The sequence below is a fragment of the Pelophylax lessonae genome (genome assembly GCF_965119305.1).
Source record: "Pelophylax lessonae genome assembly, chromosome: 5".
Classification (NCBI taxonomy): Eukaryota; Metazoa; Chordata; class Amphibia; order Anura; family Ranidae; genus Pelophylax; species Pelophylax lessonae.
The window spans coordinates 129,266,329-129,338,417 of NC_138772.1; the positions used below are offsets into that span (position 1 = coordinate 129,266,329).

At 42.5% G+C, this 72,089-nt stretch overlaps 1 pseudogene across 1 annotated transcript; it reads left to right on the top strand.

Moving 5' to 3' along the window:
* Positions 1 to 46,938: 46,938 nt before the first annotated feature.
* On the top strand, positions 46,939 to 50,513 carry LOC309556441 (annotated as a pseudogene). The gene is made up of 2 exons: positions 46,939 to 47,866; positions 49,129 to 50,513. The product of its transcript is annotated as an uncharacterized misc_RNA (transcript).
* Positions 50,514 to 72,089: the final 21,576 nt, after the last annotated feature.

The window sequence follows — 72,089 nt, forward strand, 5'->3', positions numbered from 1 at the left end:
GCGCATGAAGGGTCAGTTGTCCAAAACACTGGGATTACATCTTGCCCGAAGGCTTGCTCATCTGTACTGGGACCAGGCAAGGGCTGCAGTCAAACATTAAGGCAGTCTGCCAACATAAAGATGAGCAACTTGTGTGTAGCGCCATATGGAGTTCTTTCAAGGATAGCATCCCATGTTCTACACACTTGAACAGGTGCTTGTGTTACATTAGGGGAACAACACAAAGCCAGGCCCACTCCACTAGGCAGCGTACCTCTGTTATCTCAATCCCAGTAACAGAATGGTGTCCCACCCAGCAAATAGCATGGCCCTAATGCCTGCCACCTTAACTCTTGCTTCTCCATAACCAGTGATAAGGCCATAACTCTCTGTAAGGCTAGCCCACTCCCGAAGACCGACGGAGACAGACAGCTAGGGAGGGAGCTGTAACACTGGACCCCCTCGCTACCCAAGAACCTGTCACCTTACCAGGTACCACTCCAACGACTGCTTACAGTTAACCTTTGGTTGCTGTGATGTTATTAGAACCTTGTGCTGTGGTAGACTCAGACCCTTGTGCGTATGTGCCAAGACCCCATATGCACCGCTTGAGTAACTTCAGACCAGGTTTAGTGCGGTTAACAACTTTTACTAAAGTTGCAGCATGATAAACATAACATGGCAGAATGTACTTCCCCTATCTAGCGCTAATAGTGGCTGCCCCAGGGTATCTGCAAAGGCAAAGTCCTTGTGGGTGAAATCCATAGTTGGCAAGACTCGATGGGAGAAATTCATGACATGGTGTATTCTGAAGGCTGGTTTTCCATAGAGCAGGGGTGTCCAAACTATGGCCCTCCAGCTGTTCAGAAACTACAATTCCCATCATGCCTAGTTATGTCCCTGAATGTCAGAGATTTACAATGCCTCATGGTTAATCTAGTTTCTGAATAGCTGGAGGGCCGTATTTTGGACACCACTGCCGTAGAGGGACTAGATCTCTCAGCATGTCCTGTCAGGTTTCTGGTCTTTATCCCGCTGACTCCCTCACCCTCAGGACCCAAATGTCTGCCTTTTTATATCTCACAGAACAGAAGGCTGGACCCCAAAATGTGAGCAGGAAAACACAGCAGAGTTAACCCCTTCTACCCCTACTCTGGGCAGCCACACTGGTCTGGCTAATACTGTAGGCAACCTGCCTACATGTTTCTCATCGTGCTGGGTGTGCGCCCACCATCTCTCTCATCTCTATCATTTTAACATTTGTCAATGTCATTTTTAATAGATGCGTTATAATATGTGACAATAAAAATGTATTTTTATGAATTAATAGTCTGGATGCCTGTAAAATCCCAATCAATGTGTACTTTGGGATTGATGGTATTCCTGGGAGTTGTTGTATCCCTTTTGATCAGTATTTTTCTCATGTAAACCTTGAAACCCATGAAACCTTCATATTTAAGCATTCAAATGTCTTCCCAGAGCAAGTAACAAAGTGCTTTGTTTCAAACCAACATTGGTTATGCTATTTAAATTATTGTCAAAGCCACTCATTTATTAGTTTCCCCAGGAAAATTAAGGTTAGATGAGTGCAGTTAAGCATGGGCCCACGGCTTCAACAAAAAAGCTATTTTTTAATGTAATGAAATGAAATATTTTGTAATAAACAAATCTGGAATATGGGGCACTGCCCGTAGCTGACTTTGCAGAATGCAGAAAAAATGTCCTTATGACAGAGGAGCCCTGGGCCAATAATATTCATCCTGAGTTCAAAGCTTTGCATGGAGAGGAAATGTCACAGCATGCAAATAGGAAAAAAAATCAATGATCTCAGTTTAATGTCTTTAATGTTTAATTAGGTAGCACAGTAATTCAACACATTATCCCTTTGATGTCGTGTAACAGAACTCATTAGTACACTGATTTCACTATAATCGTTGTGCATTAATTTGTCACAGAGCTCTGAACTCACAAAATTTAGTTTAAACTGAGATGAAACCTTTAACTGGCTATATGAGCTATGCTGAATAGCTGCCAATACACCAGGAAATTGTTGCTTTAGGATTGATTGTAATTAAAGGTCAACTACAAGTTAATCAATGCCTCCCCCCCCCCCCCCCCCCACCGAGAGCCTCTCCTGCCAGACCCCCATCTTCACATTCAATTTTCATTTTTAAAAATGTTTGGTGTATATATTTTTCTAGCTGTCTAATGGGTAGTTATATGGACAAATGGAGTCCTCTTTCTCTTCTACAGTGGAAGGTGGTGCCTAAAGTGGAACTTTACCCTTGAGCTTTACTTATCAACAACTAGATAAAAAATAATGTTCTTTAGCAAGGAACATATATTCCACATTAATAATTATGCTACCAAGTTAGTGTGTGCTTTAAACTGCCTCCAGCATTGCTCCTGTTTCTTTTTGCCAGAGGCTAACATTTTGCTGAAGCCCAGAGCCCCTGAGCAGCAGAAAATCTTAAAGCTCCTAGAAGATCCGCTTCTAGTGGTACTGATTTTCGGCACAGTGCTAAAAATAGAGAGAAACTGAGTGTGTGCAGAGCAGGGTGAGGCAATGCATTCATTACTGGATTTTAAACAGTATAGACACTTATTTGTACTGTTTTACATAGCTATAGTTGCTTAGCTATACTTGCAAAAGGGGCCAGCCTGAAGTTATCTGTTAGGACTTCATTTTCTGACTAAAGTTCCACAGAGAACAGCGCCAATGTTATTACACTGTAGCTTGTGTTCTCAGTGAGAGGTACGCAACCTTCATTCTTGTGGATAACAATACCTCTCTGCATATGTAAAAAAGAGACTTAAAGCAGAGCTCCACCCAAATGGGGAAGCTCTGCTTATTTCCTTCTTCCCCCCCTCCGCTGCCACATTTGGGGGGAGCAGATTCCTATCAAAACCAGGTACCTGCACCCACTTCGTGACTTCCGGGTAAGATTGCCACAACCGTTGTGCGGCAACCTACATAATGTTTAGCAGTGTCACATGTCAGTCTCGATCTCACGGCGGAATACACTGTAGGCGGAGATAGAAGTTTTTATCAACACAGGACTTCCTAACGATGTCTCGAACATTACAACTCTGCCTTAATGGGATAGTAGTCAGAATTTCTTATACCCTTTACCCAAGCTAACATCTTAAACTCACATATAATCTTACTAAGTAATAACTAAAACAGACACCAAGAATTTTGGAAATAAATTGTCCGCGGCCGTTTATTATTGGTTTTAAATATATAATAAATAATAAAATATCAAATTTTAAAAACATTAAGACAGCCTAGCCACTACAGCTCAGGCTGTATCAATAAATAAATAATTAACTTCAATAACTCCCACTTTATAATATAATACCACTAGTCCCCCTTTGCATAGCTACAAAGGTGACCCACCACATAATAACAGCCGCGACAGAAGGGGAGGGGGGATGGGGAACACTACAGCTTGATGCCTTCTGAGGGGAATGAGCCCCCTTGGTACGGACCCTCTTTATATAGGCCCCCAAAGCTATTCTAGAAGCTTCCTCAGGGATCACGTGTACCCTGCAGGTGCGCCTGTCACCTGCCAGTACACGTGATCCCACATCCCTCAGGCTACCTCAGGCAGTTCTTTCCGCCTCTTCTCCCTGAGGAAAAATAAGGGGAAAGCCCTCCCAAACCTGACTGGAAAAACTAGTACCCTATGTTCCCGCCACTTCTCCCATGAGGAAAAGGGGGCATATTCCATGCCTTCCCTTTTCCTGTCATGGGATAGTAGGCAGGATTTCTTATAACCTTTACCCAAACTAACATCTTAAACTCACATATAATCTTACTAAGTAATAAATAAAACAGACACCAAGAATTGTGGAAATAAATTGGCCGCGGCCGTTTATTATTAGTTTTAAATATATAATAAATAATAAAATATCAAATTTTAAAAACATTTAGACAGCCTAGCCACTACAGCTCATGCTGTATTAATAAATAAATCATTTACTTCAATAAATTCCAACCGACAGAAGGGGGGGCATTAACCCCTTCTGTCACCAAAGCCCACAACTGCGGCCATTTCAACACAAGAACCCAGGTCTGCATTAAAAATATCAAGACCTAAGTCAGACAAATGCACTCCATCATATCTGTAAAGGCCTTCCGTTCCACCCTCCAATTCAGTATGCCTAAACGTTAAAATGCCTACCTTCTTGAGCAACTTAGAAAGGGCCCTGTTTACCCGCTTCCTAATTTTCTCAAAAGGGTGCAGAGAGGGGGAAACAACCCACCTCTGCACCACTCCTGAAAAAATAACCACTGTCCTAGGGGATGATAAACTAAAATTATAAAGCTCATTCCTTATCCTAAAAACTAAATGCAATGTTTTTATCTGACCAATATCATTTACCCCCCCCCCCCAGATGAACAACAAGCACATCTGGAGATGGAAGCTCCTGATGAAGGCTACACAATCCAAACAGAAAATCCTCCCAAACCATCCCTCTTCTCCCACACCAAAAAACCTTGTGTTCCTGCGGGTTCAGTCCTAAATTCTCAGAGTACACCCTTTGTCTCGCTCTCTGCTGCGCCCAAATGAATAGCCGAAAATCCAGACCACCCTTTTGCCACCTGAAAAATTAATCAAATAGAAATGTTAGGGCGAACATATAATTTATAACAGTCCGATTTCCATCTACTCATCTTCTTAATTACCCCAGCATTTATCTAAACCCTCTATAGCAGCCTCAGTAGCCGCACCTATCCTGACTGAATGAGAAGTAAAAGTTTTCTCTTGTAAACCAATGCTACCTATACATTTCTTAAAAAATTTATCAAACTGATATCTAGTAAGTGGAAAACCAGACTCATAATCAAAAAATGGACTAAACTTACCAACAGGCCTATAACTACCCAATAATTGAACTGGACAATATTCTGAACCATGGAAAGCATTAAGCTTAATCCAAACCCCTTTACCTGATTGATCAGTTTTAGAACTACCTAAAAAAATCCTTGCCTCTTTTTGGGACACAAAAACTCCCTCTGAACGAAGGCCAATGAGCTCCGAAATCCGCAAAGCTGCAAAAAAGGCGAGCAAAAAAGCAGCTTTAAAAAGGAGAGATTCAAAAACCAAAAAAACAGACCCTACCCGTAACCTCGCATAAATCACCTAAAATCTGAGGGGTGATTGGCAGACGCCCGTCCTTTTTAAAGTTCTTTCTTTTATATTCTTTTACAGCCTGTTTGAAAGAGAAAAAAGAAGCACAAGGGGGTAAATCATTAAATTTAAGGAAAAATGACACTCCAACCAAAATTTTTTGTATGTGTGCACAGGAATAATTTGGTTTCATTAAAGATTCCAAAAACAGCAGCACCAATCCTTCGGAAAAAGCATCATGCTCTTTTCCCATACTATTCAGGAATGTCAGCCACATTAACCAGGCCGATTGATAGCCAGCCCAAATGGAAGGTGCAACCGAATTCCTAATAAATTCAAGAATAACACTTAACCACTTAAGCCCCGGAGGATTTGGCTGCTAAACGACCAGAGGGCATTTTGCGATTCGGCACTGCGTGACTTTAACGGACAATTGCGCGGTCGTGCGACGCTGTACCGAAACGAATTTGGCGTCCTTTTTTTCCCACAAACAGAGCTTTCTTTTGGTGGTATTTGATCACCTGTGCGATTTTTTGATCACGCGCTATAAACAAAAAAAGAGCGTAAATTTTGCAAAAATAGCAATATTTTTCCCTTTTTTTTATATGAAATTCCCCCAAAAAAAAATGTAAAAATCAAAATTTTTTAATATTTTCGGCCAATTTGTTTTATGCTACCTATGTTTGGTAAAAAAAATCGCAAAAAGCGTATTTTGATTGGTTTGCGCAAAAGTTATTGCGTTTACTAACAAAGGGAAAGATTTTTGTCATTTTTGTTGTTTTTTTTTTTAACGCGTAATGGCGGCGATCTGCGATTTTTTTTGCGGTACTGCGACATTGCGGCGGACAGATCGGACCCTTGACTGACATTTTTGACACTTTTGGGGTTACCAGTGACATTTCTACAGTAATCAGTGCTATACATATGCACTGTTACTGTAAAAATGCACTGGTAGTGAAGGGGTTAACTTTATTTGAGAGGGAGGGGCTGTGTGTGTCCCTAGGGGCGTGATTCTAACTGTGATTGGCTGTGGCTTCAACTGTATGAGGAGTGATCAATGGATCTACATAGTAGATCCATGTGATCAGCTCTCATACAGAGAGGAGAATGACAGGCAGCTTGTTTACACAAGCTGCCTGACTATCTCCCTCTCCCCCGCCGATCGCAGAGTGGCCGGCGGCGATCGGGTCCGCCGGTCACGCGCGCGGGGGGGTCCGTGACCACGCGGGAGCGGGAGCGCGCCTCCGGCGGCGCGCGCTCGCTCCCTAAACCCTCACAGGCGAGCGACGTAGACCTACGTCACTTTGCCTGTGAGGGGCTGACCGCCCACGTAGATAGTCGTGCGGCGGTCGGCAAGTGGTTAAAGGAGAGTCCACAAATTTGGAGGGCAAGGAACACCAACCTTGTCTACTTCTGGAAGCAACTGGAAAAATCTCTTCATCTGAAAACGAGACAAAGCATCCGCCTTGTCATTGTCCTTACCAGCCACATGTGTCGCCTTCAACCAAATATTCAAATCTAAACATTTGAAAATTAAATACCCTAAAAGGACAATGACAGGCGGAGACTTAGATGATAAGCATATCATACACCCTTATTATCTGTTCTAATCATTAATTTTTTTTTCCTAAATTCTCTACCCCAAATTTCCAAAGCTACAATTATAGGAAATAATTCAAGCAGGACTATATTCCTCAAAAAACCTTTCTCCTTCCAGCTAGGACTCCAACTCCCAACACACCAGTGTGTGCACCATACTCCTGCGAATCCAGCTGAACCAGCCGAATCCATAAACAGTAAAAATTCCTTGTCCAGAGTAAAATCCTCCTGCCACAAGGTCCTACCGTTGAAATGTACCCAAAATTGGGACCAAACTTATAAATCTTCTTTCAATTCACTTGTAATCCTTAAGTGTGAAGAAGGAGATTTCAAACCAGAGATTGTTCTGTAAATTCTTCTAGAGAATGCTTTTCCCATGGGCATTACTCTAGAAGCAAAGGCAAGCAAGCCTAAAAGAGACTGCATCTTCCTTAAGCACACTGTCTTCTTTCTTATAACCACTAACAGCATATATTTTAATTTTTCCACTTTGTCTGCTGGCAACCTAAATTCCATAGATACTGTATCTATGTTAATTCCTAAAAAATCAAGACTATTGGTAGGCCCCATGGTCTTTTCTTGTGCCAACGGAACACCAAATGTCTTACAAATTTTGAAAAAGAGGTCTAATAAAAGAAAACAATCAGGGGAATCGCTTTTGCCCATAAACAAAAAATCATTAAGATAGTGAATCATGTCTTCAGACCCTGATTCATAAAAAATTACCCATTGCAAAAATGATGCAAATGTCTCAAAATAGCTGCAAGAAATAGAGCAGCCCATGGGCAGACATTGGTCAAAATAAAATTCCCCTTTCAAACAGAAACCCAGAGAATTGAAACAACTAGGGTGAATAGGGAGCAACCTAAAAGCAGATTTAATATCTGCTTTAGCTAACAATGCTCCTACACCCAAACGCCTCAAAATCCCAATGGCATCCTCAAAAGAAGCATAAGACACTGAAGACACATCTTCAGCTATCTGATCATTTAAAGAGTCTCCTTTCGGGAATGACAGGTGATGAATCAACCTAAATGATCCTGGATCTTTTTTAGGGACTATGCCCAAAGGGGAAATTCTAAAGTTAGAGAAAGGGGGGGGGGGTCCTAAAAGGGCCTGCCATTCTCCCTTCCCTAATCTCATTGTTAACTTTTGTTACTACAATATCCATATACCTATCAACAGATTTTAAATTATCAAAAATTGTACAACCTTTACCAGTAAATGTAGGTAACAAAAAAACTTTCTCAAAGCCATTAAGTAGCAGCTGAGCTTTCCCCCTGTCTGGAAAATTTTGGAGGTAAGGCAGCATTTCTGAGAATCTCACTGGAGACTGGGCCTTTAGGAACCAGGACCTGCTGTTGATTGGCACTAGCCATTTTTTTTAAGCATTTAGATACCGAGTGTGTTCCAGAGCAGAATGCACACTCGTGCTTGTATCTACATGCAGTTGACCACTTACATTGTCCCTCATTGAAATTAAAACAAATTCCTTTCCGAAAGCTAGCACTGCTAGGTTGACTATTAACCTGTTGTCTGCTAAACACCTGTTTCTGAGGAGGAAAAAGGTTTAGTCATAAACCTATGTCCTTGACACCCCATTTTAAATTTTTATGAATGGCCAGCTTTTGTCTGAACGCCTCATCATATGAAACCCAGGCTGAATTGCCAAAATTCTTGTAAGCCTCCAGAATAATATCAACATGTTGGAACAATCTAGCACTTTTTTTAGGAAATTTCTCACATAAGATTGAAGCGTAAATACAAAATGACTGCAACCAGTTATTGAATGACTTTGACACTGGCCTTCTTCTATCCTCATCTACCTTCTCATCTTTTTTGTCTAACTAATAAATTCTTTTGCCGAAGGGAGCAAAGACAGAATGTCTACAAATTCCCCTCGCCAAATTTTTTCTTTTAGGGTTGTAGGTAGGTGAAAACCTAACGGGGAAATTTCACATGTTAAAGCTTCCTTTAAACAAGTTTCAGGTATATTCTGAGCTCTCGCAATATCAAAACCTGACACATTAACATTTGGATCAAATTACTCAACATGCTACATTACCACAAGATGGCGTCCATACCTCGGCGATCGCTGAACTCCTCTGCACCTGCCTACTACATTGAATATCATGTACATCTTTAGATAATATTTGACAGGATAGGCATGTTAGCTAACTCACCCTGTCCTAACTGCTGCTGTCCTTCGGACTGTTGATCTGCTCCTATTACCGGGATAGAGCGACCTCCCATCCGAACGTCCACTAAATCTTCTCCTTCTTGCAGGGACATCTGTTGACCCAACGGATGCTCTGCCGATGCTGGAGACCTTCCATGTTGCCCCGCTGACCCTCCATCTCCGCTGGCCCCGATTCTTCCTCTCGCTGCCACATTCGAATCTTCGCGCCTGCGCATCGGATGACGCCCGGCGCCTTTAGCCGAAACTGACCTCACCGGCGATGGAGACTGACGTCTTCTCGGTATCCGTTTCCATTTTGACCGCCCGCCCCGGATGTGACGCTGCCGCGACCTGGATCTTCCGCCTGCTGAACCGGCATTTCTTCTTCCGGCGGCAGTAATTTGAATTCCTGCTCTTTGGCCAGAATGGGGCTCGGTGCGGCTCCCACCGGAGCCTCTTGACCTGTAGACCTCGGTAAGCTGAGAAGGGGAAAGCCCGTCCAAACCTGACTGGAAAAACTAGTACCCGCCACTTCTCCCATGAGGAAAAGGGGGCATATACCATGCCTTCACTTTTCCTGTCATGGGATAGTAGGCAGGATTTATTATCCCCCTTACCCAAACTAACATCTTAAACTCACATATAATCTTAGTAAGTAATAAATAAAACAGACACCAAGAATTTTGGGAATAAATTGGCCGCGGATGTTTATTATTGGTTTTAAATATATAATAAATAATAAAATACCAAATTTTAAAAACATTTAGACAGCCTAGCCACTACCGCTCAGCTTTTATATTGTAGTCACTAACCATTTAGCACTGCGCACTTTTTTGCATCTTGTATTTTTTGCATTTTGTATTAGTAAATTTTATGCACTTTATATACAGTATACTGTATACAAATGGTGATGCACATGTCACTTTAGGACACATATGTTTTAGTAAGCGCTGCGTAAACTGTTGGCGCTATTTAAATCCTATATAATAATAATAATAGTACAGTTGCGTCAATTTCCATATTTTCATTCATTGTATTGCTGCATTTTCTTGCAGTTAATTGGCAGTAGTTGTAAATCTTTTTTACTTTTTAGATAGCCCTAGATTTCCCTGGCGCTTAATCCAAACCATTTTTCTATTCTCGTGGACATTGCTGGATCAAGAGGGGGCTCAGGTAAGTATTAGGGGGGCTGCTGCACACAGAAGGTTTTTTTACCTTCACACATAGAATGCTTGAAGATAAAAAACCTTGTGCCTTTACAAACACTTTAAGGTGTGTTATAGTGTGTGTGTTATTGTTTTTTTTTTTGCTAGATGTGTATTACTGTGATTGTTAGTTACCCTCTTTAAAAAGCCCTCGTACGACTTATCGTTTGCATTTTGTTGCATGATACTAATATCGAATTCAACAATGCGTACTTAGCGCATGATTTTTTTTCGTAGGATTCTGGAAAAGCTTCCTGGCTGCATAGCTACGTATCGGATAGTGCAAAACAAAAACAATGGCATCCAAGCTTTTTCCCGGGCTATTTTTGTGTTTCTGATTGTGGATCTGCAGACATGTTTTCCGTTGTCTCACTATGATACTAGTTGTGGATCTGCACACGTTTCCTGTTGTATCACTATGATAATTATTGTGGATCTGCAGACATGTTTCCCGTTGTCTCACTATGATGCTGATTGTGTTACTGCAGACATGTTTCTTGATGATGCACTATGATACTGTGTTACTGCAAACATATTTCTGGTTGTCTCACTATGATACTGATTGTGGTTCTGTGGACATGTTTTTCGTTGTCTCACTGTGATACTGATTATGTTCCGCACGTTCATAATAGCGCCTCATCACACCTTAGCAATGCACATGCACTGCAGTGCACATCATGTGTTGCGGTACACTGTGTTACAGAATGAATAGGCTGCCAAAAGGTAATGAATTAGCTCTTTAACCAGAAAATACCTTTATTTTAAAGTCCTGATCCTATTAAAGATGGCTCCTCATACCTTAACAAACCATTACTGCTCCCACTGCACTGCAATTGCAACACCGGAACACCGGAAACGATTTCCTTTACACCAGCCTTGCTAATGTTAGACATTACCTGGAAGTACAGCAGACGAGCCAGCTTTACAACTAAAGCCTAGTACACATGATGAGATTATCAGACAAAAATGATCGTCTGTTTTTTTTTTTTGTGCATGTTAGTCTCATATCGAAAACGAATAGTTATATAATAATATTAATAAAGTATAAGTATTAATAATAATAAAGTATGAAAGTTCTTGTATGACAGAATAAACATTTGAAAGTGATGTAATGTATTTGTATTGCATTTTCAGATGAAAATTTTACTGATTGAATGAAATTGGTATGATCTGGTGTTGTACAAGAAAAATGTTCGTGTTTGTCCCTTCAGATAATTTCGGATGAAAAAAGTGTACTAAGGTTCAGATTATCGTATGATCGCTTAGAAAGCGATATTTTTTTGTACGATATTGATTGTGTGTACGGACCTTTAGTTGGATCGGGACTTTACAACCCCTCCCTCCCCCCCCCCCCCCCCATTTTAAAATTTACCCAGGTCCTTTTCATCTAAAACTAGACACATAGACAATACATCTAGATAATTTTGTCTAAAACTGTGCCAGCTGTCACGTGTGCCACTGGTGGAGACTACAAGTTTCCAGAGAAATGGTTTGCAACCAAGATACTGGAACAAGTGCATGTAAATAGGAAGTGGCTGGATGAGATCACCAGCACTGTGAAACAAAAAAAAAAAAAGAAAAAAAAACTAAATGTCATGCTGCCAGGGTTTGGATCTCTAGAAGGCAAAATAGTGATGCCAAAGAACAGTTTTTGCGGTTTATCGTCTTCTGAAAAAAAGCACCTTATAAATATGTAAGCTAAGGTGACCAGATTTTTATAATGAAATCCGGGGACATATTCTTTTTTAATGGCAAACGGTAAACTATTTTATAAGCATAATTACAAAAAAAATGGTATATGTAGTATATGTGGTATATGTTTATGGAATGATTTATGATATATACCTTATTATTACCTTATATACTTTATTTTTTTACAATTTAATACATTTTTTCACAATTCTTTCTTTCTTTAGAATTTTTCACAATTCTTTTTTGTTGGGAGGAGATTATCAGTGGATCGTATCAGTAGGGCAGTGGATGGTGTCTTTAGAGGACCCACTAGGCAGCTGGGATGCCGATCCACAGGACTGGCGGGCTTGATTGCCGCTGGGCACCCGCGATCGCTCTCCGCTGATACAGTAAACACAGCTGACCATTGTTCTGTCTGAAATGATCACGGAGCGCCTGTGATCCTCATTATAGGATTACAGGTCTCTATGATCATTTCACAAGTACCTCCCCCATACAGTTAGAAAACACTCCCCTAGGCTCACAATTAACCCTTTGATCACCCCAAGGTTAACCCCTTCCCTGCCAGTGTCATCATTACAGTAACAGTGCATATTTTTAGCACTGATTACTGTAGTAATGTCACTGGTCCCCCCAAAAGTGTCAAAACTGTCAGTCAGGGGTCCGATCTTTCCGCCACAATGTCCCTCTAAAAATCGCAGATTGCCTCCATTACTAGTAAAAATAAATAAATAAAAATGACATAAATCTTTCCCCTAGTTTGTAGATGCAATAACTTTCGCGCAAACCAATCAAAATAATCAAAAAACGCTTATTACAATTTTTTTTTTACCAAAAATATGTAGCAGAACACAAATTGGCCTAAAAGGGTGAAAAGTTTTGATTTTTACATTTTTTTGGGGAATGTTAAACAGCAGAATGTGAAAAATATTGTTTTATTTTCAGAATTGTCGCTTTTTTTGTTCATAGCCCCAAAAAAAAAAAAAAAAAAATTGCAGAGGTGATCAAATACCACCAAAAAAAGGCTCTATTTGTGGGAAAAAAAGACATCAATTTTATTTTGGTACAGTGTCGCACGACCGCAAAACTTTCCATAAAGTAACGCAGTGCCGAATCGCAAAAAATGGCCTGGTCATTAAGGGCGCAAATCCTTCCGGTCTAGAACTGGTTAAGGCAGTCAAAACTCCTTCTCCTGAAGGCAGGTAAATCATGTTCAAGAGAGGAGCTTTTTTGCAATAAAAAATGCCAAAGTCAGCTAATTGCGGCTAAACGTGCCTAAGTGCTTGAGAGCTATTTCATTTCAATGGCCAGAATAACTTAAAGATCTTGCCAAGTAATAAATAAATGCACAAACGTCAAAATGACAGGTCAAATCATATGACAATTCGCACCCTATTGTTGGCAATGGCCGTGTTCAAATCAATGCGACGCGAACTTTGTGCCCCAGTGATTTGAAAAATTAGTTTCTGCACTACTTTTGGCCATTTCGAGCACGACTTGAATAGGCATCTATGCATGAAGCCGCAGTGAAATGAAGTTGAAATTGTGCGATTTCAGATGAAGTCGCACAATTTCAAAGCCACATTCAATGTGAACGAGGTGTAAGGGTTTGTGATTTTCTCTTCCAGTTAAAGTACAGAAATGTAGGCATGCTTACACTTTTAATTTAGAAAATTTCCCAAGTCAATTTACTTTCTTTTCAAAATGAAACTTTGTAGTAACTTTGATGTTAAAATTGCCACCTTGAAATTAGTTTCTTTTTATAAGCTAATATACTTTTCACTACAGGGAAGAATAAAGCCTCTGTAGTATTATACAAATGTTATCACAAAAGAAATGAATTTTAATGAAGATTAAAAGCTGTTTAAATGCCATTCAGAGTAGTGTAGTGAGTGTTAAGTAGAAATTTCTTGCTGTTTATCATAATTAGAATTCTAAAAATGACAAATTCCAGGGATGAGTCCTATTTAATTAAGGTCATTTTCAAAGTCATGTTTACCACTGGTTTTGAAAGAATTAAAAGTTTTACTTCTTTTGAATAGGATTTACAACTAGAAAAAAATTCTAGGTTCTAGAGTCAAACCTTGATTTGAACAGGTCAGGTAAGGTGTCAAACTAAATTTCATCGAGGGCCGCATCGGCATTATGGTTGCCCTCGAAGAGCTGGTTGTATCTGTGGGACTGTATATGCAGAGTTTAGGAGTGTGCTACATATAGAGTGCAGGGCTCAGGAGTACACTATGTACAGAGCGCAGAGTTCAGGAGTGCGCTACGTACACAGTTTAGGAGTGCGCTCTGTACAGAGTGCAGAGTTCAGGAGTACACTACATACAGAGTGCAAAGCTCAGGAGTGCACTACATACAGAGTGCAGAATTAAGGAGTGCACTGAGTACAGAGTGCAGAGTGAAGGAGTGCAGTACGTGCACAGTTTTGGAGTGCGCTTTGTACAGAGTGCAGAGTTCAGGAGTACACTACATACAGAGTGCAAAGCACGGGAATGCACTACGTACAGAGTGCAGAATTGAGGAGTGCACTGCGTACAGAGTGCAGAGTGAAGGAGTGCACTCTGTACAGTTTACAGGGTTGAGGAGTGCGCTACATACAGAGTGTAGGGTTTAGGGGTGCAGGGTTCAGCTCTCTTGCATAGGATTTCTACATCTCATTTTCACCCCTGCTCCACTGTTCTGACCTCCGCACCACACTCATCGATCCCCCACCTTTGCACACATCTCCATCTACAGCCCTCATCTCTCCACCCACCCCCAAAAGCTTCCTTGCATCTTGCCCACCTAGCCCAGCTGTAGTATTTTCTGGCACTTTTGGTGTATCCACCTCTTTCTCAATTGAAGGGAGATTATTGGTTGTCATCTGTCCCCCCCATGAGTACATGCAGGGCAGGCAGGTATATGTGAGAGCTCTGAGCCACCAAGAGGAAAGCTGTCCTTGTAAACACGGAAGGCTTCTGTGTTTACAAGTGATAGCGGTGAGCGGAGAGCAGAGGGTGAGAGCCAGAGGTAGAAGAATGAAGTTCTGCCACGTTTCAGCTGAAAAAAGCCCTGGCTGCAAGGGCCTCATGAAATGGCCAGGAGGACCAGATTTGGCCCCCGGGCCTTGTGTTTGACACATGGGGTATAGAGGAAAGCTCCACCAAAAACAGAGGAAATTAGAAGTCTGAGTCACCCCCAGGGATCTAAGTGTCAGTATCTTCCTCCCTTGCAAATCATATCAATTTCCATTTTTATATTTAAATCCAGATTTGCATGATCCATGCCTAGGCTACCGCTGATACAGAACTGCACAAACCTTTATGGAACGCGCAAATCCCGGTTGAGACCCCCAATGAGAAATGCAAATTAGGATTCATATATGCAAATTCAGTTTCGCAATCTATTGTTTTTTTACAATGATCCATACTATTAAAGGTGTGTCCTGCTGGGGGTGTGGAAGGCAAGGCTTATAGTCTAGTAAGAAAGATTGCACTCTTAAGCAGGGTAGATGTATAATGTTTTTTGTTCAACTCAACATAAACAATGTGGGTGCCGGGACCTCTCCCGCTGCGCTATTGTATTCTGATTGCGAGAAACTTCCCCATCAGAATACACTGATCAGCGTTGTTGCCATTGGCTGCATGCGCTGATCGAATGTTGATTTTTTAGCAGGACTATTCGACAGAAGCCTGTCATTAGACCAGCTTCTGTTTAATAAATGGCGGTACGCAGTTCCTGCTGAATTGCCTGATATTCAGCATTTGTGTATTCAACTTTAGGCTAGGTTCAGACTAGGCAAAGCTCTGAAAAGTGATCTGTGGTGGATCACTTTTCAAAGCATGGTTAAGTAGGTGAATGCCTGTTTTTTTTTGTTTTCTATTTCTGCCAAATGGCAGTTTATAGTGGAGCTAATGCATTGCAACCACACACCTAGAGTTTGACTTATATTTGCAGTGTGGCCTAACTGACTTTAAAGTGATTGTAAAGCTACTATAGCCTATTCGGATTTCCCAGTAGCTAAATTCTTTTTTTTTTTTTTTTTAGCCCGTAGCGTGTGAAACACACTCAAAAGACTTCACCCGGTGCATAAAAAAGTGCACACACACAAACGTGAGGAACACAAAAAGTGCACAGGGTGTGCGAACAAATGGTCTTCCCTCCGAAGAGGTAGGACACGAACCTCGATCCCCCGGGGCGCAAGACTCCTGACAGGGATTTAAGGTACTCATGGTCTGTCTGGCCGAAACCAGACTGACCCCGTTCTTCAGGGGGACTGCCGAAACAGCCCCCACCGAGTACTAAGTGGGGCTCCCCTGAAGGGAGACCCCATGAGAGAGGGCAGACCAAGCCAAAAGGCCATATCCACCCCCTCCCAAGACTCAAGGCAGGGCCCGAGGACCCACACCCTACAAGTCGTGCAGGTGAAAAAAAGGTGAAAGAAAAGTGACAAACTACAAAGAAAAAGCACACACAAACAAAAAGGTGGGGGAGGGGAAGTGGAGAGGTGAATTAGTGCCTAAGTGAAAAACAAAGGCAGGCCTTCCGGCCGGAATAAAAATTCCTCTGGTCGAAGCCAAAAGGCCTGGTGCTTAAAAAAGTGTGCGTAGGTGCAGTGACCATGGTGCCGAAAAACTCAAGGCGAGCTGCCCCTCACCAGTGAGAATTAAGGCACCCCTGGGCTGCCACCCCAGGGGCACATACACTACGGGCTTTCTCTACCCCGGCCCAAAGGCCAGACCGAGTGTAGCCCTATCCTACCAGGAGGCATCAGAACTTTTGACAGCTTAGGGAGAACCTACCTTCAACTGGGGACAAGCCTTTTGCAAGGCCAGATTCAACCCAGGAGGAAAGGCTCCCCCACCGCCACCGCCGTTCCTTACCAATCACATCCAGGAGCAGTACTAACTGGCCACGGAACCAATCCAGTTTTCTCGCTCCCTTCAAACTGGTAGGGGCGGACCCATTCAAATCAGGAAGGCATTGGAACCATCCGGCTTTCTCTGGTTTGGCCTACTCCGGTCCTCCAGTTACGCCCAGAGCGCCCCGGTTAACTTCGGCCACCACCGATACTAACCTTCAGGTTCCATTCCAACACTGATAAGAACAGATACTACACTTGATCTTAGCCAAAAGGCCGAGAAGCGATTTCCCAGTAGCTAAATGTGCAAGTTAAACCACTTCAGCTCCAGAAAGTTTTACCTGGTAATTGCAATGCTGTACCCAAATTCCATTTATATCTTTTTTTTTCACACAAATAGAGATTCTTTTAGTGGTATTTGATCACTACTGGGGGGGGGGGGGGTTCGTAATATAAACAAAACAAGACTGAAAATTTTGAAAAAAACAAAACATTTTTTTTACTTTATCCTACAAAGCATTTTAAATGGAAAAAAAAAATCAAATCTCTTCCTAAATATTGCCCAAAATGCATTTTGCTACAAATCTTTGATAAAAAGAGAAATCTCGATAAGTGTATATTGATTGGTTTGGATGAAAGTTATAGTGCCTACCAACTATGGTATATATAATGGAATTTTTATTTATTTTTATTTTTTATTCTACTAATGGCGGTGATCAGTGACTTATAATTGGACTGCGATAGGGTAATCTTTTAGATATGCAAATGTAATGCAATCATTTCAGACTACTAGCTTGGTTTAAAGATGTATTACAGATGATAAAATATATAAATATGGCATTCAATCCAGAAGAGTTCACAACTTCCTTTGAAGTTCCTGGAGGTAATAGTCCCTGATTCAGACTTCTCTTCTTTAGTACTGAATCTAACTCAAATGGCCCTTTGTCTTAAAGCCATATACGAGGTGGTAAAAAAAAGTTTTGAGACTAGCTTCTGTTTTCAAGAAAGTACTTTATTTATCTACATTTACATACTATTACCTTCAAAATAGTCTCTTGCAACGCAATGAAGCCCTCCCAGCCTTCCTGCCACATCTGGAATGTGTCCTGGAAGTCTTCTTTTCGATGCGTGTCGAGCACCTTCTGCAATTCACCCTGGATCTCCGCAATGCTTTCAAAACCTTTGAGCTGGATCTTCATCTTCGAGAAGAGGGTGAAGTCTGCAAGAGCCAAATCTGGCGAGTAGGGTGGGTTTAGAAGTGAGATAATGTTGTTTCCGGCGAGAAACTCAAGTTTGTTCTAACTCGCTGTCCATGATGAAATAGCAGACATCATAACGCACATGGTCAAAACAGCACCAGTTGCACAGCTCCCAACGTACACAGGACGATGTCTTTTGGCACACTGACTTATGAAGATCAGTTCTCCCTGTGACCGTGCATGCAGCCTTGTGCTGCCATCTGTTGGCGTGCTACAAAACTAGTCTTGAAACTTTTTGATCCCACCTTGTATATAGCAGCCCCAAAACGAATAAAAACTGGCTTATGCCACACCATAAAATAGAAAGGTCAGATAATCCCACCTCCCCACAAAATAATGAAGCATATGTCTCATACATTATACATGTATATAGATAGAGGTGATTACCTTTACACTAACATAATTGATAATATTAAAGTTTCTTGTAAATCAATAATTATTAAAAACCATTACAAAGCGGTGGGCAATCCAAAACTAACTTTTTTTCATCCTGAAAGATCAGGTCACGTGATCGCTTTCCTAGCACGGACCTGCAGATGGGCGCTCCACATCCATGGGCTTATGCGTCACTTCCAGAAGTGACATTTGCCACCAAGAATCAGCGTTTCCATGGTAAACAAATGCAAACACATAATGTACATGCCCATTGATGTGGCTGGGAAAGCTGCCAGTTGATTAAGGAAGGAGGGATGGGCAGGGGCATGTCTACACACTGACCATGAAAGACAGGCACGCTGTGTTCTTGCACAGCCTGCCAGTATCTAAGGATAAGATTGCTTGAGACACAAACTGACCACACTCACACTTATCTGCTCACGTGCTAACGTGGTAAGTTTTTTAACCGGACTGGAAGGGTCAAGCAGGTAATATAGAAAAAGTACAAGCACAAATAACCTATTTATATTAAAAGCACATATGTATTCAATTTTGTTTTTAGGTTTATAATCACTTTAATGACCGGGTTTGACAAGCGCAGCTGACTGTCAGCTTGGCATGTCACAATTTTTGCCATGGATGTGATGCAAAGCACCACAGCATGTGAACAGCCACCTTCTGTTGTTTAGCATTTAGGTAAGTGGCTGTGGGATAGTAAAACTTTGGCTCAGCCACCTCCTTTTTACCTCCCGCAGGCTGCCCATGTGAAAGAAACCTTAGAAGTTAAAGGTTTATGAAAACTCATCCACAAATAAATAAAAATGAAATGCCTTTCGTGGATCTAATGTTATGTGGCTTTCATCAAGGCTAAAATGCCACCATAGATTATTTGTCTTCAGATATTTGAAATTAAAGGTAATTATACACGCAACTATAAAGCTGTACTTTAGCCAGGTCTAAAAGATGCAAATAATGCAGCTATGTAATTGTTAATATATCATAAGATGTATATGGTAAATACTAGTAGTGTAAGTACATGAATTTAACCTGGTATCAGTGCCCTGCAGTCCATTTGTAGCAGGGCTGGAGTGTCAGGAAGATGCAGTACAAGAAGCTCATTAGTTAAGTGTAGACAAGAAGCATCCTTATAAAAAGAGAAAGTAGAGTGACAGAGAGATGAGCTCCCCACTGTGCTGCTTCTCCTTTCACTGTCCAGTCACTGTCTGGGGCAAGTCCTGGATGACCTGATCTCAGAGGAAGTCAGTGGAATGTTGATGGACATCACATTGAGGGCATTGTGTGTCAAAGAAAAAAGTAATGCAGGAGAAATCAGCAAAACTGGTTTTGTTATGTTTTTTTTATGAATAGGCTATTCATATTTATTTTGGTATTTTTGGGTGGAATTATGCTTTTAGTACCTTAATTGATCAACTTGGACCAAAAGGTATGACGGCTACCAAAGTAAAAGCAACAATAACAGTAAGAGTAATTAACTATAATGGCAATAAAAATTGGAAAACAAAATCTATATCCATAAGGAAAATAATGAACTATATTTGTAATCTATCTATCTAATGATTACAGCCTAAATCAAACATTTGTGTTACTTTACATAGTTTGTTTGGGCCATTTTCTATTTACTTTACTCAGGGCTTTTTTTCTCTGAGAATAGGTACAGGTACTCCCCTCTTCTGAGTCACCCCTTGTCACCACTCCCTACCCACCTCCGAGCGATGTCCTTGGGTTCCACCCTCTGCTCACCTCCCAGTACCCCCCCCCCCCCTTTTATAGAATACAGAACCAAGTATCAAGTATCAGTGGTTCTAGGTAATTTTTATGGAATTGTTAATGATAGCTAGAAAAGCAGTAAAATAGATCCCCTGGAATCAGCAACAATAGATCCCCCCAACAATAGATCCCCACAGCAGCAATAAATCTTCCCCTGCAACAATAGAAAAAACAGTAAAATAGATCCCCTGCAATCAGCAACAATAGACCCCCAACAACAATAGCCCCCCAGCAACAATAAATCCTCCCCTGCAACAATTGCCCCCCCCCCCAATAAATCCTCCCCTGCAACAATAGACTCCCCCCCAACAACAATAGCCCCCCAGCAACAATAGTTCCCCAAGCAACAATAAATCCTCAACTGCAAAAAAAGCCCCACCCACAACAAAATGCCCGCCAACAACAATAGATCCCCCAGCAGCCAGCATCAATAGGCCCTTCAGCTCACCCACTGGCCCCTGCACCCCTTTGCCATTGCATACATTCAGACTGGGGGTTCCGGAACTGAATTCCCCTGCGTTCCCGCTGAAAAAAAGCCCTGACTTTACTATTAATTGCAACCACTGACAGTGCTGTATAAAACCAATGTAGCATTAGCTGCATTCAGTATACAGTGCTGTGTTGCCTCAGCAGTACAGGGACTTTCTGTTCTATTTGTAAAAAAAAAATGGAGTTGAACTGAACGTTGCTCAGCCATTCACAGGAAGCTTTGTATTTTATCATTAACTACAAAGCTCCATTTTATTGGCTGAGGTAGAGAGCATGTCGTCGCCCCCTCTGCCTCAGCCAATCAAAGGAAGCCTTGTTTTCGTTCAAAAAATTGCAAGGCTTCCCGTGAATGGCTGAGCTGTGCTCAGCCTGACTCAACCTTGTTTCCTGGAATGGGATGGGAAGTCCCCATACAGCTATTGCAACACAGTAATGTATACTGTATGTAGCTACAGACAGTTTATACAGCACTGACAGTGGCCGCAGCAATTATTAAAGGAAATTGTTTCTTTGACCAGCCAAACTAACTATTTAATGTAACAAAAAACCTAGAGTTAGGCTAAGACCATATTACCTATTACACACATATTGTGCCCTGCCTGCACATCTGCATCATTAATTCACAGAGATCTGTGAATGGCAGACAGACTTGAAATCTGGGCTGGATTTATAGGGGGCAAAAGGGACAATTGCCCCGGGCCTCCCTGACAGAAGGGGCCCCCCTCTATACAAAAATGATATAAAACAATATAAAAAAATAATATATATAATAATAAAAAATAAATAATAATAAAATAACATAAAATGTATAATAAAAAAACTTTAAAACTCTGGACTAGTATGTTGTATTATTTTTCAAAAATTAATTTTGGTGGCTCAAACAAACCACACATAGAGAACTATGACTGCATGTGTGTGGGCACGTGTGACCTCAGAATAAGGTTGTGTCATACATTTTAAAAATGTGCGAGAGCCAATGAGAATTTAAACCAACTCTGTGTCTTAAGGCCCTCCGAACCTGAAGTGCCCCAGCCCCCCAAGGTCTAAATATGGCTCTGCTTGTAGTTCTTGATGGAATACAAGTACAGTGATCACCACACTCATAGTCTATTGGCACTTATGGGGAGGGGAAGCAATGACAACATTTGTTCCATGTATGTCCTTCCTGATGGAACCTCCACCCCCACCTGGCGCTACTTCTGGGAGCCATAGGTTGGATCCTGTCTTTTACCTGCTGTCCAGGTGCCTCATCAATGAGACAGTGAGACGCAAGGCAGAAGCCAGGGAACTGTCCCACTCCTATCTTTTGGAATCTCCTACTTGAAAGCTCATCCTTGGTGGCACTGAGCACATAGAAGGTATTCAACTTTTATCTTGGTGTAGCACCCTCTAGTGAGCTACTAGATTAGGGCAGGCAAATTTATGTATGACTCATGGTTAGTTTGTCAGTCAGGTATTGGGTCAGGATTACTGCAGGTCAGGCTCGATGACTCACAGATGAAGGCCTCTGGTACCTCCCCCAGGATCTGGAAGTTTAGAGAAACTTCTAGAAGTTAGTGGGTGGAGGCCAGAAAGGGCTGATCTGCGAGTGCTGAGGAGTCGGTTGGTGGCCTAGGAGGAACCCCTGGGTCTGGGGAGGGGGGGGGGGGGACAGCTCTGCCTACAGGCTGGGCTCAGCTGGCTTGGGGAGATCCTGACAGCATCACAGTTTAAAATGAATCTTGCCTATGGAGCAGCAGGGAGCAAAGAGGACAGAGTGAGTACATCAGCACACCCAGGGATTCACGAGGGGATAGACTGCCACATGTAGCAAACATTTCAGGAGGATAGCGTTGTGCTTAACCCTTCCTATCCCTTGCCCTGAGAGATCTTTTGAGCAGCCAGGTAGGCTGGTGGAGAAGCAGCCAGGAGGGCTGGTAGCTCCTGCAGGTAGTAGAGCTGATAGCAATTTCTACGAAGGAGTTGGAGATACTCCTGTATGCAGCTTACAACATACTGTGCTATAATTTAAAAGGGAATAAGAGTTCCCAGTCCTTAATGGGTTTTTGCTTTTGATCACCAAAGACTGTTGGAAGCCAGGAGAGAGAACAGAAAGGATCTTTTGGAAAAAGAGAGAAAATTGTCCCCGTCTATCGATTCAGTCAAGTTGGGCATCCCATAACCCCTTTACCCCATCCAATCGTCCCAAATAAAACAACAGCTCAAAAAAAGTTTTTTGTGTCTGGATGAGAGTGGAAAATACTTATTGCCTGGCTGTGCAGGAGTAGGGAAACCATACACCAGCAGCTCCTGCAGGGGTTGTGCTACATTAGCATCCAGTCACTTCACTTGCTTAATATCAGTTTTCCTCTTCCTCCTCTCAGATCTACGATACGTGGGGCTCTGGGGTTTAGGAAGTGGTAACATCACTAGGAGCAGTAGCAGGAGTGAAGTGCATTATGAGGGGACAGACATGCCTTTCGCCTGACTTCATGGCACGCAATATTTACAAACATTACTTCTTAACCACTTAAGCCCCGGAAGATTTTACCCCCTTCCTGACCAGGGCCTATTTTGCGATTCGGCACTGCGTGACTTTAACGGACAATTGCGCGGTCGTGCGACGCTGTACCTAAACGAATTTGACGTCCTTTTTTTCCCACAAACAGAGCTTTTTTTTGGTGGTATTTGTTCACCTGTGCAATTTTTTGATCATGCGCTATAAACAAAAAAAGTGTCAATTTTGCAAAAATAACAATATTTTTCACATTTTTTTTTATATGAAATTCCCCAAAAAAAATGTAAAAATCAAAATTTTTTAACATTTTAGGCCAATTTGTTTTATGCTACATATGTTTGGTAAAAAAAAATCGCAAAAAGCGTATTTTGATTGGTTTGCGCAAAAGTTATTGCGTTTACTAACAAAGGGAAAGATTTTTGTCATTTTTGTGTTTTTTTTTTTAACGAGTAATGGCGACGATCTGCAATTTTTTTTGCGGGACTGCGACATTGCGGCGGACAGATCGGACCCTTGACTGACATTTTTGACACTTTTGGGGTTACCAGTGACATTACTACAGTAATCAGTGCTATACATATGCACTTTTACTTTAAAAATGACACTGGCAGTGGAGGGGTTAACTTTTTTGAGAGGGAGGGGTTAAGTGTGTCCCTAGGGGCGTGCTTCTAACTGTGATTGGATGTGGCTTGAGGTGTAAGAACAGTGATCAACGGTCCTACATAGCAGAACCGTATGATCTCCATTCTTACATAGGGAAGAATGACAGGCGGCTTTGTTTACATTAGCCGCCTGCCTTTCTCCCGCTGTAACGGACAATCGCGAGTGCCCGGCGGACATCGGTTCCGCCGGGCACACGCGCGGGGGGGTCCGTGAGCGAGCGGGATCGGGAGCGCGCCTCCGGTGGCGCGCGCTCGCTCCCTAGAGCCTCACAGGCTAGCGACGTAGTCCTACGTCGCTTTGCTTGTGAGGGGCTGACCGCCGCAGTAAATAGTCGTGCGGCGGTCGGCAAATGGTTAAGCTGATGCCGGTAATAAGTCAATCATTACACTGAAAAACCGGCAGTGCCAGAAGAGTTGCAGCATGTTCCCAGGTAAACACATTCAGGTAGGGCTACACATGTGCTGCCAAAAAATTAGGAAATAGTTTTTCCCAGAGTTCAGCTTTAAGGAGACTAGTAACATACAAGGGAATGTATGTGGAGAAATCCGCGCTTAGGATATATTAGGTTCTCTATAGGTAATGGCTGCAGCCCCCCTCTAAAACTATATTCCGAAGATATATAGTAAAAGTAAGAAATAAATATAGGAAGGTGTGTGGCGCTGCCAATACACTCTTAATACTCAATGCACATCTCTCAAAGGTATCAAAGTGCAAGAAATGTAAAAAAATGTTGTAAACAAATGTGCTGTGTATATCTGAATAATTCAAAAGTTAATACTAGAATAAATTAATAGGTAAAGTGATGTAGATAGCAGGTGACTGTATTATAAACGCCTTTAAAGTGCCAAAGTGCAACAATTCTATCTTGTGTATATCCTAATAATTAATATATTTGGTGATTAATGAGAATAAATAAGTGAAGTGAAATAAATAGTAAGTGGCTGTATTTAAAAAATATGCACTAGAATGTGATACCAGGTATAAAAATGTGATAGCCAAAAATGTGCAAAATTGAACTGGTGAAATCAAATGGCAAGTATATGGTGATACCACAACTTGTCATAAAAGAGTGACAAAAAATAAATAAATAAAATCAGTAGTGGCGTATAGTATAATACATTAAGTGGTTAAAAGGTAAATCTATCCTAGAGTGTACCGAATAAATAAAGTCCACTAGCAGTATAGTATATCAACAGGGAACTATATATGAAACCTCACTGCAGGTATATGGAATATAAATAAGTAGAACCACCATAGATGAATGTAGCAGCAATATTCAGAACTTCAAATTAATAAATAGTCCATAAATAGTCTTAAGATTGGATAATACCACAATTATAAATAGTCCATAAATAAATAGTGCAATAATATCTTCAGAAAAAAAGGTAACTTCAGTGCAGGTGCTTCTAGATATTTCTTTAAGGGTGCCCGAACTCAGGTGATCACTCCGTGCTCCCCGCACCCCCAGGACCGCACTCACCAGAGTTAGTCACCCCTAAAGGGGTACCGAGCCTTGGGTATGTAATTCTCTGGGTCCCACTCTGGTTTCCCTGGATGGTCCTATGGACACGAGTGCTGTCCGGTAACCTGCCCGAGTCCTCGTCACACTGTTCTTTTGAAAGTCCAAACAGAGCTCCTCTCTCAGATTCCCTCTGGCCTGAGACTCAGAAGGGAATCTGAGAGATGAGCTCTGTTTGGACTTTCAAAAGAACAGTGTGACGAGGACTCGGGCAGGTTACCGGACAGCACTCGTTGTCCATAGGACCATCCAGGGAAACCAGAGTGGGACCCAGAGAATTACATACCCAAGGCTCGGTACCCCTTTAGGGGTGACTAACTCTGGTGAGTGCGGTCCTGGGGGTGCGGGGAGCACGGAGTGATCACCTGAGTTCGGGCACCCTTAAAGAAATATCTAGAAGCACCTGCACTGAAGTCACCTTTTTTTCTGAAGATTTTATTGCACTATTTATTTATGGACTATTTATAATTGTGGTATTATCCAATCTTAAGACTATTTATGGACTATTTATTAATTTGAAGTTCTGAATATTGCTGCTACATTCATCTATGGTGGTTCTACTTATTTATATTCCATATACCTGCTGTGAGGTTTCATATATAGTTCCCTGTTGATATACTATACTGCTAGTGGACTTTATTTATTCGGTACACTCTAGGATAGATTTACCTTTTAACCACTTAATGTATTATACTCAGACTTGTATAAAGTACTCTAAATTTCTACTTGAGTAAAAGTACAAGTGCTCGATCAAAAAGTGACTTGAGTAGAAGTGGAAGTGCTCGCAGAAAAAGTTACTTAAGTAGAAGTACTAAAGTATTCAACATTTTTTTTACTTAAGTATTGCAAGTAGTTTTTTCAAAAAATGTGCTACTTAAGTACTAAAAGTAAAAAGTACCAGTAGTTTTGAAAAAAAAATTCTACTCAAGTACTGAAAGTAAAAGTACAAGTACTGTGTTATGTAGTTATTAAAGAAAGAAGTCAAAAGTTTGAACATCATATTGTTTTTTATTATTTCAAATGATTTATTCAAATGATTAACCTGTGTTTGTTAGTAGTTTCTTGATGCACTTTAAGCGCTGTAGCACCATTTATTTGTTTGTTTCATATTTTCTTTTTATTGGAAAGATTTGGTATAGCAGCTTTTATTATACACAGCCTTTATTTTCATATGCGCTGATTTACAAATGACATTATACACATTTTTTTGAGCTTTATGCAACCTGCCATCTACTGTTCTGGCAGTTGTCATTTTTTTAAAAGTAACGAGTAACTATGCAGCACAAAAAAAAAAATACTTGAGTAGAAGTATCGAAATCATCGAAAAAATGTAGTGAAGTAATAGTAGAAGTAGGAGAAAAAAATTCTACTCTAGGAAAGTACAGATACCGCATTTCGGTACTTAAGTACAGTACTTAAGTAGTTCTACTTCGTTACTATACATCTCTGATTATACTATACGCCACTACTGATTTTATTTATTTATTTTTTGTCACTCTTTTATGACAAGTTGTGGTATCACCATATACTTGCCACTTGATTTCACCAGTTCAATTTTGCACATTTTTGGCTATCACATTTTTATACCTGGTATCACATTCTAGTGCATATTTTTTAAATACAGCCACTTACTATTTATTTCACTTCACTTATTTATTCTCATTAATCACCAAGTATATTAATTATTAGGATATACACAAGATAGAATTGTTGCACTTTGGCACTTTAAAGGCGTTTATAATACAGTCACCTGCTATCTACATCACTTTACCTACTAATTTATTCTAGTATTAACTTTTGAATTATTCAGATATACACAGCACATTTGTTTACAACATTTTTTTACATTTCTTGCACTTTGATACCTTTGAGAGATGTGCATTGAGTATTAAGAGTATATTGGCAGCGCCACACACCTTCCTATATTTATTTCATACCAGGGAATGTGGCATTTATAACTGATTTTACAATATATAATATAAGGACATTGAAAAAAAAACTGAATAAATAATGACCAATTCTTAATTGTCTTCTTATTTTCCAGAAAAGTTCATAATAATACACGCTCCAAAAAATTAAAGGAACACTTTTTAATCAAAATATAGCATTAAGTCAATTAAACTCCTGGGATATTGATCTAGTCAGTTAAGTAGCAGAGGGGGTTGTAAATCAATTTCAGCTGCTTTGGTGTTAATGAAATTAACAAGAGCTGCACCAGATGGGAAAAAATGAGACAACCTCCAAAACAGGAATGGTTTTACAGGTGGAGGCCACTGACAGTTTTTCCCTACTCATTTTTCTGACTGTTTTTCACTAGTTTTGCATTTGGCTAGGGTGTGTCACTACTGGTAGCATAAGGCAATACTTGGACCCTATAGAGGTTGTACAGGCAGTCCAACTCCTCCAGGATGGCACATCGATATGTGCCATTGCCAGAAGGTTTGCTGTGTCTCCCAGCACAGTCTCAAGAGCACTGAGGAGATTCAGGGAGACAGGCAGTTACTCTAGGAGAGCTGGACAGGGCTGTAGAAGGTCCTTAACCCATCAGCAGGACCGGTATCTGCTCCTTTGTGCAAGGATGAACAGGATGAGCACTGCCAGAGCCCTACAAAATGACCTCCAGCAGACCACTGGTGTAAATGTCTCTGACCACACAATCAAAAACAGTCTTCATGTGGGTGGTCTGAGGGCCGGACGTCTTCTAGTGTGCTCTGTGCTCACTGCCTGCCACCTTGGAGCTTGATTGGCCTTTGCCATTGAACACGGGAATTGACAGGTCTGCCACTAGCGCCCTGTGCTTTTCATAGATGAGAGCAGGCTCACCCTGAGCACATGTGACAGACGTGAAAGGGTCCTGGAGAAGCCATGGAGAACATTATGCTGCCTGTAACATCGTTCAGCATGACCGGTTTGGTGGTGGGTCAGTGATGGTCTGGGGAGGCATATCCATGGAGGGACACACAGACCTCTACAGGCTAGACAATGGCACCCTGACTGCCATTAGGAATCAGGATAGAATCTTTGGACCCATTGTCAGACCCTATGCTGGTGCAGTGGGTCCTAGGCTCCTCATGGTGTACGACAATGCCCGGCCTCATGTGACAAGAGTATGCAGCCAGTTCCTGGAGGATGAAGGAATTGATACTATTGAATGGCCCCCATGTTCGCCGGACCTTAATCCAAAAGAACATTGTTTTGGTCACCGCCGACCCCTCCAGGTTGCACCTCAGTCTGTTCAGTATTTTAGTGATGTCCTGGTCCAGATCTAGGAGGAAATACCCCAGGACACCATCCGTCATCTCATTAGGAGCATGCCCCGATGTTGTCAGACATGCATACAAGCACGTGGGGGCCATACAAACTACTGAGTACTATTTTGAGTTGCTGCAATGAAATTTCACACTCACAGTGTCCCTAATCACCGCCGCACCAGTCACAGTGTCCCTGATCACTGCCACACCAGTCATATTGTTCCTAATTACTGCCACACTAGTAAGAGGGTACCTGATCACCGCCACACCAATTGCAGAGTCCCTGAATACCAGCACACCAGTTCAAGTGTCCCTGATCACCGCCACACCAGTCCCATTGTCAAACCGCCACACCAGTTACAGTGTTCTTGATCACCGTCACACCAATTATAGTGGCCCTGATCACCACCACACCAGTCCCGGTGTCCCTGATCACCGCCACATAAGTCATACTGTCCCTAATCACCACCACATCAGTTTCAGTGTTCCTATTCATTGCCACACCAGTTACAGGGTCCTTCATCATTGCCACACCAGCCCTAGTGTCCTTGATCATGGGCACACCAGTAATATTGTAACTAATCACAGCCACACCAGCTATAGTGTTCCTGATCACCAACATGTCAGATACAGTGTCCCTGATTACTGTCACACCAGTCCAAGTGTCCCTGATCATGTCACACCAGTCATATTGTCCCTTATCCCTGCCACACCAGTTTCAGTGTCCCTGATCATCACCACACCAGTCATATTGTCCCTGATCACCACCACAAGAGTTACAGTGTACTTTATCCACCAGTCACACCAGTGTCACCAGACCAGTGTAAACCAGCAACAGTTTACTTATTACTGCCACACCAGTCACATTGTCACCACACCAGTCCCAGGGTCACCAGACCAGTGTAAGTCAGTGGCAGTGTTCCTGATTGCTCCCACCCTAGTCCCCCGTGTCACCAGACCAATATAAGCAAGCAACATTGTTCCTGATTGCCATTACACAAGTCCCAGTGTCAACAGACCAGCGCATCCAGCGACAATGCTCCTGATCACCGCCATACCAGTGCAGTGTTGCCTCTGCCTGCTGCCTATATTAAACCTGCCCTGCTTATTGACCATGTTTCTGGCTGCCGCTTGGACCAATCTTTTGCCTGTTTGCTAACTATGTCTCTGCCTGCAGCCTGAACTGGCCCACCGACATATCCCGCTCACCACGTTTCTGCAAGACACCAGTCCCAGCCATCCTCTGTTACAACTGCACTCCTGGACCCTCAGGAACATTTTTGTTCCTCCTTTCGTTATCCTCCAGTATTTCCTGGCTACTGAACATGGCATTCCTGGGAGCAGCCACTTAGCAGTGGGCTAGGCTTGCTAGGCTTATAGGAAACTACTGGTGATGCTACAGAGGCGACCATTACAGTACATTGGTTTTGATGCAATTGGTTGATTGTGTGATACCCAAGCTACAATGTCTGGTACATAATCAATTCAGGCAGTGAAAAAGTCTCATACATGTGGTATCGCCAAGGAGTAGCAAAATGTGTTTTGGAGTTTAATTCTAAGTATGCCTTGTGGTGATTACTCACCAAAATGTGGTCATTTTGTGGATGTTACCACTGTTCTGGTGCTCCAGGGCTTCCAAAAATGTGATAGGTGCTCCTTGAATTTTGTTTTCCCTTTTATACTTTATAGGTATTGTGGGGATTAGCTCGGTGGCGGGTATGGATGACCCCTTGGGGGGGTGCGTTTACACAGGGAGATAGCCGAGAAGTGGTTGCAAACAACAGTTTGGCTTATTCTTGCAATTTACTTCACACAAGTGCAAGCCTCAAAAACATCAAAATAAAAATAAAACACAAAATAAATCCTTGCCACTGTGGGTGGCTACCTTCACACATACAGGAACCTACCTACGGAGTCTGTCTCCAACCTACTGTTGGGCAAACTTTGCTGATCCTACAGCAGACACTCAATAGTCCATGTTTTTTCTTCACACAACAAATGTCCATTGAACATGTCCCTTGTTCTCTTCACATAGAGGACATTCCTTTGCTTGTCTCTTCACATAGCAAACAGTTCATTTATTTCTTTTCACATAGAAATAGTCCAAGACCTCACCTTGAGTAGTCTTCACACTTTTTACCCTCCTCAGCGCACATCGCTCCAGGAGGTCTTCCCCATGCTCACACAGCTTCAGGGGGGCACACATCTGACTGTCCTCCTCTCCCCAGCTCACACAGCGTCAGGAGGCAGCAATCCTTCTCCCATGCTCACACAGCGTTGGGAGGCACACATCTGACTGTCCTCCTCTCCCCAGCTCACACAGCGTCAGGAGGCAGCAATCAATAGACTTCCTTTGGACAAATTATAGAGGCCTTAACTTCCTCATTCCGAACAGCTGAAGGCCTTTCAACTTCCTTAAGCCGTCCTGGCTACCTTTTCAGCCGACACCCTATAGTAATTGGTGAATTTTCTAAACCAGGTGGAAATGTATCTCCTGTCTGTGACTATATCCACAGATTTACCTGACTTCCTGTCACAGTATTATTTAAATGTAATATATTAGGTGGTGTTGGGGATTTGGTGGCCATGCTCCCATTTTCTGCCTCTGATATTCTGTTGCGGCCACTGGTGACCATTCCATGCCTCAGTACACCTTATGTTCCATCTACGGATTGCCCTACCTTTATGCGTGATAATCTCACCACCACTCACCACCCGTTGGTTTGCCATTATTTTCTTCCTGTTTCTCTTCTCCTCTCCCTTTTTGTGCTGGTGGATGTATCACATATTATTCAGAATGTACGTATGCATTATCAGAATTCTGTGTACATTTTGGTTTGCTTTATGGTCTTATGTGATTCTGTATACTATATTTTCTTTTTTTTAGTTAAACCCCTTGAGCCCCTAAGGAAGCCTTGACTCTAAAACGTGTTGGAACTATTGCACTGCTACCTCACTTTTGAACATTTTTATGATATATTTATATATAATTCACTACTACATTAGTCACTATGAATTATGTCTACGTGTATATGCTATGAGGAAGATGTATGGGATAGTATTGTTTATAAATTTTGTATTAATGTTCTTTGATCTTATGTAATAGGGGTTATTTGATTCAATTTACTTTTTAATATGTCACAATACACCTGACCTGGTCATGACTAAGCTGGTGCGATTTTATTCTCAGTTGTACCAGTCTTGCTCACACCATACTGATGACATGTACCTTTCGACCCTTGAGCTCCATAGCCATACTGTGACACAGCGGGTACGATCGGGCCCTATTGTCACTCTATGAAAATAAAGCGTTCAATAGCATTGAATAGCCATATCTGTAGGCAGTACTGGAATGCTTTGGATTTGGAGATTCATCTCCTGGGTGCGGATCCAGTGAGGCAGTGTAGTATCCCTTTTTTTTGCCTGGGCAAGGGCACACGGCAGGGGTGCTCGCTTTCACCCCTGTTGTTTGCCCTAGCTATTGACCCCTGGCAGTTCAGATCTGTACCTCAGAGGACATAGTGGGTTTCCAGTATTGCACCCTACAAGAGAAACGTATGCTATATGCAGACGACATGCTGGTGCTGCGGGGGGGGGGGACACAGATTCCCCATTGAGACCGGCTATGGCAGTGATCACAGACTTTGGTACCTATTCTGGTTTAACCATCAATTGGTCCAAGTCGGCATTGTTACCCATAGAGGGCATAGTTAACCTCTCTGCCCGCATTCTGCACCATCCTGGTGGTTGAGCCATTTAAGTATTTAGGTGTAGTGATTTCACCTGATTTAACAAATTACTCCTGGCTCAAAATACTGCCGCTGCTTGCTAAATTCTGGGATAAAGTTAAACTTTGTGTATAACTCTGGCTCTCTATGGTAGGAAGAGCTAATTTGGTGAAAATTATTCTAATGCCTCAACTGCTATATACTCTCACTACAATGCCCCCATAGTACTTCCCCTTAAGCTCTTTTAGACTATTAATTCCATCTTTAGACAACTACTTTGTTGCCAAGTTTCGCTTAGGATCCGATAAGAACAAGTATAAAAATTGAAAAAACAGGGGACGTAGCATTACCAAAGCCGTGAGTGTACTATTTGGCTGCTCAACTGCAGCACATGCAGGAGGGTATGATCCAACTAGGGTCGGCTGTTGGAACTCGGGATTCCTCACTGTCTTTTATGCTTCAACACAGTAGCTCTGCTTCACTCCCGGAAGGCTTAGATTTGCAATTGTTTGCTAAATCCAACTGTCTCTTCCCCGCATATACTGTAGCTTAATGCACAAAATCTGGGGTAAAGTCAAACGGCTGCAACGGGTGACTAGGTTTATAAAACTTAGCCCTATTTGGAATAATACCACATACCCAAAACTGGTGAAACTTACCTATGCTCCTAAGAGGTGTGCATATAGTATCACGCACATGCAGCACATTTTAAGAGCTGGTAATTTATTATCCTTTTCTTTGTTGCAGACTCTGTACGGTCTACCACAATGTATTTCTACTATTTGTAGTTGTTCCACTCGGTGCAGGCACAAAATTTGCCCTCCGATTTCTCTCTTTCCCCAACACCTATTTTTGGTCTGTTGCAGCACAGTGAAATACAGAAGGGCCTTATTTCCAATTGTTATGTATCGCTACTGAACATCTATTTGCAGGCCTACCCCTGTAGGTCCATTGATCTGTGGAAGTCTGATGTGGGGGACTTGTCTACAGAACAGTGGGAAAGTGCACTGGAAGCAGTGCAAGCTAGCTCAGGCAATTAACTGACACCTTTGCTGCCATAGTGTTATGGGCTGGGTGTTCAGTGTGCCCCTGTGCCTTTATGAAGGGGTGGGCTTACTTCAGGTTTATCTTCCCTACACCTGTCCATCTAAATGCATGTGCTTCCATTGTTGGAGACTCACAGAAATTAGAGTTACAGTATCTCACAAAAGTGAGTACACCCATGACATTTTTGTAAATATTTTATTATATCTTTTTATGTGACAACACTGAAGAAATGACAGCTTGTATAACAGTGTAAAGTTTCTGTCCCCTCAAAATAACTCAACACAGCCATTTATGTCTAAAACGCTGGCAACAAAAGTGAGTACACCCAAAGTGAAAATGTGCAAACTGGGCCCAAAGTGTCAATATTTTGTGTGGCCAACACTATTTTCTAGCACTGCCTTAACCCTCTTGGGCATTGAGTTCACCAGAGCTTCACAGGTTGCCTCTAGAGTCCTCTTCCACTCCTCCATGACGACATCACAGTGCTGGTAGGTGTTAGAGACCTTGCACTGCTCCACCTCCTGTTTGAGGGTGCCCCACAGATGCTCAATAAGGTTAGGTCTGGAGACATGCTTGGCCAGTCCATCACCTTTATCCTAAACTTCTTTAGCAAGGCAGTGGTTGTCTTGGAGGTGTGTTTGGGGTTTTTATCATGTTGGAATACTGCCCTGCGGCCCAGTCTCCGAAGGGAGGGGATCATGCTGTGCTTCAGTATGTCACAGTACATGTTGGCATTCATGGTTCCCTCAATGAACTGTAGCTCCCCAGTGCCAGCAGCACTCATGAAGCCCCAGACCATGAAACTCCCACCACCATACTTGACTGTAGGCCTTTGTACTCCTCTCCTGCCACCACACACACCTCCTTGACATCATCTGAACTACATAAGTTTATCTTGGTCTCATCAGACCACAGGACATGGTTCCAGTAATCCATGTCCTTAGTCTGCTTGTCTTCAGCAAGCTGTTTGCGGGCTTTCTTGTGCATCATCTTTAGAAGAGGCTTCCTTCTGGGACGACAGCCATGCAGACCAATTTGATGCAGTGTGTGGTGTATGGTCTGAGCACTGACAGGCTGACCACCCACCCCTTCAACCTCTGCAGCAATACTGGGAGCACTCATATATTTATTTCCCAAAGACAACCTCTGGATATGACGCCGAGCACCTGCACTCAACTTCTTTAGTCGACCATGGCGAGGCCTGTTCTGATTGGAACCTGTCCTGTTAAACCACTGTATGGTCTTAGCCACCATGCTGAAGCTCAGTTTCAGGGTCTTGGCAAACTTCTTATAGCCTAGGCCATCTTTATGTAGGGCAACAATTCTTTTTTTCAGACCCTCAGAAAGTTCTTTGCCATGAGGTGCCATGTTGAACTTCCAGTGACCAGTATGAGATAGTGAGAGCGATAACACCAAATTTAACACACCTGCTCCCCATTCACACCTGAGAACTTGTAACACTAACGAGTCACATCACATCGTAGAGGGAAAATGGCTAATTGGGCCCAATTAGGACATTGTCACTTAGGGGTGTACTCACTTTTGTTGCCAGTGGTTTAGACATTAATGGCTGAGTGTGTTGAGTTACTTTGAGGGGACAGCTAATTTACACTGTTATACAAGCTGTACACTCACTACATTGTAGCCTAGTGTCATTTCTTCAGTGCTGTCACATGAAAAGATATAATAAAATATTTAAAAAAATGTGAGGGGTGTACTCACTTTTGTGAGATACTGTAGGTCCACAGAAAATGGTGTATCTTGCAGGGGCTCTGTGGCTTACACATATATTTGCAAATGAGTGCAATTAAACACCTGTTTTTAACGCATACTGTTGGACAGGTCAATTTGGTTCGTCGCAGGCTGGTCGTTAAGTTGAGCTTAGAAATTTCTTTGGTTTTTTTCATATGCGTTGCCTTTCCAATGCTCCTCGCTGCAGTGACCAGTTACAGGTGAGGGCAGTAATCACTTGTTTGTACTATGAATTATATATGCCAGGCAAAGCACTGACACCTTTGCTGCCATTGTGCTATGGGCTGAGTGTTCAGTGTGCCCCTGTGCCTTTAATTAGGGGTAGGCTCCCTTCAGGTTTATCTGCCCTATACCTGTCCATCTAAATGCATGTGCTTCCATTGCTGGAGACTTACAGAAATTAGAGCTAGGTCCACAGAAAATGGGGTGGTTTGCCGGGGCTCTGTGGCTTACGCATGTATTTGCATATGTGTGCAACTAAACCCCTGTTTTTAACGCATACTGTTGGACAGGTCACTTCGGTTGTTTTTTTCAAGCTAGCTCTCTTACTATTTCTTAGAGTGATCACAATTATACCTTTTATTGCAAGTCCATTATACCCAAATGAAATTGTTTAAAATGGGGCTTTTGTCAGAGCCAGTTTGTCCTAAATGTTGAAGGGACCATGGGGATTTCATACACATGCTGTAGAAATGTCCAAAGTTACACAGATACTGGGCATCTGAACTTGTAACAGTTAACAGAGTATTCCAAGCAGACATCCCTTCTGACCACAGGTGCTGTCAGCTAGAATTTTTTATGTTATACTGGATGCTTTTACTAAAGAAGCTGTTTCCAGTGCCTTGTTTCAGCCACATAAAATTATCCTCCTCCACTGGAAAAACACTTCCCCCTCCATCCTTTAAGGAATGGCTAGACCACATAGGTACTACTTTAAGATATATCTGGGTTATTTACCAGTACTGTTGATGCCCTGCTAAATTTGAGAGGGTTTGGTGAGGTTGGCTTGATGTACGAGGATTGGCTCCAGTAGACTTGTTTATTGATTGGATATTGGGGTAGAATGCCTTTGATTACTTATTGTTGGCTACTACTATCTGACTTTGAGTTGTGCCATAGTGATGCTCTATTGGTACTGTCATTTCTGTTTTCAGCTACTAGGTGGGGTTGTATGTTCTCTTTAGTGAGCTGGCATCTGTATGTAATTCTATGAAGTTGGAAGCTGTAATTATTCTGTCTCTAGGACAGAGAGCTTAACCTTCCTGATCCATAAACTTCAGATACTATATTTTTTTTATCTCACATTTATTAGAACAAGCCAGGTGAAACTACAAATTGATAAAAAAAAAACATCAAGCAGTATAAGATTTCATAGAACAAAGAAACAATGCTCTAAAATACAGGATGGAATAACAAGAACACACTTTTTAAGCTCTCTCTGGGTTGATGGTGAGGGATTGAGAAAACATGTCTTGCTGCCCTGCTGTATCTTCTCAAAATGTTTCTTTAGAAATCCTACCCAGAATGCTCTAGCAACTTTATTTAATACATTATGTGAGTTTATAATATGTAATTATGCAGAACAACTGAAGCTATACCAAAAAAGAACAGTAGATGGTATCTGCGATCTGCATATAACTAGCTTGTGTGAATCAAGAAAACCCAACATGTTATTTTAATCAACATAAACACAAGTATACTGAATAGAAGTCTGGTGGACAGAAAAGTAATTGACTATTTGTTTTTGTACATTACAACTTTACATTCTTTTGTGAGTGTTAATGGAACATATATGCTTGAATGTGTTCAAATAAAACTTTCTTCTGGTAAAAAATAAATACGTCTTTCTCATACCCTTTCTGCTTTCTTTTGCTCCCTCTATCGCTTTCCTTCCTACTTTCTCTCTCTATCTCTATCTTCCTGTCGTGGCCTATCCACGATCTCCAGGCGTCCTCACAGGCTATACTTCTGGTAAGTCAATCTAATTAATTGATACACCAGCTCATCTCGATCGATCTAGCTATCTGTACTTGATCAACCTGGCTAATCCTCGCCTTCCTCTCGTACCGCTGTGGTACATGAGTTTCTCCCCACCTCACCCAGTTGTTCGGCCGTTGCCAAATGTGTGCTATATATTCACGATCAACGTTATTTCATTGAGTCTTGAAAATGTATCTCTTTTCAACTGTTTTGACGTATAGCCATGATTGTTATTGTTCATGCTCTTCTCTTGTTTATATATGTATTTCATACATATGTTCCATACGTGGAAAAAATCATTCTTGTACTCACTTCCTCTGTATGAACTTTTTCCTTATTTTTCAATAAAATTTTTATGGATAAAAAAAAACAATAATAAATATGTCACAATAAAAATTTGGATTTTTGAATGTAAATATAATATTTATATATAATATGATATTGGGCCCCTCTATGCATCTGGGTTGTGAAAAAATCTCACACAGGTAGTATTCCCATACTATGATGTGTTTTGAGGTGTGATTTCAAGTATGCCTATGCTGTGTGAGGAAAACCTTGTTACAATGACAAATTTGATTTAATTTCTTCATTTTCCCAAAAAAAAAAAAATTACAACTTCAAAAAACTCACATTGCCTCTTAATAAATACCTTGGACTCTCTACATTCCTAAAAGGGGGTCATTTGGGGAGTATTTGTATTGTCCTGGTATTTAGAGCCTTAAGAAAATAGATAGACAGTCAGTACATCAGAACTGATCAATTTATAAATGTATATACCCTTAGACTTGATTATTTGGGTTATTTTTACCAAGGAAATGAAGCAGAATACTTTTTTGCCTAAATTTATTAAGAAAGATCATTCCTTTGCATGCAAAATTTAGCAAAAGCATTTGTAGGATACAGTGTTGCTTGTGGCCAAGTTTCTTTGGATTCTCAATGACTGCCTCAAGCAACTCCACCATTTTTCTTTAGCTCATTATGTCACCCCAAAAGTTTAGGCATCCCCAACTCCTCTGAACAAATTGGGGCACAACAGAGTCCAAACAGTTTTATGTTTAAGACGTAATGTAACTTTAAAAAAACTATTCAGGTTTTTTTTTTAAATATATATTTATGTTCTGTTATGCTGTGTTGTATTTGTGTTGCTTTGCTGCTGTCTCCATTGGTATGTGTCAGGCAACCAAAGGTCAGCATGGAGATACCTTTGCTCACAAGACTTCAGTGTTCTCCAACATGGCATTTACTTAATTCCTAGGTTGGGATGTAGGCTTCCTTTCCCTGAGGATATAATCCACTGTATGCTGTTGTGTGCTAAGTCCCATTTCCCAGGTAGCCAGCTGCTGAAGGTCCTCCAACTCTGGCCAAGTTTCATGCCGTTGAACACTAAGTCTTAGATATTTGCCAATGTACAACCCATCGATAAAAGCACTAATAAAGAGCTAGTTCACTTTTACTTAAAAGCAGATAAGGGGAGTCTGTGGATAAATACAAACTGTGCAGCTTTGACTAAAGTTGAATAATACCCTTGCTATAGGTGTAGGCTATCTACTTACCTCATTAAGCCTGACCTGGAAACTCACAGAACATTGCTAGAACATTGCTAGGCAATGTACTGTATGTATGCATGTATTACAGCTAGTATGAGATGCTTTCGTTGATGAGTAAATTAACCACTCTGGAAGATTTTACCCATTTCATGACCAGGCCATTTTTTGCTATACTGCACCGATACATTAACTGGCAATTGCGTGGCCATGCAATGCTGTACCCAAATTAAATTTATATAATTTTTCCCACAAATAGAGCTTTCTTTTCATGGTATTTAATCACTACTGTTTTTTTTTTTTATTATTATATAAATTAAAAAAAAAAAAAAAAACATAAATAAAAAAATATATATATTTTTTTACTTTCTGCTATAAAACAAACCCAGTAAAATTTTTGTTTTAAAAAAAATCTAATTTCTTTATAAATTTAGGCCAAAAATACCAATAAATGTATATTGATTGGTTTGTGTGAAAGTTATAGCATCTACAAACTATGGGATATATACTGGAATTTTTGTTTTTATTTTTACATATACTAGTAATGACGACGATTAGGGATTTATAGCAAGACTGTGATAACGACTGGGTGAGAAGAGGTTAACATCTAGGAGCAATCAAAGGGTCAATTGTATGCCTAGCAAGTGTTAACGTGTTTTGCTGTGTGCTGCTTTGTACTACAGATAGATTTTTTTTCTTTACCCTGCTTAGCAGGGAAAAGAAAGAGGGATCGCTCCCTCTGTATAGAGCTCTGTGTTGTTTACCGACACAGAGCTCTAGGCTGTCATTTGACACAGTCAATCAGTAGGTCCCGGCCAACGATTCATTGGTTGAATGGTTCATCTGTTGATGAACTCCCGCTGTGTCAAATCACAGAGGAGTAGGCAGGCGTGCCCACGTGTCCAAACCCGGACACAGGCAGCAAAGTACCAGAAAGTTGCTGTGACTGTACCCAGGTAGCAAGCAGTTGAGCTGAAAGTTTGATAAATGACTTGCTAAGCTAAAGTCCACATTGCATAACTCCAGATTAGCTTTCTTTGCAAACATTCCCCAAGTCTGCTGCAAGTTCTGGTTAATTTATGTTGTGCAATAGTAATCCCACCACAGGGGGCATTGTGGCTGAATTTTCATGCTGAAGACTTGCAGAGTTCTTGCTGTAGACTCACCACTGCAACTTTGCTACTGCTAGTGATTTGCCATGCAAACTTTCTACAAATTGGGAAAGTGTCAACTAGAACTTGTGCATCAAGTGCTCTGCAAGTGTCAGTAAATATGTGAAGCAAGTTAACAAGACTTGAAATTCAACACTGCCACAAATTTGTGGCAAGTCATCCTTGCTGTCTCGGTAGCTGCCACCCCACCACAGTAAAAGTCCAGTGAGGCTCGGCAAATCGTTAAAAACTGGTTGGTAAAACTGAAGCATGCTCTACCTTATCATTCTATCGCCCAACAGCAATAATAAAGCTACAAATCCTGGCAAATCCTACCCAAAGGTAGAAGGTCCTGACCACAAGGTCCTGGGTGCATCTTGTTCCTGCAGGAATGATATTTGGTAAATAAATGTACAGGGGCTGGATTCCATTAAGATACTGTATACAGAAGAGTGGTTGTATTTAAGGCTATTGGTATCACTATCAAGTTTTGGTCCTGGTTGGACAGGCTCGGTCTTGTTAATAGATCAGGTAAATTTCAATCCAAATTCATATGTCCAGCATTCAGGCAAATTAGATTGAAATCTTTATGAACCATATAAGCTTCCACTTATATGGTTCATAAAGATTTTTCAGAAGCTGATTGCTAGTTGCTCATGTACTTGATCCGCAACTAAATACCTGAGAAATTCAAAGACCATAATTTGCTGGCCACTCACTGTTAGATTTCAAGCCCTTTTGTACTGCACAGCCTATTTTTAACTTTAACATATCAAATTTGTCCTCTCTCCTAGGATACCTAATAGCCCTGCTAAAATTAAATAAAAACTGTGTTTGTTTGTTGATTTGCTCAATGCTAAAGTGTGGATGCATATTTGTTAAACGATAGTAGCATATACTTAAAAATGTATAAAGCCCAAAAGAACTCTCTTAGGATCTGAAAAAAAGAATTGTTGCTCTACATAAAGATGGCTTAGGCTATAAGAAGATTGCCAAGACCCTGAAACTGAGCTGCAGCACAGTGGCCAAGACCATAGAGCGGTTTAACAGGACAGGTTCGACTCAGAACAAGTCTTGCCATGGTCGACCAAAGGAGTTGAGTTCACATGCTCAGCGTCATATCCAGAGGTTGTCTTTGGGAAATAGATGTATGAGTGCTGCCAGCTTTGCTGCAGAGGTTGAAGGGGTGGGGAGGTCAGCCTGTCAGTGCTCAGACCATACCCCGCACTCTGCATCAAATTGGTCTGCATGGCTGTCGTCCCAGAAAAAAGCCTCTTCTAAAGATGATGCACAAAGCCTTCAAACAGCTTGCTGAAGACAAGCAGACTAAAGACATGGATTACTGGAACCATTGCCTGTGGTCTGATGAGACCAAGATAAACTTTTTTGGTTCATATGGTGCCAAGCGTGTGTGGCGGCAACCAGGTGAAGAGTACAAAGACAAGTATGTCTTGCCTACAGTCAAACATTGCGGTGGGAGTGTCATGGTATGGGGTTGCACGAGTACTGCCGGCACTGGGGAGCTACAGTTCATTGAGGGAACCACGAATACCAACATGTACTGTGACATACTGAAGCAGAGCATGGTCCCCTCCCTTTGGAGACTGGGCTGCAGGGCAGTATTCCAATATAATGACCCCAAACACACCTTCAAGATGAACTATTGATACCACCACCTAACCACCAGCTATATATTACCACCTAAACACTTACTGGCCTAATTGCAACTAAACCACTCACATAATTTCACACCAGAATCGCACAGGAATGTGGTCTGTGTTCCAGTACGATTTCTGCTTGTTTTCCTGCAGTGTGATTATGCAGCCTATTCATTAAAATGGGCTACAAATTACATCAATACACACAAAAAGTAGTGCATGCACTACTTTTAAAAAATGTAGGGTACCAAATTGCATGATACTGTGGTCTGGTGCCCACAAATGTACTGCTTTTGCAATGTGCATTTGAAGAGACATTAACAATGTATTGGCACATGCACCAGATCACAAAAGCAGTGAGCTTTAAAGGTGATGTAGGAAACATGCACGGAACATGGCTTTCCCCCACTGCATTCTGCTGTGAACTATTGTGAACTGGCTCTAAATGCTAATAAATAGGGAGATCTGTCAGCATCAGTGTGAGGAAACCAGCTTCTGTTTACATCATACCTGGTAAAGGGCCGGGATCGCCCTCTAACTCTGATCTGTGATCAGCCAAGTCTCATGGACTCACTGATCACAGAGCGTGCCGCCCGTGTCCCGCACAGTGTTGCCAACCGCCCGTTAATTTACGGGCAGCCCATAAATTTCAGCCCATTTTCGGGCTGCCTGTAAATGCCCATTACGGGCAGCCGGTGCCCGTAAAAAAGAATGGGTGTGGGCCGACATCGTAAACTGTGCATGCACCGTTCCAATGCCTGCCGGGCTTGGGAAAGCTCCTACAAGCTTGGCCGGGCGGGCGCATGCCCACCTGGCACCATTTTTAAGTCAAAGGCACTGGTTTTCGGCAGCGCCTCACCAGCACTGCCACAGCAGAGCAGAGAAGGACTCCTCAGAGTGAAGACATGACATTCACAGACATGAAGGTAGGTAAGATGTGAGAAACTAAAGAAAAGTCAAAAATGTGAATGCTTGTAGTGTTTTTCTTTTCCATTTATATACATGTGCAATGCCCCAGCACAGCCCCTTTCTTCCTTATATATCATAGTCCTCTTCTTGTCTGGAAGTGACCCAGCATCTCTGTTCCTCTCTCTTTACCTCCCTGCATACCTCCCTATAGTCCTCCCCTGACCAGGAGGATATAGAGAGGAGACGTTAATGGAAGTGGCAGCAGAGGAGGAGTATACACCATTAACGTTGGAACTACCTTACAATATACGTTTATATGTGCTGGTTGGTACCAGAGTAGGGGGAGACTGAAAGAGTGTATCAATGTGCCTTACAAAAATTATATTTCATATTACATTTTGTTAGGGCTCATTCTACGATAGACTGTGGCCCCCTGCAATTACAGATTTAACAAGCCAGACTAGCCAGCTGTATTTTGCATTTAGACGACATGTTAAACCACCCCTCCATTCATTCATTTGAACACTTGACAGTTGGATATTTAGCATTTAGATTACAAGACACTTTGCATAAGAGATTACTGACACCACCATAAACAATTGACAATTGCTTACATTAACACATGACAATTAAATGCAGACGGGCCGACTCTGTCACAGGACACAAATTCAGATTCGGGAACACCTTATATTGACACAGATGCATGGCGAAAGCAAAGGCCCTTTCATGTATTGTTCTGTCTGATATGTAATTTGACTGATGAATTGGAAACCAGTTTGGAGCAGTCTTTTCCGCTCAAAAAAAACATGCCTTAAATATGAGCTAAACTTGCAATAAAACCAGATGTGACTACACTTTGTTTAGGTACTCTGTGTTCTTGCATCTCCCAGCTGGAAGAGGACGAATTCACTATTGGGGAGGGGTTAGCAACTGAAGGGTGGTAAATCATCTCATACCTGCCTCTTGACGTGGATGAGCTATCAGCTGGTGTCAGGAAGTTGGATCTGCCGAACACAGTATTGGGTGAGTAATTATATTTTTTTATTATTATTATTGCCACCTTATACTGTCAAGAGCAGATTAACGATACCCGGTCAGCGCTATTTTTTTAGCGCCTCCCAGGAATCTGAAATTCCTATAGAAAATAAGGGGGTCTGATACCCAGGGTCTGGGACCCGGTTACAAAGCAGTACTGTGTGTGATAGTGAATTCTGCCTCTAAAACCTTGTATATATTTGTATAGACACTTAAGTGTATTTAGTCGTTATATAAGATTGCATACCATTGTATAGATGTATATGTAGATTGTATGTGATATTAAGCTGAGCTTGAAGGTATAAAACTTGCCCACCAAAGGATAGTTAACACCAAACCATAAATTGGATATATATAAATCTGATTATTAAAAAGCAGGAAACCACATAAATTGGAAAACTAGGTTTTTTTCCAATAAAGTCTCAATACTGACGCCACCACCCATATATATATATAAACCTTCAAACTCAGCTAAATCTCACTCTATATTCTGAGCTTAGAATAATGGGCAATTTTCAAGGTAAGGAGAATCCCAAGGGAAAAATGAAATATAAGTTTAGAACTGAAAGTCATGTTCCTAAATCTGCTGCAAACCACTCTATGGTGGAAGTGTCCCCCAAAAATGAATGGGGGGAAACACCAAAAATGTTTGTCCGGAAGTGTTTAGGTTCATTTTATACTGATCCCTGGGTAGAAAATATGTCAATGTGGACTGAGGGAATGAGATGTAGTGATCCATTTCCAAGGGAAGGATCCTTTTCAGAATTTCATGTTGCTATGATAAAAGGGTTATGTTTAAATGAGATAAATGTTTTTCCATGGTACCAGGGAGACCCAAAGTGGGACAAAGCATATATGAGAAAATGTGGACAGGCATGGTTATCAGTGCAAACTTTCTGGACTGATCTCAGCAGTGTAAATGAGAAACAGCAGGTCAGAGCCCCCATTGTGTCCCCAGCTCTCGCTCCCCCTCCTTATGTGCCATTGTATCCTGTCTTAACTAAATTAACACCAGAATCAGATGATGAGATATGCTCAGAGGTAATTATGCCACGAAATTCCGGTTCTACAGAACCTAAAGTGCAGGATGTCTCTGAGTATGCTATTCAACCTATTGTCCAGCCAGAAAAGCCCAGTAGAGTAATGTATCCACGTGCAGTGAAAACAAACTCCGCCCCCATAGCAACTGAAGCATTTCCGTTTGTTATAATGGGAAACCAAATGATAATGAAGCCACTGCCATCTACTGTTTTAAATGATATTATTAATAATTCCCCTGACCCCAGGAAAACGCCTGCTGCCACTGTATCATATTTGAAAAGAATGTGTAAAGGCCAACAGTTTACTGTAGAGGATTATCGATTAATCCTGGAAGGGGTCACAGGGTATCAGGATTCAGCAGAAGGAGGTTTTGACTTTGGAAAATGTGACACTCTTAACATTCCCAGTGCAGATATCACACCTGCCGAGTATCCCTTAAGGACCTCTGACCAAATAGACAAAATGTGGACACAGGTATTGGCAGAATTTAAAAGGATGCATGGTGATCAAAAAATTGGAATAGCCACAACTTGTAAACAAAAAACTGGAGAAAGTGTGTCAGATTTTGCAAAAAGGTTTAGGAAGACGTGGGTAGAAGAGGCAGGTTTAGCAATTGCTGATGATATGGGATTGGTGTATACCCAGACATTTGTTGCAAATTTGCTGCCTGAAGTTGCTAGAATTTACAAAATGATCGTTGATAAATGGCCTGAATTAACCCCAGCACAAACCATGAAGCAAGCCATAGCAAAGGACTCTGCAGGATGTTTTGAGATCCACAAGCAGACCACCAAGTATTCAGCTCATGGTATACATTATTCCCAGTCCCGCCCTCACTATGAAAATCGGGGCAGATACACAGACAAGCGCAGCTTTCAGCAGCACACTGGGCCTAGACAAAGTCCACGCGTCTGTTTCAGATGCAGACAACCAGGGCATTTCGTTAGAGATTGCCCCTGCCCGCCCCCAGATCAGGTCCAGCCAATGCCTGCCCAGACCCAGCAAACACAGGTAAAGTATCCCGTTCAGTGGGGAATGAATACAGCTAACCCACAATGAAGGTGCCCAAACTCCGTCGCCATGTATGATTTAACCTACACTGCAGAAGAAAAGCCCATGATCAAACTGATTTTAGCAGATGATAGACACCCACCGAGGTATAGGAAAGAGTATTTTTTAATTGATAGTGGAGCAACAGTTTCAGTCATCAAGCAGTGGACAGGTAACGAAACTTATACTGGCGAGCCTTCTGTGGGAATAAACGGAGTATTGACCCCCACTGGACGTACCCCGACCATCCAGGTGTACAATCAGTGGAGGAAATTTTTAACAAACCATTCTTTCACTATCTTGTCAACATGTCCCTCAAATTTACTGGGAAGAGATCTAATGATCGATTTAGGTATATCTCTCCTGCCCAATGGGGGAGGGGGATTCTCTACTGACTGTGTACATACTCTTACTTGTGAGCAAGCCATTGTTCCCAGTTCTCTTGAAGGAATTCCGCAAGAGACATGGGCACAAGATTCATTTGATGTTGGTTATCTCCCTTGCACACAAGTACAAGGCAACTGTTAAACCGCACACGCCCATGTACTTGAAACAATATCCCCTTCAGAAAGCAAAGGAAGAAGCTCTAGCACCAGGCATTTCTCAAGCAGAAAGTGCTAAAGTTTACTACCTCTCCATACAATACACCAGTAAATCCTGTAAAAAAATCAGATGGCTCTTATAGATTCACTCAAGATCTCAGAGCAATAAATGACATAATTCTCCCGATCACTCCAGTGATGCCCGACATAACCACACTCATAAACCAGATCCCAGTCACAACACAATGTTACAGTGTGGTCGATCTTTCCAACGCCTATTTCAGCATACCGTTGGATGAGAGGACACAGCCTCTAATGGCATTTGTGTTCAAACGTCGACAAATGACCTGGTGTAGATTGCCTCAGGGCCTAATTGATGCACCTGCAGTGTACTCCACCGCTCTCCAGCAAGTCCTGGTAAACTGGCATCCGCAGCATGGTTCTACACTGCTATCTTTTGTGGATGATTTTTTAGTATGTAGTCCATCGGAACAAGCGTGCAATAATGACACACTGTCATTGTTGTGCTTTCTAGGAACAGAGGGACAAAAGGTCTCTAAGAAAAAGATCCAATTTTGTCAAAAGAGTGTTACCTTCCTTGGCATGATTCTCATGCCTGGTTCTCGGTTACTAGCCCCAAACCGCATCCACACAATAATCAGTCTGCCCCGCCCACAGACAAAGTCGGAGTTGATGAGCTTCCTAGGTATGGTAAATTTTTGCAGGCTTTGGATCCCAGACTGCTCTCACTGGGACTCCTTCCTCAGACCTTCCACTGTCATCACCGCTCCCCAGAATATTGTTTGGTCTCCTGAAATGATTGATGCTTTTGAGATATTAAAGATCTCTCTTGTGTCCGCCCCTGCACTAGGCATTCCCCAATACAATGTAACATTTCACTTGTATGCACGTGAAAATTGTAAGACCATAGCTGCAGTGTTAGCCCAGGTCCATGGAGGACCGTTGAGGCCTGTTGCATATATATCCAAATTACTCCCAGTCACGGTACAGGGCATGCTACCATGTCTCAGGACCCTGGCAGCATGTGCAATGGCTGTGGAATTGACAAGCTCAATCACACCACACTATACACTTCGCATTCTGTCCTTCATCTCTTGAAAAATCTGTCCATACAACACATGACTGCCCAAAGGTTGGCAGGATATGATGTTATCCTGACCACCACCCCAGGGCTCCAGGTTCACTACTGTGCGCCAACTACTGCACCAATGTTGTTCTTAAACTCTCTCCTAGGATTCAAGGGGCCACAAGATGAGATATCAGAACAACATGAATGTGCAGAACGTATTCACATAGCTACCAGCCCCCGCCCCACCCTGCAAAGTGTTCCCTTTCCTGATGCAGAGGATGTGTTTGTAGATGGCTCCTGCACCCGACCAGATGATCACACATTTCATGCTGGTTATGCAGTGGTACAATTGCCCGATAAAGTCCTTGAAGCCATGCCAGCCGCTGTCTCATCAGCACAAGCTGCCGAGTTAATCGCACTCACCAGAGCTTGCGAAATCATGGCTAACAAGCGAGTAAACTTGTACACAGACTCTAGATTTGCATTTTCAGTATGTCATGATTTTGGGGTAATATGGCAGCATAGAGGATTCACGACAGCAACTGGTAAGCCAGTTGCACATGCACATCTCATTGCAAACCTCCTTGCAGCAATTCAACTCCCAGAGGCCATTGCAGTAATTAAGTGCCAAGTGCACACAACTTCTATGTCACTAGTTGCCCAGGGAAACAGGTTGGCAGACAAGCATGCAAAAGCAGCTTCTCGAGTCACACAAAACAATGCAACTGAAGTTTTACTAAATGACCCACTGGTACCGCTCACGCCTGAAAATAACATCATGCTGTCCCAACTCCAAACATTTGCAACACCAGCAGACATTAATTATTGGGAGTCCCAAGGATTGACCAAAGACGCTAATGGTCTGTGGTCAAAGGGAGGAGTGGTAGGAATTCCCAAAATAGCAGCCCCCATTCTTATACTGCAAATACATGGTATAGGTCACAAAGGTCTTAAGCAAACAATGCAGGAAGTCAGTAAAAGGTTTTGTGCAGAAAATCTAATGCAAATTGTATAAAGTATGATTTCAAGATGCCTCACGTGTGCTCGGAACAATGTTCAAGGGAAAAAAGTAGGCCACCATGAACACTTGCTACCCCCACAAGGGCCATTTCAGGAATTGCAAATTGATTTTACACATATGCCGAAGGCAACAAATGGGTGTAAAACCATGTTGGTAATCGTGGATAGATTCAGCAGATGGCCTGAGGCGTTTGTGGTTAGGAAAGAGGATGCAAAAACTGTAGCTAAGATTTTGTGTAAAGAAATCATTCCCAGATGGGGATGCCCAGTCAGGATCAGTTCTGACAATGGGACCCCATTCACAGCAAATGTAACACAGTCCATAGCAGAGCAACTAGCTATAGATTGGAAGTTCCACATACCGTACCACCCCCAGAGTGCAGGTGTTGTTGAAAGAATGAATCGCACACTGAAGGACAAACTGAGGAAGGCAACTGAAGGTACCTACCATAAGTGGGACCAGTACTTACCTGCTATTCTTGCTGAAGTCAGAATGACTCCAGACCCAAGAACTAAGCTATCTCCCTTTGAAATTTTGATGGGGAGACCCTTCCCAACTCCATGGACAAAGAATCCGTTAATTCTCATACCTGGAGATTTGCAGCAGATACCAGAGGAATATGTGGCAAAATTAATTGAAAAATTAAACAGTGATTATGGTGATATTTCTCTCTCGTTTCCTTTGCCAACAGGTGCACCGACCCACCCATTCAAGCCTGGAGACAGAGTCCTAGTGAAGGCCCTCCATAAGCTGAAGTCACTAGATCCGCCCTACGGACCTCCTGCGACAGTTCAAGCAGTGACCAGAACAGCGGTATTGACAAACGACTCCCCGGTTTGGATCCACGCATCGCGACTGAAGGAAGCCCCACCCCTGGACCCCACGACGACGGACCGGAGATTGTGACGCGCACCAGACGAATTCCAGTTGGATCCAGACAGACGGAAGCCCCACCCCTGGACCCCACGACGACGGACCGGAGATTGTGACGCGCACCAGACGAATTCCAGTTGGATCCAGACAGACGCATTGGTACAATGCCAACGGACACCCCTACTCCTGTAAAACTTCCCATTTTTGCAGCATTGGTACTGTTTACAGCAAGCTCAACACTAGTAGCCACTGTCTGGTTACTGGCAACATGTGCTCACCACCCTGAGAACCTCTCCTCATTTTGCCCTTCCTCACCCCAGGAAAGGAGAGAGACACGAGACATTCATGTCTCCACTTTACAGTTAAAGTCAAGTTTATTGGACACAAAGGACAACATATGGATGTTTATTGCTACCAACATACTGAACTCTTCTGACTTTTGCCTTTCTGATCACTACAATTCTAATGATTTGTTCTCTACCTGCCTGCTAGCTGTTCCTACCCCAGTTAATGTTTTAAAAGTCTATTATAGTGGGGTGTGGGCTGACTCAAGTATAGAAGACACTGATGTATACACTCATCCAAATCTATATGCTTATCGTAGTGACAGATCCTCATATTCACTCACAGAAACAATGGTAGAGGTAGATACAGGATATGTAACCTCCGCTGAGGTATGTTACAACATGACCTGCAATAGAAGCTATATCCCTATGTGCACACAACCAAGTCGCCAGCCTACATACACCCTAGAATATAACGTCACCTGTTAAGAATCTCCTCTGTGCAAGTCAGTTGCCAATAATAGGACATGCACTTATACAATAATGCAACCCAGTTATGTCAAGAATGTCCAGCTCCCTAAGGGATGGCTACTATCATGTGGGACTCATAGTTGGACATATATCCCAGGAAATATAACAGGGGGTCCATGCACTCTTTCACGGCTCTCAGTAATTCTACCCCCAAAACAATCAATTGCCCACTCACGGTCCCCTAGATCTTTGGGGTACACTCTCCCAAGCAACTGTGACTCAGCAGTACATTTGCTCTCTGAAGCGGAATATATTTCTTTGGCCATATCCCTAGTTGGAGTCCCAGGCCTTGCTACAGAAAATCACAGACAACTGAGTAAGGTCGCCTGTGCTCTTGCAAAAGGGCTCAACCACACATCTAGTGCTCTGGCTGAATTATTAATGGATCTCCAGGGCACTAGACAGGCAATATTACAAAATAGGCTGACCATTGATTATCTGTTGCTGAAGCACAACATGGGATGTGATTCTTTCAAGGGTATGTGTTGTTTCAATTTGAGTGACCATTCAAAATCCATACAAAGTCATATCAAAACATTAAGTGAATTAGCAAAGGAAATTAAGGAAGATATCAGTAGCAATTGGTGGGACTGTTTTTTTGGGTGGTTGCCTGGAACTGCATTTTTCCAACGGATACTAATGACCTTAGTGGGGGTGACTGTGGGTATCATTATGTTGTGCTGTTGTGCTCAATGCATCCCTAATATCATATCTATGTGTAGGACATGTATACTTACAGCAAGAACACAGCCAACATACCCGGGGGGGCACATAGTGCTAAACACAGACTCTAGGTGACCCCACCCTTATGTATAAGGTTGGGGGTCAAAGGTTGAGTTGAAAGAGTGTATCAACGTGCCTTACAAAAATTATATTTCATATTACATTTTGTTAGGGCTCATTCTACGATAGACTGTGGCCCCCTGCAATTACAGATTTAACAAGCCAGACTAGCCAGCTGTATTTTGCATTTAGACGACATGTTAAACCACCCCTCCATTCATTCATTTGAACACTTGACAGTTGGATATTTAGCATTTAGATTACAAGACACTTTGCATAAGAGATTACTGACACCACCATAAACAATTGACAATTGCTTACATTAACACATGACAATTAAATGCAGACTGGGCGACTCTGTCACAGGACACAAATTCAGATTCGGGAACACCTTATATTGACACAGATGCATGGCGAAAGCAAAGGCCCTTTCATGTATTGTTCTGTCTGATATGTAATTTGACTGATGAATTGGAAACCAGTTTGGAGCAGTCTTTTCCGCTCAAAAAAAACATGCCTTAAATATGAGCTAAACTTGCAATAAAACCAGATGTGACTACACTTTGTTTAGGTACTCTGTGTTCTTGCATCTCCCAGCTGGAAGAGGACGAATTCACTATTGGGGAGGGGTTAGCAACTGAAGGGTGGTAAATCATCTCATACCTGCCTCTTGACGTGGATGAGCTATCAGAGACCAACTCTATCTTGCTGGCTACATACCTGTGACCCACTTTCTGTGGTAGCTATGGAACACAAATTAAGGGGAAATCTCTCCAGTTGGACATAGGTGACAAAAACTGATGAGCCAAATAATCCGCCCTTATTATATCGAAAATAACAGCAATATGTTTTTTTTTACCTTAATATTCACTTTAACTTACATTGGTATTTGCATATTGTACTTGTTTGCAGCTTAAATATGGAAATTTGAACTTTAAACTGTAGTTTTGTAACTTTTGTAAAATGCCAGTAAAAACTTGTAAATTTTGGGTGCCGTGTCAGTAAATTTCAATCTGGTAGGTTGGCAATACTGGTACCGCAGGGTGCCCACAGGCAGCGCATTCAGGGGAGGATGTACATGGACACCCTCCCGGCTATTTAGGCCCATGCTGTAGGGAAGAGGTTATTAAAGCACATCAAAACCACAAGACGCAATTTAATTCTATGGGTGGGTGCAGCTAACCCCCTCTGAAGCCATAAGCTGCGTTGCATCCGTGGTGCAGTCAAACCATGCTGTTTCAGTATGAAAGAAGCCTAATATTTCACAGCTGAGATTTTCTGAATCAGAAAAACATTGGTTTCTATGATGTAGTATTGCTACTAACTGACACTCGGTTCAGCTGCAATAAAATTTCCACAATTTTTTTTTGCATTCCCCAATTAAATGCAGTATCAGGTTATTTTATGTGGGTCAGTTTAGATACAAACAACACTTAAATTGATTTTAAATGATGATTGTTATCCTGCCCTGTGTGCCCGGCAGGATAACAATAGGACAGGCACACAGAGATGGTCCCTTTAAAAGGAAGTTTGTGGCTAATATCTGTAATACCCTCTGGGCCCTCTATCTTTCCCACTATGATCAAGAGGCTTGATGCCTACTTGGGAGAATCACTTAACCACTTGCCTACAGTGCACTTTCACCCCCTTCCTGCCCAGACCGATTTTCAGCTTTCAGCGCTCTCACACTTTGACTGAGAATTACTCAGTCATGCAACACTGTACCCATACAAAAATTGTGTCCTTTTTTTCACACAAATAGAGCTTTCTTTTGATGGTATTTGATCAATACTGGGTTTTTTATTTTTTGTGCTATAAATAAAAAAAGACTGAAAATATCGTGAAAAAACGCGTTTTCTTTGTTTCTGTCATAAAATTTTGCAAATTAGTGATTTTTCTTCACATATTTTGGCCAAAATTTATACTGCTACTTATCTTTGGTAAAAATAACCCAAGTAAGTGTATATTATTTGGTCTTTGTGAAAGTTATAGAGTCCACAAGCTATGGTGCGAATCATTGAAAATTGATCACACCTGATGTACTGAAGGCCTATCTCATTTCTTGAGACACTAAAAAGTCAGGAAAGTACAAATACCCCCCAAATGAACCCTTTTTGGAAAGTACACATTCCAAGGTATTTAATAAGGGGCATGGTGAGTTTTTTGAAGTTGTAATTTTTTCCCACAATGCTTTGCAAAATGAATATTTTTTTTTTTTTTTTTTTTACAAATTGCTGTATTAACAGGTTATTTCTCTCACACAGCACATGTATACTTGCAACTACACCCCAAAACACATTCTACTACTCCTCCTGAGTATGGCGATACCACATGTGTGAGACTTTTTCACAGCCTGACCACATACAGAGGCCTAACATCCAAGTAGCAGCGTCCGGCATTCTAGGAGCATAAATTACACATATAATTTCCTGACAACCTATCGCACTTTTGAAGGCCCTGGAGCACCAGGACAATGGAAACCCCCATAAAATGACCCCATTTTGGAAAGCAAACAGCCCAACGTATAATTTTTGAGGCATAATGAGTCTTTTGAATATGTCATTTTTTTCCACAAGTTTTTGGAAAATGTGGAAAGAAAATGAAAACACATTTTTTTTTTACACAAAGCTGTCCATTTATGCAATATTTCCAACACATAGCATGTACATAGCAGCAAAAATTGCACCCCAAAATACATTCTGCTATTCCTCCTGAGTATGGCGATACCACATGTGTAACACTTTTTCACAGCCTGGCCACATACATAGGCCTAACATCCAAGTAGCGCTTTACACAAAGTTGTCCATTTATCCACTTTAAGACTGGGCCTATTTTTGATACTTGGTGTTTACAAGCTAAAATCATTTTTTTTTTGCTAGAAAACTACTTGGAACCCCCAAACATTATATATTTTTTTTTAGCAGAGACCCTAGAGAATAAAATGGAGATCGTTGCAATATTTTTTATCACACCATATTTGCGCAGCAGTCTTCCAAATGCGATTTTTTTTGAAAAAAATTCACTTTTTTGAACTAAAAAATAAGAAAACAGTAAATTTAGCACAATTTTTTTCCATAATGTGAAAGATAATGTTACGCCGAGTAATTAGATACCCAACATGTCATGCTTCAAAATTGCGCATGCTCACAGAATGGCGCCAAACATTGGTACTTAAAAATCCCCATAGGCAACATTTTAAAAATTTCTGCAGGTTACTAGCTTAGAGTTACAGAGGAGGTCTAGGGCTCAAATTATTGCTCTCGCTCTAACAATCGCGGCGATACCTCACATGTATGGTTTGAACACCGTTTACATATGTGGGCGGGACTTGCGTATGCGTTTGCTTCTGCGCGCAAGCTAACGGGGACAGGGCGCTTTAATTTTTTTTTTTTTCCTATTTATTTTATTTATTATTTTTTTTTCCTATTACAAGGAATGTAAACATCCCTTGTAATAGAAATAGGCATGACAGGTCCTCTTTATTGTGAGATCTGGGGTCAAAAAGACCTCACACCTCACAACTACACTAAAAAAGAAAAAAAAAAAAAAAATTGTTGAAAGAGGAAAAAAAAAAAGCGGCCCTTTAAACCGGTTGCTAGGCAACGTCTTTTGACGTAGCTCCGGTCCTCCAAGACCATAGAGTTGAGTGAGGGCCATCTTGCCCTCACTCGACTTCCTGTCTCTGAGGATCCGGGACCGGATAGTTTTCCCCGCTGCTGGCGGGTTCGGTAAGCTTGGAAAACGTCTGGGACGCGGCAGGAGGGGGGGGGCACCTCTTCCCCTGCACCGTAAGGGTAATTCCGCGGCGAATCTGCCACTGGGACCACCCTTATCTGAAAGCCGACCGCCCGCCGTTACAAAAAAAAACGGGGTTATGGGGGCTATCTGCTGCCATAACCCCAGTATTTAGCTTTTAATGGCCGACGCATATAGTCGTTAGGCGGTCAGTAAGTGATTGCATGTATATGGCAAACAGGTGACGATGACTGATGGGGTGACAGGTGACGATGACTGATGGGTGACAGGTGAAGATGACTGATAGGATGACAGGTGATGATGATTGATGAGGTGACAAGTGACGATGATTGATGGGGTGACAGATGACAATCACTGACGGGGTGACATGTGACGATGATTGATGGGGTGACAAGTGACGATCACTGATGGGGTGTCAAGTGACGATGATTGATAGGGTGACAGATGACGATGACTGATGGGGTGACAGGTGACGATGACTGATGGGGTGACAGGTGACGGTGATTGATGGGGTGACAGGTGACGGGCGATGGTCACTGATGGGTGACAGGTGACGGGCGATGGTGCACGGCGGTACTGATGGCAGTCTCTGGTGACCGGTGAACTTTAGGCTACGTTCACATGTGAGCGTAGCGATTGCGGGCAGAATCACTGTGATTCTGCCCGTGATCCAGAAATCATTGCAAATTGCGGGACGCCTGTGCGTTGCCCGTTTTTTGCAATAGCAGCCCAAACGCTGTGCGATGTTGCTGCGATTTCCGCCTGCCGAATCACGGTAACATCGCGCAAACAACGCATGACGCCCCAAAGAAACTCTTGTACCTTTTTTGGGCATCATGCGATGTTTGCGCGATGTTACCGCGATTCGGCAGGCGGAAATGGCGGCAACATCGCACACCGTTTGGGGTGCTATTGCAAAAAACGGGCAACGCACAGGCGTCCCGCAATTTGCAATGATTTCCGGATTGCGGGCAGAATCGCGGTGATTCTGCCCGCGATCGCTGCGCTCACATGTGAACGTTATGGGTGTCAATTTCTGGGCACTGATGAGGTGACTGTTGGGTGACAGGTGACATTGGGGGGGGGCTGAGGACTGTGTGGGGACCTTTATTGGTGTGATTTTTACTTTTTACAGGTACACAGAGCAGTAACTCACTATTTCTAGCTCTGCTCTCCTCACACTGGAAACTGTATGAGGAGAGAAGAGCTAGTAACAGTGAGTTACTGCTCTTTGTTTACATTTTGTGATCGGCTGTGAATGGATTCACAGCCGATCACATAGTAAACAGTCACTGTCAGTGACTGTTTACTACTGCCGGTGACAGCTGTGTTCCTACGGAACACAGTGCCACTGACATGACCGCGCTGCGCGCTCCCGATCGCGCATGCACGGTCATCTCCTGGGCGCCTCCATTGTGATCGGCTGTGTCATTGGAACACAGCCGATCACGTGGGAAACAGCCATGCCTATTGGCTGTTTCCCCCCTACCGTTGACCAGCTGTGTCCCGGAGACATGCCGACACCGGCAGTGCACGGCGGCGCGCCCGCGATCGCGCGCCTGCCCTGCATTTCCTGGGTCACGTCATATGACGTCCGCCCAGGATAATAGCCGCACCGTCCCGCCATCATATGACGGCGGGCGGGCGGTAAGTGGTTAAATAATCACCTGCCTGTTTATCATGCAGACCCCATGACAAGGGCGAAATACATCTTCTTACCAAAGCAGTAGATGGTTCAATTAAAGCCAATATTAACAGGATATTGGGGTACCATACATGTACATTGATATGATGTGTATCATATATGGTCGCACAGGCACCCCAATGCTCTATTTATATATATACTGTGTAATGGATACGCATACATCATTGTGCCATCACTGCTAATCGATATATCACTGGTATTTGCTACACTACTAGCCTGCCGATGAAAACTCCATCCGCCCTATGGTCCTGCACTTAGTGGAACACTAGCTGGTTCTTTGGTCTCTTAAGGCCTGAAGAAGCAAAACCAAGCGAAACGCGTTGGCTGCACATCGACCAATTCCATCTTCCTTTGTTGAGACCCACCACTTGGTTATCCATTTTGTGTTCTTATATATTCTTTTGTTATGTTACATGTTATATGTATGTAGGTCCAAAGAGCATGTTGATACATGCCTTTTTATGTGTATGGAAACTCATTAAACATGTGTTTTTAATTAACATGGTGTGTTGCAGTATATTTTGATCATCTCATTAGGGCCCTCAAACCCCATCTTTCCTTTTCCTAATTCTTTTTAGACATGTTATTCTTACCTTCTCTGTGCAATGTTTTTTCACAGAGCAGCCCCGATCCTCCTCTTCTTGGGACCCTCGCTGGTGCTCCTGGCCCCTCCGTTGTGCTGATTGCCCCTATGGCAAGCAGCTTGCTATGGGAGCACCCCAGCAGGCTCACTTCTGAGCCGCTGCTCTGTGTGTGCATACTCTGATTGGATCACTGGCTGTGATTGATAGTAGCGTGGGCTGAAGGGTCCTGCTGCTGTCTCAGCCAGTGAGGAGGAAGAGACCCTGGAGAGCCGCTGCACTACTAGTGCACTAACAATTCAACACTGCCACAAATTTATGGCAAGTTATCCTTGCTATCTGAGATATTGTAATTGAATTTTATTAATAATAACCTTTCTTTTTTAATCTGCAGCTCTGTATTTTCTGTAAAATGCAATGCATTATGGCAACCTGGAGGTGTTCTGTGCACAGATGGTGTACAGAAGGCCCCCCAGATATGTAATTTTCTGCTTGTGTAATTGGTGTATTTATTTTCCTAGAAGTCTGCACTAAGATACAAGTCAGATTTTGGGCAAACCCGAAAACAAAAATGTCATTTTTGGTGAGATACTCGCATTTGATAAATCAAGACAAATGCTTGTTAAAGAGGAAGTAAACCCTAAAAAAAAAAGGAGAAAAAAAAACCTGTAAAGACAAAGACATAATGAGCTAGTATGCAGACATGTCCGGCCGCCCTGCTCCCTTGTTCGCGTCCTCCGGCCATCTGATTGGCCGGAGGCGCGATTACATCACTCCCACGCATGCGTGCGGGAGCCGCCGTTCACGGCACTGGGCTCTGAAGGAAGGGAACGGGTGTCAGAGAGCATGCGCCAAAATATCTTGCATGCACAGTAAATATCTCCTAAACGGTGCATGTTTAGGAGATATTTATAGCACCTATAGGTAAGCCTTAATATAGGCTTACCTATAGGTAAATGTCAACAAAGTGGGTTTACAACCACTTTAACAAGGGAGGCCAGGTTAACTCCTCCCTTTCTAAAAAGTGTAAAAAGAAGCAAGGCCAAAGTTGCTGAATAGAGGGTAACTACCTCCTGTCCCCCCCCCCCCCCGGTCAGTTTTCATTGTTGTTTGTGCCCCTATTAGAGATATTTCCCCTCTATATTTGTCCTGTTTCATAGTTCCCAACTGTCCCTGATTTGGAGGGTCTGTCCCTGATTTGAAACAAAGTCCCTCTTTCCTCCTCATTTGTACCTCATTCAGGTCTGATATATATATATAGTTGTATATAAAATGCACTTTTTATCTTTTAGTGCTAAACCCTTTATCCAGCTCAGTTTGAGTAGTGTTAGGTAGAGTTAGGACTGCAGAATACACAGGGTGCCTTGGAGTGGCCTGCAGCTTATACATGCGTTTGCAAATGTGTGTTAACTAAACCCCTGTTTTTAACCTATTATGTTAGACAGGTTTATTTGGTTTGTCAGCAGACTGGTGGGTAAGTATAGCAGACTAAGGGCCGGCTGGTTTCTACACACACACACCTTCTTTAATCCCCTTTTTTCTCTTTAACCCTTTATCCCGCTTCTAAATTTCTGTGTAGCACCCTCCTAGGTAGGTGCAAGAGAGAGAATATAGTTTTGGCTCTGTCTGCCTATCAGAGGAGCAGCTGGCAAATTCTATATTGCTTTCTGCTTAACAGAGAGCAGGATCTGTGAGTTAGGTCTGCTCATGGTGCTCAGTGTGTGATTCATCTGGTCTAGGAGAGTGTTTCACACTGGTCCAATAGGGAGGCATATTGGACAGTTGAGGAAACCAGACCAATGGGTACACACTCACAGGCTTTGATACAACCCCAGTGATTGGCACTGATGGCTGTCTTGGTGCATTGTGGGGTGTGGTAAAAAAGCCAGGAGCCATGTGGAGCAGAGTCCCAGAGGGAGGGTGAAGGCTGTCTCCTTCTCTGCAGTGGTGGCATGTGGACACAGGCAGTTGGCCTGGTGAACCAGAAGGAAGGAGCTGAACCCTGAGGTCCAGGAGAGCTGACTAGAGGGGTTGAGACACTGGAGAACCTGGAAAAACAGTATTGTGAGTACAGGGGATCATGTCTGAGGGCCTGACATGTGAGGGGGCCACCCCTGGTGAGTACAGGGGATCATGTCTGAGGGCCTGACATGTGAGGGGGCCACCCCTGAGTAGAGTAGTCAGAGGACGGGTGTCAGCTGGTGGAGTAAAAGGGGGTGCTAGGCAAGTACCCTGAAGATAGTTGCTCAATCAAGTTTCATGACAGAGACTACCTTAAATTCATCTAGTGGCAAGGTGACTCTGCAGCTTTACTGCTTCTTCAGATAGGAGTCCTCATCAACTGTGAATAGTTCAAGTCTGGAGTATCCCACTCTATCCCTTCTCCCATCCCTATTTAAAATAAAACAACAAAAACAACCACAATCCCTAGACTGATCATTGACTGAGCCTGAAAGCAAAGTGTTAAGTTTGTGCATGCAGTTGCTAAAGGTAACCCAGAGGGACCCAAAAAGGTGAAGAATTCAGCAGCCCTCAAGGGGGCAGTGCTACAGCTGGATTTGTAAACTTCAAAAGCCAGTATAAAGGAATAGTAGTGATAAAAAAAAATCACTTCTGGCTTTAACTAACTTACTTTTATCATCGAAAGTGAAAATGAAAGAAAATCACAAATTTTGGGTTGACACCATAACAGGAATACGTGACATCTTCCGGGGTCCGGGGCGGTGACATTTGGAGGATCATTATAAGGATTCCTGTTACCTTGGGAGAGTGCCAGCAGACATATGATGATCTTGAAACAGTCTTCTAGTCTTGGGCTTTTTGTAACTTCTCTTTAGTTAGCAGCATTCTTAGCTAGTAAGCCTGCATTTTTACCATTAAGGTGGTGGTTTGATGCACGGATTCCTAAATGCATTGGTGGTGGACATCTATTCTGGAGTTATGATTTTGATATGAACACTAAATAGAGGACTTTTCTTACTGTATCACATGGACTTTTATAAAAAATCTTTCTTGTATCTTATGTATTATATGTACTAGTGATCGACCAATATCGTTTTTTTAATGCTGATAACGATACCGATATTTTGGTCATCGGATATTGGTATCGGCTGATTCTGGCCGATATTTTCGGACATGTAAAAAGAAAATCTTTTTTTCCAAAAGTACTCCTTGTGGAGGGATCTGGGGGTCTAAAAGACCCCAACCCCTCCTCGGCACTGAAAAGTATTCAAAACACCATGTTTGGCTGTTTTGAATGCTGTCAGTTTTTTTAATTCGGCGCCGAGCACCTGGAAGTGATATCATGACATCACTTCCGGGTTTTTTACCTGGAGATCCGATCAGAGCCAAATGCGCGGCTTTGATCGGGTCTTCTCTTCGGCGGTGGAGGTAGGATGCCCGGGTCTTCCGGTGGTAAGGGAGACCCGGGTGAGCCGCAGAAGGCGGCGGGAGGGGGGAACGTCCCCTCCCGCTCCTTGTAATGACAGCCAAGCGGCTTCTCAGCCGCATCGGTTGTCATTACAAGTCAGCCAACCGTCGGCTATGGACACTGGTACCGGGGTGATCCCTCTAGCTGCAGGCATCACTCTGGTACATGCACTTTCCCTAAATATCGGCAATATCGGTAACCTCAGGGGCCGATTCCGATATATTGGGGAAAGTGCATATCAGTGTTGCCGATAATTGGTCGATCCCTAATATGTACACATGATTATGATTGTACACACATTTGGCATTGTTTTCATATTCTCTTATAGCGCATGCTATAAAAAGTATTTTCAACATGCAGCCATACATCTGTTACAAACTTGCTAAGTTAGGTTGGCCATACATTGTATGAAAAATCTTGTAAGTACATTCAATAATGCCAGCAAAGACTTCACAAATGCTTTTTTTTTTTTTTTTTTTTTTTGATAAATGTTGTTTAAAGGTACTTTAAAAAGTTGTTTTCTTTAACATTTGATTTTGCAATGAACAGAATTTTATAACAAAAACCACATTAATTGATAGAACGCTCCAAAATCAAATTTTTTCAAACAAAATTCTACCCATGCAGTGGAAGATTTATAAAAAAAAAAAGTCTGTGTTTTGCCTGATTGCATATTGTACTCTGAGCTGATTAAAAGTGGCCCAGTCAATAAAAAGACTAATAAGTGCCAAAAAAAAAAAAAGAAATAAGAGATTTTTAGTGGCTTCTGTCAAACTTTTAAGAAGTACCAGTGCCACCTGCTGGCAGAAAGGTATGTGCAATAAAGTAAAAGACTAGCAGCAGCTGTTTGTAAGCCATCTGGTTGAACATAATTTTGGGATGGCCAAATTGTCAAAGAAAGGCTTTGGGGGCAGCAGAACACAATTATTAACCTAATGAGATAATTAAATGAACAAAACACTTTTCCTTTTGTTCTGATCTGATGTTTAAGGAAATGCACATTCTAGTTTACCATGAGGTTATATATAAGAGGCTAAGGGGTGCCTATGCATGGCCTGATTCACACCATATTTCATCCCTATTCCATCACCTGTTATAAATAGGTAAGGATATGGCCTTTGTCCAGGGCTTCACTTGGAAGTGATAATTAAAGCCCCTTTCACACAAACGTTCCGATCGGAACCTCCATTCTCCTCTATGGAGCTGCAGATGTCCGTTTGCACCTGCCTACATCAGATCCGTCCTACTAAAAACAGATGGATGAGGATCCATTTCTCTTCCACCCAGCAGATCGGATGGCAGTCCGGGGGAAATGGATAGGTGGTCCGTTACCATTCGGCCATCCATAGAGGAAAGCAGGCTGTGTCTGTGTCCGCTCTGCATAAGCGAAGTGAACACAGACCTGTAATCTGCTCACTCAGTGGGGATCAGCAGACAGATCCCCTGCAGAAAGTGGATTGCAGAAGGAGTCCACCCTGTGTGAAAGGACCCTTATGCTTCCAGCATCTCTCATTATTGCACACAGGAATTTTCCAAATTTCCAAACTACAGTTGCAATTGTGAGAAAGGAAAGAGCGTTGAACATGTACTGTATGTGTAGATGAGTCACAAGATACACACTGTGCTGTGTCCTTACAGGTTGGAGAATAAGTAGGTGTGTTATGTTTATCTGTGAGATATCTGCCTATGAAGATCACCCTATCTGTACAGAGTTTAAAGCGGTTGTACAAGCTATTTTTTTTTATGTAGCTTCCTTCAAGGTAGGTGCTAGGTAAACTATAGTTGGGCCTTGTCTGTTTATCAGCATGGCCATGAATTTCAGCTAGGTTGTCATGGTTCCCAGGTGTGGCTGTTGAGACTGGGGAGTCTCCCCACTGTGCTCAATGAGGGCTCTCATTGGGCAGTGGAGGAAACCCGGGCAAATGGCACACCCAGGCTTGTATCTACCCCAGAAAGGCAGATTCTGCCACACAGCATTCTGGGAGTGGGTATAAGTTTGAGGGGAGCACATAAGGCAGCGTCTTTGGCGGGAAGCAGAGTCCCAGGAGGGAGAGTATGGCTGTCTCTCCTCCTGACAGGAAGGATCGGGTATCCCAGGCAGCTTGCGTGAGGGGGTACAGGGCTGAGCTGAGCTGCAGAGAGGATCCGGTGTGCCGATGACCAGCAGAGCTGAGAGGGGACGAGTTTCAGGAAAGCATTCCCAGTCATGAGTACTGCAAACTGCCCCTGGTGGTCTGCCTAGTGAGAGGGGACAACTCCAAAGAAGGTCAGAGGGATCCAGGAGCTAGCTAGCCAGTGCAGGAGCAAAGAAAAGGGGGTGCCAGTGTTGACCCTAAAGAGTAAAAGGGGGTGCCAGTGGTTGGGCCCTGAAGTGCAGAGTGTACAGTGCAGTGTGTACAGTGTTAAGAGTTACAGCAGCATTACAAGAGGCTACCTCAGTCAGGAAGGACTGGAGGGAGCAGTGTCAAAGACTTTTGAGCTAACCAGAGCGTCAGAAGTTAGTCTTCAGTACAGTCCAGGACTTTTGAGCTAACCAGAGTGTTAGAAGTCAGTTTTCAATACAGTACAGCAAGGCAGTGATTTCAAGCGCCAGCAAGCGTTGGTCGGCATCCAGTCGGCGTCAAGTCAGCGCTGAAAGGCATTTTTTCTCAAGTGTCCAAAATTCTACCTAGTTGAGCCAGAGGAATGTCCCACTCATTACCTTCTCCCATCCCCATATAAAATAAACAAAACAAACCAAAGATGCCGGACTGTTCATTGTCTCAGATCTCACACTTGGGCAATCAGCTTAAATGTGCTGTTAGTGTCGGTTCACACTATGGCGATCCGACTTCGGGAGCGACCTGTGATGTCCCGTGCACCGCGACTTCGGCGCGACTCTGCTGAGCAGGCGGATGGCAGCACTGTCTCCGCGCTGTCTGCGAAGACAGAACTGTCATGTCCCCGCTCTTCTCTATGGGGTAATCGGATGAGAATGGACCGCCTGTCCATTCTCATCCAATCCGATCCGCCAGACGGATGGAAAATAGGGTTTCCATCCGTCCGGATTTGAAGGACAGGATCGGATGTGAGCGGACATGTCTCAGCTGACATCCAATGCCCCATAGAGATGCATGGGGCATCCGTTCAGATCCGCCTGAAAAACTGACAGGCGGATCTGAACGGTCCGCAAGTGTGAAAGGGGCCTAAAGGCTTTTAAAGCATTGCCTGGAGGGGCGTGGTTTGCCAGCAAGATGGCTGGCTGCATGTGATCGAAGCTCTGCAGGCCTCCACTTGAGTTCCATGCGGTGCACCTTGATACCCACCTTGATCCGGACCTCCATGCGAGTATTGCAGCAGCTTGCGATACATACGGGGCAATATGAGTAAGGAGACAAGTAAGGAACGTCCTGCTACGGCAACAGAATGTTTGAAGGAGTTTGTGAGGGCCGAGAAGCAGGAAGTAGGTCGGAGCCCACCAAACACACGGAGTGGAGGAAGCAGCAGCAATACACAGAGCAACATGCCGGCGGAGAAACCAGCAAAACTCTCACTTGAACAGGTACATTCTCAACTTATGGCTGCTATAACTGCAAGTAATACTATGTTGACTGGTAAAATGGAGGAAATTAGAATGGATATTGGTTTAATACACCATGATCTGCAGGCTGTGAGAGAGCGGGTGGCAGAGGCTGAAAAAAGGATATCCTCATTAGAGGATAATTACACTCCAGTGCCAAATTGTATATTAGCAGCTGAAAAGCAAGTAACATACCTTAATCAAAAAGTTGATGACTTAGACAACAAATGAAGACGCAATAATATCAGATTTGTGGGCTTACCGGAGAGGGCTGAGGGGAAGAACCCTGGAGATTTTGTGGAGACATGGATTAAAACCCTATTTCCTGATACTACTTTCTCCACAGTATTTGCAGTAGAAAGAGCCCATAGAATTCCTGCAAAACCACCAGCCCCTGGAGCCCCTGCACGACCTTTACTTGCACGATTTTTGTAATTGTAAAGATCGGGATCTTATACTACGGAAAGCAAGACAAGAGGGCACCATTCAATATGAAAACGCACAAGTGTTTTTTGTCCCTGATTTTTCAATAGATCTACAAAAATTGAGAGCTACCTTTGAAGTAAAAAAAAAATTAAGAGAACGACACATTATCTACTCCATGGCATACCCTGCGAGGATGAGGGTGGAGGAAGATGGGAAAATATATTTCTTTAATACTCCGGAGAGTGTACAAGAATGGCTTTGTTCGAAAGGAACTATAAAGTGAACAGAAAGAAGAATCTTGCCATTTTCCTTTGTTTTTCCTTGTAATGAAAACTTTTTCTTTTTTCCTGGAAAAGAAAAAAAAAAAAAAAAGAAGCATGTGGATGATGGAATGACGAGGCGGGGGGAGTGAAAGGACTGGGAGTCAAGGAACAATGGGGTTTTTTTTTTTTTTGTTTATATATATATATATATATATTTTTTTTTTTTTTCCGTGTTTTTTTTTCTTTTTTTTTTGTGTGTGTGTTTTTTTTTTGTGTGCGTTTTTTTTTTCTTTTTTTTTTTCTTTTTCTTTCGGGGTTCCTCTTCCCCTCCCTCCCTCCTCCCACTACTGGTAATTCTTTGAGCCATTTTTTTTTTTTTTTTTTTTTGATGGCTTAGCAAAATTCCTTTTTTATTTCTTAGAGGAAAACATGAAATTTTTCTGAGAGTAAGATGGGAGCTTGAGTGGAGGCCACAGCTATATTGTCCTTGCATGCAAATGATTGTATGCTCGGGCAATGTCCCATTGTTTTTTTTGTTTTTGGAGTAAGACCTATTGGTCAAAATTTTGCTATATGTGCATGATGATTTTTCTTTAAAAAAAAAATATTTTTTTTTTTTTGGTAATTTTGTTTGTGATTTTTTTTTTTCTTTTTCTCTTTTTTTCTTTTTCATATTTTTTCTTGTTACTTTTGAAGAGCGCTGTGTCCTGGTGTGCCCAACTGACCTCAATAATTATATTGGTATAAAATATAAGGAGTACATTGCTATGGGGTATTATCATGATGAATGTCATAGATAGACGGTTAGATATATGGGATCCCTTTTGGGAAGTGAACCTACAGCTATATATAGAAAAAAAACCTCTAAGATGACTACAAAATGTGGGTTCCTATCATGGAATGTTAGGGGTCTAGGGACCCCCCAGAAGAGATCACAGGTAATTACAAATATATTACAAACTAAAGCACAAATTATATGCCTGCAAGAGACACATATGATCCCAGATACAACAAACCAATTGTGCGAACCCTGGATCCAATGGTCAATACACTCAAGCTATTCAACATATGCAAGGGGGGTTTCATTGCTTGTCCATAGGTCGGTACCATGGAAGTGCTTTCAAAAAAAGGTAGACCCTGAAGGGCAATATGTATTTGTACGAGCTCAAGTGTATGAAATACCATTTGTTATTTTAGGTATATATATAATCCACCACCTGCTACATTAAGTGTAATTAAAGAGGCTATGCTATTTGCAAGTTTATACCCAGAGGCATTAGTGCTATGCCTGGGAGACTTTAATCTTCTGTGGGACCCGCTGGTGGACAGGCATGGACCCCCCCCTAAAAAGAACTCGAAAACCACTTATGTTTCGTGAGTTAGGGGAAGAATTTGGATGGAGAGATTTGTGGAGAATGCTTAATCCCCAGACCAGGGCTTATTCCTGGGCCATCCTAGGAAGGGGATGTCTGTCAAGAATAGTTTTGGTGCTGGGAAAGGATAAAATTATTTCTAGGGTTGTCTCTGTTGAATATTTGATTAGAGGAGTGTCTGATCACTCACCACTCCTGGTAAATATAGCAATAGGAATTGAGGGTATGAAGCAAAACTGGAAATTTCAGCCATATTGGTTATCACAGATTGGAACGCACGATCGTATACCTGAACAATTGCAGATATTTTTAGAAATACATGGATCCCAAAGAGATTTGATCTTTTGGGATACCTTGAAAGCATATCTACGGGGGGCACTTAGATCAACAATATAATATATTAAAAGAGCCACCAGGCAGGAAACGGAAGATCTAGAAGAGCAATGTAGAGATACAGAAGCTGCGTTTTTGAAAACCCCAACTGAAATAAATAGGGAAAAATGGGAAATGACAGTAAGAAAATATACTACACATATAGCAGCAATAGCTAAATACAAACAATTTGAATATCAACAGAAGTACTTTGAACAAGGGAATACTTCAAGTCGTCTTTTAGCACATATGGCTAAGCAACAAAGTACAAGTTTAGTTATAACTATTATACAGCGCCCTGATGGGGAATGCGTAAGGGATGTGGCTGGTATTATGTCATGCTTTCACTCGTTTTATACTGATATGTATGCCACCTCTCTTACGTATAAAGCAGATGAAATTTCAACTTATCTGAGTGAAATACACTTTCCAGCCTTAACGACCGAGCAGGTTAAATCATTCGAGGAAGAAGTAAGAAGAGCAATAACAAGTCTAGCAATAGGAAAGGCTTCAGGACCAGACGGACTTCCGTTAGAAGTATATAGTAAATACGTGGATATTCTTGCCCCAGTGCTAGTTCAAGTATTTGATGCAGCTTTCAGGGTAAAAAGACTTCCTGAATCCATGTATTTAGCTACAGTAGTACTAATTCCAAAACCAGATAAAAATTTAACAGATTGTGCTTCATACCGACCCATATCATTATTAAATACAGACTACAAAATTCTTGCAAAAATTTTGGCCCATAGATTAAACAATGTAATACTTAATATTATACATCCAGATCAAACTGGATTTATGCCAGGAAAATCCACATCTATAAATCTTCGAAGAACACAACTTATAACTCAGCTTAGAGATCAACTACCAGACTCAAGTGTCTTGGCCTCTCTTGATACAGCAAAGGCTTTTGATTCTATTGAATGGCCCTTTTTGCAGGCAGTGCTTAGAGCATTTGGATTTGGGGAGAAATTCTGTACTTGGGTGGAAATAATGTATCTAAATCCAACTTCTCAGCTGTTGGTAAATGGCTTTTTAACCAAGGCCATACAATTATATAGAGGCACCCGGCAGGGATGCCCTCTATCACCACTCTTATTTTCAGTAGCTATTGAATCTTTGGCACTTCGACTTCGGCAAACCCCTTCTGTACGGGGCATTACATTGGCAGAAAGGATAGATATAGTGGGATTATATGCTGATGATCTTGTTTTATATTTAATTGATGCACATGGATCATTGGAAGCAGCTATGCATATAATAGAACTATTTGGTTCTTATTCAGGCCTTAAAATTAATTGGCAAAAATCCTCCCTTATGCCATTGCAACCACAACTACTCACACTAAGCAAGGATTCAAGTTTATAAAAAGGTAGTGTCCTCTTTCAAATACCTGGGAATAAATATTACAGGATTATCACAAGCAGCTTTACAGGCTAACCTTAATCCACTCATGACAACAATTAAAACAAAATTAGCTACTTGGGCTAAATTACCACTTTCAGTTGCAGGGAGAATAAATTTAATCAAGATGGTCCTATTACCGAAATGTTTATACATTTTTTCACATATGTCGGTTATAGTCCCTAAAACTATTAAAAAAAAAAAAATAGATGCCCTATTTACCACATTTATTTGGGGAAAGGGTAGAAATAGAATAAAGTTAACCACACTTCAGAGAGCTAAAACAGAAGCAGGTATGGCACTTCCTAATATATACAGATACTATCTCGCTGGACAACTTAAACATCTCACAGGATGGATAGTACCGGTAACACTACAGATGGTAGAATCACACCTGGCAAACATAAGTTTTACAAATCGATAATTTACTTATAGCCCTAGAAGCACCTTTGAATAAATTAAAATATAAGCAAATACCAATGTTAACATTAGCTCGTACAATATGGAGAGAGGCAAAACGTATAGAGGGAAACACACAAATAAACATGGATCTCCCACTATGGCGAAACCCAATGTTTAAAGCGGAGTTCCACCCTGGATTTTTTTTTTTTTTTTTAATACCCCCGGGACAGTCAGGGCTAGTGCATTCCACAATGGCTAGCCTCTGATCTGTCCCGGGTTGCACTTACCTGTTAGGACAAATACTTACCTTGCAAACGTCTTGTCCAGCGCTGCCATCTCAGATGTGGGCAGCTTGAAGCCAGCGCGTCCTCTTCGGCGTCTTCTTCCGCCTTCTTTGGTCCCACGATGCTCTGCGCCGGCCCCGACGTCACTTCCGGGTCGCGCGCGTCATCCCTCCACAGCTTCTGGGCATGCCCAGAAGCTGTTTAGAAGGGGATGACGCGCGCGACCCGGAACTGACGTCGGGGCCGGTGCAGGCGCAATGATTCCTGGGAGCTATGACGTCCAGCTCCCAGGAATCATTGCAGAGCCAGGAAGTGACGACGGGCCGCGGCCGAGGAAGGAGGAAGAAGGAAGTAAGGTAAGTATATTTTCTTCGCTACGAGGTAAGTAAAAAAAAAAAAAAATATGCGATTATCCATTTCTTTTTCAGGTGACCCGGAGCGAGAAGATGGAGGTAAGTATAAAAATAGGGTGGAACTCCACTTTAATCAACTGAAACAATTGGTAGAGTTTCAGTTCTGGGAACAAAAAGGGATATCAGTCCTTGCAGACGTATATGACATAACACATATGTACTCTTTTTCAGATATACAAATGAAATATGATATACCACATACCTCATTATATAGATACCTACAGTTGCGACATGCGTTACAAGCGCAATTTGGAGTTTTGGGACCTGGGATCTCTAGATATCCAATGATTGGTATCCTTAGGTCCCAGGGCCCTAAAGGATTAATCTCTAAAATATATGCACGTTTAACCAGGGTTAATTCAGGAATGAATCCCTTGGCAATAAGAACAAAATGGCAGGAAATAATTCCCAATTTAACTGACGAAGATTGGAAAGAAGCCTGTTCATCCCATTTATATGTATCGCCAGCAGCAAACAATAGGTTAATACAATTATATATACTACATCAATCATATCTCTCTCCAAGTAGACTTTATGCAATGCAAAGCATTGCATCTCCTAAATGTTTGAGATGCAGTGCTAAGCGAGCAGACTTTATACATATTATGTGGTTTTGTCCAGTGATATCAAGATTCTGGCAGGAAATAATTCAAATATTATCCTCTGTCCTGAATATGCCTGTACCTTTAACCCCAGAAACATGTTTGCTGGGTATATTAGATGAAATAACATGGTCTAGATATCACAAGATAATGCTGAGAGAAACGCTGTTTATGGCAAGGAAAACAATCACAGTTAAGTGGATTCAAGTGAAGCCCCCTGCTGTTAAGAACTGGATAAGAGCGGTAAATCAGATTTTACCATTTGAAAAAGTATTGCCTATGCATAGAGGATGCTCAACGAAATATAATAAAATTTGGGATAATTGGTGTCAATCAACATTAACCAATGGTTGAATATAAGGAGACAACCAAGAGGATATAGAGGGATACACATAGTATGATGAGGAAATAAATCTATGAATGCAATGGAGCAAGCGGTTGGGGCACACCAGGACAACGGCGATCAATTAAGCTAAATGGATATACCTTGGCATAAAGAGATTATGAATACTAAGTAAACAGATAATTATTTGGATATTGTATAATTTTTTTATTTTATATTGTTTTGTCCCTTTGTTGAAAGGACATTTGGAATGTTAGTTTTTATGCACATATTAAAATAAAAAGAATTAAAAAAAAAAAAGCATTGCCTATGGATGGTAAAATTTACATTGCCTTGGTGGCCCATTCAAAATAAAAGCAACTTAGTGCATGTATGTTGATTTAGTGACAAGAATTGGGTGGTGAAGTCATATTAATAGATTAGCCTAAAGTTCCACTTTGAACCCTCTTATCCTTGAAAAACAAGGAAGTTTCTTCTGTTTTATCTGCAACTGCCATGGTACTGCACCTGTGATCAGCTATGACATCAGCCATTTGATGGTTTGATAGTTTGGTTGAGGACACAAGCAAATGTGACAGTTAGCAATCCCAGCGTTCCAGGAATGTAACTGTATTTTGAAACTGTTAAAATGGGATTAGATCCGTTTTAAGATTTACTGCTCTTGAGGCAAAATGGCAGCCTCCAGCAAGAAGAAACAGGAACAATGCTGGAGGCAATTTACATCACACACCAATGTTGTTAGCATATTTGTTAATGTGGAATGTATGTTCCTTGCTAAAGGACATTATTTTATATCAAGATGTTATGGGTAAAGTTCCACTTTAAACCCTCCTATCCTTTATAGCCAAGCTGCTTCTGTTCGATCTGTAACTTCCATGGTGCTGCACCTGTGATCAGTTATGACACCAGCCACTTGATTGTTTGACGGTTTTTGCAGACACAATGGGGTTGATTTACTAAAACTGGAGAGTGCAAAGTCTGGTGCAGCTGTGTATGGTAGCCAATCAGCTTCTAGCTTCAGCTTGTTCAATTAAGCTTTGAAAATGAAACCTGGAAGCTGATTGGTTTCTATTCAGAGATGCACCAAATTTTGCACTCTCCAGTATTTGTAAATCATCCCCAATGTGTCAGTTACAAATTCCAGGAATGTAATTGTTTTTTAAAACCTGTTTCTGATTTACTACCTGGTCTCTACTTTAAAAAAATGGCCGCCTCCAGCAAGTAGAAACAGGAGCAGTGCTGGAGGCGTATCACAGAACACATTAATTTAGCTAGCAGAATTTATTAATGTTCCTATGCTCCTTACCAAAGAACATTATTTCTTATCAAGCTTTTATGGGTAAAGTTCCTTGGTGCAGGCACTGCTCTCCTCCAATCACATCCCAGTCTGCACACCAGTTGGACATTGACTTCTAGCACCACACACAGGCACTTTCCCAACTTTCCATAGGAACAAAGATAGAGCATGCGCAGATGGACTTCTATATATTATACATCTATTGGGAGGAAGAATCTGCGCTTCCTGTATTGACTCCTCCCCGTCCTCACCAACACAGCCCGACCCGCACAGCTCTCCACGGCCATGCCGCTGACGTCACTAGGAGGAAACACGAACACTGCGCCGCCGCATCCAGCCAGCCAATGGAACCCGCCTAAGCTCGGAGCCTCGTCATCGGCGGCCAATAGCTGTCGTGCGGGGTGAGCAGAGTCTCGGTACCTGCCGGGTTGTGTTATTGTTGTTGTTTACAGTGGCGGGTCGGTGTGTGCTCCGGTGGGGAGCCGGGGAAGCGGGGCGGGGCTGAGAAGAATGGCAGCGCAGGGCGCCGAGAAAGCCAGCAGCAAGAAGAAGACCGAGAAGAAATTCGCCGCCAGGGAGGAAGCCAAACTGCTGGCCAGTTTTATGGGAGTCATGAATGTCATGAGGAAGCAGGTAACCTGTCTACAGGGGGCGCTGTTCTGCTGAGGCCTGTCTGTGGGGTATGACATCAATGGGACAACACAGATCTCAGCTGACCAATGACAGGCTGACTTGTGCCAGGCGCTGATGGCAGTGTGCATGACCTGTGCCAGGCGCTGATGGCAGTGTGCGTGACCTGTGCCAGGCCCTGATGGCAGTGTGCGTGACCTGTGCCAGGCCCTGATGGCAGTGTGCGTGACCTGTGCCAGGCCCCGATGGCAGTGTGCGTGACCTGTGCCATGCCCCGGTGGCAGTGTGCGTGACCTGTGCCATGCCCCGGTGGCAGTGTGCGTGACCTGTGCCATGCCCCGGTGGCAGTGTGCGTGACCTGTGCCATGCCCCGGTGGCAGTGTGCGTGACCTGTGCCATGCCCCGGTGGCAGTGTGCGTGACCTGTGCCATGCCCCGGTGGCAGTGTGCGTGACCTGTGCCATGCCCCGGTGGCAGTGTGCGTGACCTGTGCCATGCCCCGGTGGCAGTGTGCGTGACCTGTGCCATGCCCCGGTGGCAGTGTGCGTGACCTGTGCCAGGCCCCGATGGCAGTGTGGGTGACCTGTGCCAGGCCCCGGTGGCAGTGTGCGTGACCTGTGCCATGCCCTGATGGCAGTGTGGGTGACCTGTGCCAGGCCCCGATGGCAGTGTGGGTGACCTGTGCCAGGCCCCGATGGCAGTGTGGGTGACCTGTGCCAGGCCCCGATGGCAGTGTGGGTGACCTGTGCCAG